We start from the raw sequence: 72,089 nt of genomic DNA on the forward strand, positions 1-72,089 counted from the left end.
TTTCTAGCCCGGTGCCTTTACCACTACACCAAACTGGCTCCCTGAATTTAGAATTATAATTAGTAATTCATATATATTTATAGATATACATAGAAACATATACTAATTTCACCTTTTAAGGCACCCTGTAAACAGAAGTCCATAAACTTTTGATGGTTTGATAAGTTTACTCTTGGTTCCAAGAGCTGCAGAGACCATAAGAACCACTGAAAATCTGTAATTAGCTGACAGAAAGATCAAAACAGGCTCAGGAGGCCACAAAAATGGTCAGGGGGTCCCTATGTGGTCAACAGGTTGTTTATTTGTGCCCAAAAATCTGCTCTTTATTCCAGTGTTCCCCGCCTATGAATGAATGAATGAATAAATGAATAGAAGTGGAAATGAGAGTTTATTTAAAGTTGGTCTGCCTGCAGTCTAATGCAAAATAGATTAAGTAAAACCAGGAAGCTAAAGCTTAAATATTTTAAACATGGAACATGAAAGCAAAAGTCAGTGGAAAAGATGCTGATGCTTAGAATAATTTCAACAGGGAATTGAGAAAAACAGAAGGTGACTAGGTACTATCACTGATGACACAAGCGTGAGTTTATAGGAGCTCAAAGAAGCAGTTACTTATAGACAAATCTGGTTAAATGATATCTATAGTGTCACAAAAAGTCCAAAGTGATGGAATGATTAAACATCAACATGAGCTAGTTCTTTATAATAAAGTACCAAAGTAGAGAGTGAGTTTAATTTTATAGTTTAAATATAAAATATATAACAATAACATTTTCCATAAAGTTATCTTCTGATTATCTACCTTTAGCAATACTTATTCTAGGCATGCAAAGACCGAAATCTAAGGCTAGGCCTATCTTATTGCTAGTTCTACAGGTGGTTCTTGCTTAATGACTGCTCGTTCAACAACCATTTGAACTTACGTAGGCACTAAACAAGTAGTGACTTATGACCAGTCCTCTTACCTACATCAGTGGCAGCATCCCACTGTCCCGTGATTGCTATTTGCAACCTTTGTTGCCAGCTTCCTACAAGCAAAGTCAATGGGGAAGCCGGCAGGAGGTCGCAAATGGCAATCACGTGACATCCTCACTTAATGATCCACAGCAATTTGCTTAACAATGGGAACTGGAAATGCTGGAATTTCCATCACAAAGTGGCACAGTCACATGACATCGTGCTTTATGACCACATTGCTTAGTAATGGAAACTCCGGTTCCAATTACCATCACAAAGTGAGGACTACCTGCATTGAGCTAAATTGTGTTTCTGTTGTAGAATGAATGGAATCAAGAGGCATGCTTCCATTTTTCATGGCCCAAACATTGCAGAATGCAAGATTAAATCTGTCTCTTCTTATAAAAAAAAATAATAATAATGTAAATTGTCAGCTCCTTGCATAGAAAAATAAAGTATCTGATGAGGCGGCCAGGTTAGGAACATCTTCTCAATTGTTCATTTTCTATGTACAGAATATTTTCTACATACAGAATGTGTTTTGCCTTCATGGACATTATCTTTTCCTTTGTTACTGGATTGTATCGTTCAGTAAAAACTTTTCTTCATAGTCTATCAGGATTTAAACAGTACAAGTATAAAAAGAACACAAATAACTCTAACAGGCATGTTCTCCTGTTAGCAGTTCTTGTGATTATAGTCATGGTGCTTCCATCCATATGACCATCTGATATTAAGCAACTTTTAATTTGTTTCCCATCCATGTAACACATTTCCATACTCACCCAGTCATCAGAATCACCTGGGAGATCAGACTATATCTGGAAATTCTGTCATGTGAATTGACAGTGAGAAGTCTTTTTATGTATTTACCCTTTAACTACATGACATATCATCTCTGGATTTCACCCAGAGGGTGTTAAAAAGGAAATGACTTAGCTAAGCCAGTTTGTAGATTCCCGCTGTTTTAAAACAGATTTAAAAGCGAGATCAGGCTCCAACTTGAACTTCAACTGTTCTGCTGAAAAAGAATGATAGCTGCTGTCTAAACATTATGCGCACACAAAAATACACTTCTGCAGGAAGGCCTACCATTATGAATGGATGTGCACCTGAGGGAAACATCAGAATAAGCATGTCCTCCTCTCTGAACTGCATTCTCTTTCAAGCTCATTTTTTTCTCTCATTTTTTTTCTTTAGGAAAAAAAAAAATCCTCCCAGTGTCATTATTATCCTCCTAGTGCATTTTTACTAGTAAAGGCTGTTATTCCATACTGTTCTTGAAGGCTGAAATAGTTGATGCTACAAGGACAGATTGTACAATAGTTGTACCCTCAGAACCTTTTCAACTTTTCAGCTTCAAAAGACTGCTGTTGATCAGACCTGAGTTGTCTTGCAAAGAAAATCAGTGTCCTGTAACCCTGGTCATAGGATTTTACTGCTTCCCCTTTGCCTTCCAAATAAATTGGAGTGAAAATGTAGTAGGTATTGAGTGATATATCTTCATAAATCTCATTTCCTGTTTCTTAGTAATGTTCTCCAGTTTTTGCAGCTAAGTGTGGAGGATGAAGACAGAGTGAGGCAAGGAGAAAATCTATTCCTTTTTCGGGAGCATCTGTTTCTGGTAGCCCAGTCTGCATTATGGAAGAATAAGCTCCATTAGCTTCATGTTTTAAAAAGACAATTTCTTTCCTTCCTGCTTATGGGCAGGCAGGCAAGATATTGACAGTAACAATCATATTATCCTGCTTCTCCCTTGTTCTTCCTGTCTGGGCAAATTTAGAGCTGGCAGCTTTGGTACAGCTCATTTTAGGAACAGAATTCTTTGCATTTGAAAGTAAATTTGGAAATTTCATACTTTAGAGCTACTTGGTAAGCCAAGTGGGGTTCCCCAATTTCCTTTCATGGGTTTGTTGCAGATGGCCCAAATAGGACTAGATGGGAACTTCTTTCAGGTCACAAGTGTACAAGATTCTGTTGGCAGGGGTATCTTGGCTCAATGGTTTATCTTTCTCAGTCCAGCATATTAACTAAAGACCTGTGAAAAGATGCGCTGCCCTTGGGTTTTTGCCATTGTTTCCCTGCCACTGGCTCAGCTATGTCCCCATCCCATTTGGGACAGTTAGGTAGAGATTTAGACAGCATAATCCCCTTCCCTTCCCAATCGATACCAACACATTACTGTATGTTTCTATAATATTTCAGCATTTGAAACTTTTCCGTTTCAAATTCAAAACCTAATGGTCCTGGGAGTGGGTGGATGGAAGGAAGGAAGATTTTGTTTATCAAAACTATGATGGAATGATGTAGAAGCAAAATCAATTATTTTTACAACTTGGCCCTACCTGAAATCCTGTTAAGGGTCTAAAACTGAGAATATTCAGCCCAACCCTCATGTACAATATTTATTTGAATAACAGCAAGCAAACCTGAATCTAGAAGGGTTTTAGATCCCTATTCCCTTCATTTCATTTTAGTTCCTTTACATAGTGCCCTGTGGGCTCTAAACACAGATTTAGTTCAGTTCTATCAGGAGGCACTTGCAAGAAATGTATAAATATATTTTATCCATTTTTTTTTTTTTAAAACCCAAATACTCTGGAAATTGCTGATCTACTCAATCCACTCGATCCATTATCAGCACAGCATAATCAGTTTGCTTATGGGGAATGATGGAAAGGAAACAGTGATTGGGTGCATCTGACAACTGACTGAGCCTTTTATTCAAATGCTCCTAGTCAAGAGAGAAACACTGAATCAGAAATGAAGGTTTCTGGCCTGTTCTTTTCCTGACACTTCGATTCATTACTTCTTATCAAACAGGTACTTCTGCCAACTACAAAAACAAAGGGGAAATGGGTCAGTCATGAAGCCTGCAGCAGTACTCCTTGGTAAGTCCAAAGCCAGTCTTTAAGGGGATCCCATGAACTTTAATATGAAAGACTGCATTGAATTGTTATTTACAGAATGTGTTGCTTGGAGTGTTGTTAAACCACTGGGATAAATGGACTAAGATTACGACTGTTTTTTTCAGCATCCATACTGAACCCTTGGACCGTGGTCCTATTTCATAAACGTCCTTTTTCCCTCAGTGAATATGCAAAGCTCTATCTGCAACTGTGCCCCAAATGGAAAGAGTCCTTTAGCAGAATGCTTTTCATGTAAAGCACAGAAAAAGTCGAGTTCTGACCTCACCACTGATTGCCTTGAGGTGCATACTGTACACCTCCTGTATTCTAGAGTTTCTCTACAGGTTGTCATTTCCTGACATTTGCAAATATTTCAGATAGTTGGAGTGCAAGTAATCATTTTCAAAAGCCACCTACAGCTATTATACCTGGGTGCAACAGCATTTAGTCACCATTATTTTCTCTATTATCATTCTCAGTGATTCAAATCCTATAATGTATGATTTACTATAATTTGAAATCACAGTCTATTTACTGGCATTCTAAACAGAATAGCAGAACTGGATCTGACAAACAAATATGCAATAGGAGACATGATGATGAATGGCAATTCTTTGCTGTTTGTCAGGCAAGCATATGGATTGCGTTCAGGGGTCCATTTGAAAATATTGGTTTCCCTGAATGAGTACACGATAATGGAAACTGTTCTCTTTTCTTTCCTTTTTTTTCGTAGGCAAAAAATAAAACTGGGCACTCCGACTTAGCAATCGGTAGCTAGATATTATTAAAAGGATTCCGTCCAGCTGATTTTCTCCCTGCTAAATCTTTTTTCTCTTTATTCATGCAAGCTTTTTGTGGAATCTCTCTGTTTTGCTGTGGTTTATGTAGTCATTTATTTAAAAAAAGGACGTTGTTTTTTGGATGAAGCAATTTCCAGACAAATCTGTCCTGTTTAAAATACAAAGCACCTCAAAGAAAAAAGATATCTGAAGAGAAAAATAAGCAACTTTAGAAATATGGCCTGAAAGTTTAAAAAGTTCTAATTATAAACCTCACAGATGAAAAGCACTCAGCAAAAGGTAATGCCGAGCAGACATGATGGAGCGACCGTGTTTCTTGGTTCCTGCACAAAATTCTGCATTCTGGAGAAAAAGGAATTGTGAAATGGTAGTAAATGTGGTTGGTAAATCTTTTTATGGAACATGCAATTACAATCATACACTTATTGAATAAGTATATGGCAAGTATAATTCTTACTTCAGGGTTCATAAGAATTCAGTTCAGGTAATATGTGTTTTTGTAATTTGTAATTTGTGTGTTGGGGAAAGTGTTAAGACTTTCTGGCTTATGGTGCCTAGTGTTATCCCAGCTCAGCCCCACTTCTCACAGTGATATCACAGTAATACTACAGAAGGTGGAGCTGAACTGATACGGCCTCTTTTTTGTCTGGTTTGGTTTGGTTTGGTTTAAGGTTTTTGGTTTTCTTTAAGACTCTCTAAATAAGTGTGTAACCCTACCAAAAGCTTCGGGGTTTTTTTTGTTTTTGTTTTAGTATTTCATGCTTTAACAAATGGTAAAAATCATATCATCTCAAATGGGCAACTTATTTATTTGTTAGATTTCAACCCTGACCTTCTCCCAGGAGCTTAAGGCAGCCGTGTAATTCTGAGAGATTTTAGCGGCCACAAAGTGGAGCTCCATTTTTGGTTTCCCAGCTCAGCGCCTAACATCTATCCACCAATATTTTTTTAAAGATACTGTAGCATAATCCAATTCCATGCATGTTGACACAGAAGTAAATTCTTATAAGGCGCCTACTTCCAAGTAAATGCATAGTGGCTTACAACTGCACAAAATAAATTCAGCTGAATTAAATTACACTTCATGGTAATGAGTTTAAGTTTATTGTTTTATCCTTTACAGTGAAAGCCACAACGCTAAATGTACAGATTTCATAGTGAGTACAAAGGCAATCCGTAGGGTTTCAGTCAGAGTAACCTTGAACATACAAACCTTGAGAGACACCATGTTTACAGTACATTCAAAATTAATGCACACATCTTCATCCCATAATGCATAGAAAATTGAGTATAACCTTTGTTTGAATCAGCATTACCTAGTTGTTTCATGAACATCTTGAGTAGTTAATTCAACTGGTGATACCCTTCAAGCAGAAAGGATCCATCAGTGACATGAAGGGGGAAGGGTATTTTTGACTATGCAGTCTTCTTATCAGCCCCCATATCCTCCTAAATTTGGTGTAAAATGATGGAATTTGGGGACAAGTTGAGGCATAGGATTTGCAAGTGCGATGAGGAGGAGGAGGAGGAGGAGGAGGAGGAGGAGGAGGAGGAGAAGTATCACCCCAAGTTACTTTCCCTCTTATTCTGCTAGATTCCTTTTGTAAGCAGACTTCATATGGATACTACTGTAACAGATTCTGAGTCAAATACCTTGTCTCCATTGAACTGCTTTGCAACTTCAGCCTAAACAAAAAGCATGTATTATATCTCCACAGGACTAGGATCAAAAGGAAAGATTCTCAGAATTAGGTGCTACCCTCTTTTAAAAAGATCAGTAACTTGGATCTCTCCTCTTTATGCAAGCCTTGGAGGGGAGGCAACAATTTGTAAAATAACAGGGAAAAAAAGAAATCAAAGAATTTTTCCCTCCTCCTTTTCAAAATATTTAGTGACTACAATTCATCTGTGAACCAAGTAAATCATGGCTTCGTCAAGTGCAAGGATCGAAACCAATTACCATTAGTGACCATCGGGTGCAGCCGATCCTTTCTGTCCTCTACCCTGAATCTCAATGATCTCCCAAGTGTGCCCATGCAATTTAACAGAAGATCAATACGCCACAGCAGTTAGCAGCCGCTCTCTTGAAGTGCCTTAGCAAAACAGACTACATTTTCTCTACCGAATAAATGTCAAAACATTCCAACAGCTACAATTCTTGGGAGAAATTGTTCTTGTGAAACATTATTGACATACTTTAACCCACATTTCCCTCTGCATTCCAGCTTCCCGCAGGCCGGTCAATTTCAGTTTGGCAAGTGCCACATCGACACCCGTCCTCCCGCTGACACATTCGGCAAGCATGAAAGCTCTCACGGATCTTGGGCCTGAAGTTCTGGATGTCAGGGTTCAGTAGTCTGGCTTTGACCCAAGGTCAAGGTGACAACCCTCTCCCTCTGGAGGCCTGCCTTCATCTCTAATATGGCCTTGGAGCCAATCAATACTATTGCAGAGCCTCTTGATCTGAGCAACCCAAGAAAACCTCTCATGCTTTTAAAAAATGTCTTCATTTTCTCATTGTGCTGCAAGAGAGGTGGGATTAAACCTGGCACTGCCTTTGTCTTGTTGGGTTAATAGAACCGGTTAAATTGATTCCTTTCTCTTTTTCTTTTTCCAAACCCCACCTTTGAAATGGCTTTCTTCATCTAGGGTGAGTTGCCTTGACCTTCCCCCATCTTCCAATGAAGCAAATGTGCGTGGGAGGCCCTTTGCATTATCTAGTTCTAATGTCACTGCATCTGTTCTTTGGGAGGGGTATCCCTTCTCTTGGAGTGTTAGTTCATTTGTTTGTGTGGATTTTTCTAAATGGATACATCTTGGATTACCCTCATTTTTAAATTCTTGATTTTTGTTCATCATCTGTTTAGGACTTTTAAAGGTCATTTTTCTAAAATTGTGTGTGGGGGTGAATGTATGTTTGTCTCTGTGTGTATGTTTTTCTCTGATTAGAAGCTTCTGGGTAGTTGTTCTAATATGGGTGTGTGTGTGTGTGTGTGTGTGTGTGTGTGTATTTGTGAATAATTCCCTTTTCTAGAACATATTTTCCACATTATACCTACTGCTATGTTTTAGCCTCATATGCACATATCTGAATATTTCCTTAAAGTACACATTTTTTCATGCTTTTTTGTTGTTTGGAAGATGGCATGGAAGATATTGGAAGAATGCAAACATCGAAGGACAACTATACTCTTGCTTTCATTTCAATTTGCAAAGGACAATGCTTGTATTTTTCCCCCTGAAACGTGAATCATGCCATTTGTGACCCATCTTTAGCTTCCCCCCTCTTCCTCTTCCTCTTCCTCTTCCTCTTCCTCTTCCTCTTCCTCTTCCTCTTCCTCTTCCTCTTCCTCTTCCTTATTTTCTTCCTGCAGTGCTTCTCTCTTTCTATTTCCATATAATCACTGCAGGAAAAGCATTTAGAGAACAAATGATTACTGCTGTCAAACTAATGATCCAGGTTTATTTTATTTTATTTTTAAAAACTCTATAAAGTAGGATATTATTCCCAATTTTCTCAAACCATAAAGGATTACAGCAATGTATGAAACAATTACACACATGAACAGCCTGATACCCATGGAGATATCCAAAGCTTTTATCATCTGTTGACAAACACCACCAAAATTCACAGTGTGACTTACTCCACAGCATTCTTATTATTGCTCACCAAAATCTTAGCTGTACTGCTATGCTATCCACTTTACATCAATTGATTAATTTGGTCTTTTTCCCCCCCTTCCAGCAGACATAACTGGTTGCAGGGCAGTGGAACAGAGGCTATCTGTAGGAAAATGAAGTACTTATCTCTGCTATAAAGAGTCATATCCCACAATACTTGGGATCTCTGTTGGATTGCTCATGTACTCACAGGAACATTTCACAAACTTGAGCAGTTACAGGCATGACCATAGTTCTCCAGTGTTGGAAGCTCAGTGTATTTTGAAACCACTAAAATAGCTGCAGTTGAACATGTTATATTGGAAAATTGGGAAATGTTATATGAACAAAGTTTGGATCCTATACTAAAGATTCTCATACTGACCTGAAAAGCCACCCTTTCCAATTCTGAGAAAGGGAACCTGATTTGAGTGATTCTTTATACACTGTACTGATTTATTGCTAGACTTATGTATCTTATGGAGATTGTACTTTTTACCACTTCTCTTATTCAAGTTAGAAGTCTTGCTTTGGCAGAGCAAATACAGGGTAGTGTAATGGTTAAGGGGTTAGATTGGCACCAGGGAGACTCAGGTGCTAGTCTGCCCTCAGCCATAGAAGCTCACTGAGTAACTTTGGATCAGACACTCAATCACGGCTCAACCTACTTCAAAGCTTGTTGGAGAAAAGGAGGAGGAGGAGGCAGTGTTACATATGTTGCCTTGAGCCTCTGAAGAACAACAAGGATGTAACAAACTAACAACAGGAGCAGAAAGACCTCCTTACTTTCTTAGGTAAGGGAGGATAAACTGGGCTAGCAACCAATTTCATTTTCTAAAAATGCCTATGGGCCTGTTATGTTCAAATGTTCCACAAAACTCTGCTAGCCATAGATCTCTAGACCATGAAGGGTCGAGACTGATCAGCTTCTTCTTGTCCACGCAGTTATGATGTGATCTTCTTTTTTTTCTGAATAGGACTTCTCACTAAGTCAACTCCAACCTCATGCGGTATCTCCTGAAACAGCCGAAAGGGCAGTTTAAGAAAAGCTTCAGAACGAATTGGTTCTTCCTTCCACACAGTTTGTCTCAAAGGGAATCCAAAGCAAGATTTCTCTAGGTGATTAGGCCATGGAGTCTCCCAAGGCTCTTTGCTTGGTGGGAGCTTTGATTCAAGAACTCCTCAGAAGGGAAGCCCTAAAGTGCCTCCCCCATTTTCCTTTATGGAGATCCAGTGATGTCACCACTTTGTTTTGATCTGTTAGTTGACTGTGGCTTCCGCATGTGCGCTTCTGCAGAAGCTGGTATGAGCGAAGCGGAAAAACAGGTCAGGGTGGTTTGGGCCTCCATCAAGGCAAGGTCACTGTCTCTGTGGGATGAAGTGTCTCTCTGAGCTGGATTGGAGGTCATCTGCATTCTCTAACTGGTGAGTAACATAATAGAGCCCTTTTTCCCCCTTGGGCAAGTAATACCAAACCTCAGCATACATAAACGTATTATTATTTTCCTCATATATATCTAACTTGCAAATTTTACAAGGGCTAAAATTATAATAAATGAAAAACCTGGCTATAAAGTATTACTGAAATGCTGTGGGGAGAGAGATAAAAACAAATGAAGTTAAACTATCCACACACAGTATTCATGCTGAGAAAGCCTGGATGAAAAGATGTTTACTTAACAGGCCCTTACAAGTAAAAATAATAGTGTATCCCACATATTGGGGGAAACATTTCAAAGGGTAGGTGCCCCTGCAAAGAAGGTCTATTGTCAGTCAGAGGAAGATCATAGCCTGTAATTTGGGGGACCCAACCAAAGACTTTCCTTGGTGATTAACTATTGCCTTTCCCAATATAGATCTGGACAATATGTCAACTGTCTTACCCCCAATTTCTCTCTCAGGGGCAATGATTACTAGAACAAAAACCTTCCAAAAAACTTGAAGCAGAGTCCCTTATGGAATGGTGTGTGTTCCTAGTTTACTTAGTACTTTTATGAGCTTCTATTTTATATCTCTGACCGCTCCCAGAAACCTGTAAAATCTGCATTTCTTTGACAACTTGCCTTTGAACTTGCCTTGAGCTCCTCAAGATGTAAGAAGCAGTGATAAGTAGTTGAATGCTCTCTACTGAAACCAGATAACTAGTTTAACCATGAGGTCACCGCCATGTTATTACTTCCCTGTACATTCTGTTTGACCCAAGCAGTTTTCAGTGTTACACCCAGCGGTATAGACTGAAGTGTCCATAATCTCTGGGCCTGATAGTGCATTAGAAATATCAACAAAATGACAGAGAACTCATCTTAAGATATTTGAGAAATGTTATGAGCAATTTTCGTTTTCATTTTCCAAATGCAGCAACTCCATTGTTTCCCATCACCTTTTTTCTGTCATCTGTGCTCAGTCGTACAGTTGTAAAACAAGCACAGAACAATTGGCACATTCGGGATGTCTGTGGTGTTTTTCTCACAGTTACAGTATGTTTATGCCACACGCATTGGATGGAGCAACACACTTCATCTTTCAGCTCTTATTCAGCTTAAAACCCCAAAAGCATCAGGTGAAACACCCACTTTGATCTGATCAGAAGTCATTAGATCTATTAACAGGGGAATAATGTCTATAAGCAGCAGTGAGTGCAAAATAAATTCCACTCCTCAACCAAGCATGGAAGAAAGAATTTTGTGTTACTGACTAGTTGTGCAAGTTGCCAGTTCGGTTTTGCATTCACTTAAAAGTGATAGCCATAAGTCCTGATGTTCTGATGTTCTGAATTGTCCCAGAGTCAGATGTGACCTGCCAAGCCTTGGGTGTGATCTATGAACCCTTTCTAAAAGCTGTCAACAGATCATTATTTTTGAGATGAAAAGGAAATTTAGAAATAATGGGAAAGAATAATCTTAAAGGCATTTAGGAGTTTTAATGCTAATAAAATTTGATTCATTTAAATTTACATTTTTGTCCCGGTGCAGTCCACTTCCTTATCCTGGCCATGGACCCTTTTTAAAATATGTTCACTGACTGCTCTGTCACTTCACAGTTATTGTCAGTTCTCCCAAGATAAACCAGACAGGAAACACAACCAGATGAGCTAATTCTCCTTTATTGTAAGGCTGCATTAACAGAATTTTGCAAGCCTGAAAATATAAATCTCCCGCTGTCACTTTTAACAGCCTGATACATTAGGGCGGATCCTTTTTAAGTTTCTTTCTTTGCCCATTAAGCATCTGTGGCCTCCTCCCCCTTTTATCTGATTGTTCCCTAGGCAGCATCTCTTCCGCTCGTCCCTCAAGGTCATTCTCACATACCATTACAGTCATGGAGTCATATGTGTGAGATGGGCAGCTATATAAATTCAATAAATAAGTAAATAGGTAAATTGCAGTGCCCTCAGCCTGAAAAGCTGTTTAACCCTACTTTAAACCATCCTTTCCAACTAGTGTTCTATAAATGTATGGGAACTACATGTCCCAGATTTCTTTGCTGTCTGAGGATTCTGCAAGTTGTGTTCCAACTATAGGCACCAGAACATAACTGATCCCTCTTAGAAAGACTGTGAACTATGTTCCATCTTTCCATGAGCCTGGTGTACAAATGATGCCAATAGCAAGGGCCTTTTCTGTGCTATCTTCCATCTTTTCTTGGTTTTTGAAGAAAGCTATGAGACTTCAGTTTATCAGGCATTTAGTATGTATTACAGTTGTGTTCCCACACTTATTAATTAGGTACAGAGTAAATAGTTGAAAAAGCAGTTCATATCTACTCTAGTACCATTAGGTGTATTGAAAACATGATTAAAATACACTTAGTTTTCTGAAAGGCATCTGCACCTAAGATCATATCAACAACAACAACATTTTAATAGAATCATGGTCATCCCCACCATAAAACAGACAGTTCACAGTCTGTATTCTTGTGGAATGATATCAAAATATACACGAAGGTATGTTATGCAGAAGAGGGAAAAAGAAATAACACAGAGAAACATTGAATTCATTTGAGAATTTTCCTCTGGCTTGAATATGGTTGATTAAAGAACTATGTATGAAGAAACAGAATTCTCTTTTATTTGCAAAATGCTATATATTAAAGTAAAGAATGCATACCTACATTCACTTTCCCAAGAGTTAGCCCTATTGAACTCAAACTGAACAGGCTTCAGATGTAGAAGAATGGAAAAACCGGCATCCAGATAATTTCTTCCAGGAAAGGACTTTGCAGAATTAATTTCACTGATCCTAATTGTCTTGAGAAACCAGAATACAGTGAAAGACATGAGTAAAGGCCTTTGATGCTAAGTACAAAGAGACAGAAGTGACAGAAATGTGATGGCAAAGAAATCTTAATCATCAATTGCTGTGTAATGACAATTCTATACAATGAGGAGGACTTTTTGGAGAGTTCAAGCTATCACTGAAAAGGCTGAAGACAAAAACAGTGAACTGAAAACTTTTTTTCCTTTAATTGTCATAGGTTAGTAATGAAAAAATGAACTTGGAAGGAAGATATTGCAAAGAAAAAAGAAAATGAGTTTTTAAATTTTCTTCATGAGGTCTTCTGTCTGCAACATGAGCATCTGAAAATATGAATATATCTTTTCTCCTCCTTCTCCTTCTCCTTCTCCTTCTCCTTCTCCTTCTCCTTCTCCTTCTCCTTCTCCTTCTCCTTCTCCTTGTCCTTCTCCTTCTCCTCCTCCTCCTCCTCCTTCTCCTTCTCCTTCTCCTTCTCCTTCTTATTCCTCATCCCCCTACCCTGACTCCCTTCTTCTTCTCTTCTAACAGGTGTATAATATGCCAAAAACGCTTCTCTTTCTTCCCCCCACCTGACATTCTCCATCGGAGACTGCCTGTTTCAACTCATGACTAATCTAAAGTGTGATCATGCCTCTCATTGAATAACATGAGAAAACTACAAGTGACTATGTGTTTTTTCTTTGTTTGTTTTTCAACAGAATGGAATGAAATTTACAGACATAGAAGACATTTGTAAAGCAGTGAATGCTGCTTAATTTCAGAGAAATAGGTGCAGGGAATTGTAGTTAGTTGTTTTTAAATACTGATAAAAAAGAAAGAAAGGACCATACAACTTTGTTATTTAGGGATGAGATTGGATCATATTTGCAGACATAATTATTCCTTCCTTACAAACAATTTCTGCAAAATTTAAGACAATAGGTCTAGCAGGTGTTAGGCAAAAAAAGTTTCTACTCTGCAGGGAAGGGGAATGAATGAAATAAAATTGCGCACATTAGAAACAACTGAATTGGAAAACAATATGTTAAAATCTGTTTTTCCATGGAATTAAATGACACTGTTTAAGAAAGCGTTTTGATTTGGAGATGTACCCTAATGTTTCCCAATAATGGCCATGCAAAACTCTCTGCTACATTTTTCATTCCATTATTAGGGACTTTAAAGAATTATTTTGATTAGACAGTCATGAAGGAACACTTCCTTGTGATTTAAAGATAGGACAGTCATTCAATTCCACCCTTCTCCCTTTTGTTTCTGATGCATTCGGTGGATTTGAAGTAGACATGGCGTCCACCTTTCTGCAGTACTCAGAAGAGTCAAATCATACACAAAGATTCCCTGTTTAATGTTGAGTTACTCTGTCACTCAGCGTTGTCTTGCAGAGTCAAAGACCTATCTCAAACCACTCCTCAACAACTCACAAGTTAGAATCTGGCCACGTTCAAATCACACTGTAATTTATTTTCTACCTATTTTTCTGAAAAGAAAGGGCTACTGACCTATGACTCTATTAAGCCTAAAGGCATAAAAGTTTCAGTTGGGTTGGTAGTAGTAGGAGAGCTGACAGCAAGACAACATATTGTTTTTAAAACGACATACATCTTTGCCAGCACTTCTGTTTGCTTAATGGAACTTTCTACAGGCACGTCACATGTACAGACACTCTTTCCCATTATATCAAAATGCATTATGCAGATGGAAAAGTCACAAGATACAGTATTTCTCCAAGGTATCAACCTCAAGCCCAACATCTTTAAAAACTAAACACAACTAAGCAACATGTTGAAGGAATCTATCAGTCATCAAAGAAGGCTTCCTCAGTAAGGTTTTATTTTGCAGTGAAATCCCAAAGTATCAGGTAGATGTCCTTCGGTGTTCCTCCACTGAAAAACAGACCCAGGTCTAAGCTTGTAAAGTCTGTCAAGATCACAGCTAAAGGTTATGTGGCTGCAGGCCATTTCAGCCTGTTTGCTCTTTGTCATCTGCTGTAAACACTGACACAATTTAATCCTCTATTTTCAACAAGAAAAGAAAAGTACCCACCCTGGATTTTTTTCTTAAAAAAGGGAACTACGTGATCTTTTAAAAAACAATTGAGAAGGGAAAAAATGCATCTGTGCCAGCAAGAGATTTAGACTGCCATGGAAATGGATGGGTCTCCCATAATAACTTTTGCCTTGAACAGAAGAATGGCCTTTCCAATGCGTATTGACAGATGTGGACTCACAGAATGGTCAAAAGAAAAACCTGGTGTTGAAATTACAATCTCTTGGGACAGGAAAGACCCAAAAAGATATTATTGCCTCACAAACCTATCCACTGACTTCTCCATCATATTATATTCCAGAACCCCATCAACCAGCTGCGCCATGTCTCTCAAGGTTCTGCTACGGTATTTTGAACCTTATGTTCCCCTGCCCCAATTCCAGTAGCCTTGGAATCCAAGTAGCTACTCTCTTTTTAGAGGTCTTTTTTGTAAGGCCGTAAAGACCTGGCTGTGCACCCAGGCCTGGGACCTTTTCTTGATTGTATTAGTGATAATGGAATCTGATACTTTCTTGGCTGCTATGTATTTTAATTTTTGAAGTGTTGCAATTGTTTTTTACTTTATTTTAATTTTGTTCACTGCCCAGATTACTTGTTGAGATGGGTGGCCATGCAAATTGAATAAATAAATAAATAATCTCTCATTTTAAATAACAAAATGTACTGTCTTCATCCACTAGGGAAAACGATTTATGCACACGTTACTTAGAGTAACACCCCCTCAGCTACCTCCAAAATCTACAAGTAGTCCTCAACTTACAATGACAATTGGGACCTGAATTTCCATCGCTAAGCAATGTGGTCACAAAGCACAACCATTTCAGTTCGCAACAACAATCCCTGCAGTCCTGGTTGCCATCGTTAACTGAATCCCACAGTCATTAGGTGAGGCAACTTCCTGCCAGCTTCCCACAACCAAAGCTAGTGAGGAAGCCAGCAGGAAGTTGAAAGTGCCAAGCTGGCACACAGGTAAATATGTGTGCACAGGAGAGCAGGGGAGGGTCAGTGAGAGTGTGTGAGGCTGCAAGGGGGTGTGCAAGGGGCACTGCATGGGTTGGGGAGTGTGCAGGAGTGTGTGGGAGTGTGCAAGAGGTGCCATGTGGGTCGGGGAAAGTGCACAGGGGTGTGCAAATGGCTGGCACAGCATAAATACAGAGGGCTGGGGAGGATGCACGGGTGGGGGAGACATCCCAACAACTTTCTGAGGAGGCCAGCAGGGAAGGTTGCAAATGGCGATCACGTGATTGCAGGATGCTTGGCAACCAGTCGTAAGTACGAACAGATTGCCAAGTGCCCAGTTCACAATCAGGTGACCATGGGGATGCTGGGACAGCCATAAGTCCAAAGATCAGTCATAGCCACCACCATTCATTTAGCACCATTATAACTTCAAGTTGAAGACTACCTGTATTTTGAACTCTGGCTTTCATCAGATTTCCCTTGCTCTAGACACCAGCAGAAATGTGGTGAATGTTCCTCAAGGAAGTTTACTTGATGTCCTCCCACTGATTGAAACAATATGTCAGGAAGTTGTGCAGGCCAGTCCTGTTGCCCACAGAGGGTGCATCCCACAGCTTTTTATCCAGAGAATCTCAGGGAAACCTCTTCTATGCTATCTCTGTAATTGTGAGGTAGGCAGAGCTCCTTTGTCTAATAAGAAAGCAAGATAAAGGAGCATTATTAGTGGATTTCAGGATGTGGTGAGAACCATTTCCATGGGGCCAAAACATTTGTATGGCAAGGATGCCTGTCAGCCCTTCAAGATAGTCCACACCAGGAAACCAAAACCAAAAATACTAATACTACCTTATTTCAGGTTACAGAATCTTGAAAGTCTGAAAATACTTTTCCTTTCCCCTACCTTTACATTCCAGAGAACTAGGGAGGGTCAATTCTGCTTTCTCCACCCTATCTGAACCCTTTGGGCTCAGATTTCTCTATCAGACCACTGTCTATGCTGCAGCTCTTCCTTCTGTCCCTCAAGGTTATTCTCACAGCCCATTACAAAGCCTTTCCACTGGCATTGGTTGCAGGACCTTTGAACATAATGATTGGAAAAAACAAAGTTGACTCCAAGAGTTAGGAGATGAAATTTTTCCCGCTGTCCTATTTCTTCCCCAAGCATACAGTCACAGAAAAAATACACTGGATACATCAAACCATTTGTTTATCATAATTATTACAATCTTCACTTTTGCCCTCCAAATTATTTTGGAGGGATTACTCACTTTCTTACATTTTGCAAGCTGTCTTGGGTTCTACAAGAGCTAAATATTTATTCTTTGTTGTTTGTTTGTAAATTAAGACTCTGGATTAGCTAAACATCTCTGAACATATGGGTTGGGGCTGTAATCTCTATGCTCCACTCTTTAACCTGTAATGGTAGACTGTAATAACAATGTGGCTGCACATTATTTCAACATTGTGACCACAATAGTGTTAGAGAGAGATTATCTGAATCTCTAGCTGATAGGAAGAAAGATGTAAATAAGACAGCTATTCCAGAGAAAAGCCAGGCATTTCTTAGCATCAGTCAATTGATGATTCTATGGGGATAATAATAAAATGAATCGTAAGATATCCCCAAGAAGTTTAAAATCTCACTTTTTCTAGGATAGAAACAGCAAAACCATGGGGTAGGAAAAGTAATGGATTTATTTCAACGGTGTACATTTAAGTTTCACTTGGAAAATCTGTTTTGAAAATATTCAAAACAAGTTTCAAAGGTATTTTCACTTATGCAAAAATAGTTATGTAGCTTTGAAATGGTATACTTCTGGTGTTTTCTGGGGATGGTGGCTGATGGTTTTATCTTTAGATAAGATGGTTGAAGTGTGGGGTTTCTTGGTGAAAACAAAATGTTACACCTTCCCAAAAATTCCGCATTGTTCCCACCCAATTCTATTTCTAGAATGACCATGTTATCCAGAACTAGAATCATGGCAATAAAGAAGCAAGAGCTCTTGTGTGGCATTTTTTTATTATTTAAAAAAGAAAAAGAAATATGATTCTTATCTACCTTGGATTGCTGATTATAACCTATTGAACAAAGCCCTACTTTAAGTCCTTGCATGGAAGGAAAGGCCCTGGGAGACTCTGTTTCTATATTTTCATTTTATGTATGAATCTTTGCTTGATAACTTTTGTTAACATTTCATTGTAGTTTTGCATCTGTATTATTTGTTCCATCTATATATCAATTGATTGATCAATCAATAAATCAATTTTTAAGGGGGAAAAAGGGAATGAAGAAGCACTGGAAAATAAAATGCTCCCCCACTCATAGTTTGGGAGAGAGGTTAAAGTAACTGTTTGCAAGTATAATAGTATACATAAAGCAGCATACATTAGCCTGCATTTGGTGCATCCTTTAAGGTCTCGAGTTTACCAAATGACAACATTCATTTTGCAGTATGTAGAAGACAACAAGAAAGTCAGCAACTTGGCATGCTGACATTGCAGTAAAGCATCATTTTAATTAGCTCATACAGAGGACACGCTGAGGAAACAGTGACATGTCACTGAGGGATATACTATTAAAAACAATCCTCCTTGACCTGCCATTTATCAGGGTAAAATCCCCCCCCCCAAATCATATGACTCATGTCTTTCTTATTGTCCTTTGAACTTTGAAATGCAAAGTTCATTTGCCAAAATTAACGGTTCTCCCAGAATTTAGTTACGGATGCTCTGTTCAGTGGATCTCTGTTCAATGGATCTCTCATCCTCTCTCTCTGCACCCACACATACACAAACCCCTCTCTAAAAAGGAAATCATTTTTTTTTTTTAAAAAATGCTCCAAATGTTATTTTGAGTCCTGGAGGAAGTTCAGATTCAGATTGAACAAACTGATGCTCAGAGCACCTCTACTACCGTGCTGCGGAGGCATTACACTCTCCAATCGTTACCTAAATTTCAGTGTACAACACAACTCAAAACTGGTAACTCTGTACGGCTTCTACAGCTTTCTTAATGCTGTACTGTTTTCACTATTATTGCCTGCAGTCTGCATCCTAACAATGTGGATAGCACAGAATAGAGGTGGCCAATTAAGGGTGGGCTGTGTCTCCTCTTCCCTTCCAAGAAGAGATTCTTTCTAACTTTCCAAAGTTGACAGCATGCTGATAATCAGACTCTGCATGATCCTGCGCAGAGTTTATTTCCAAATGGGTTCATTTTTTTTAAAGGACAAATGGACAAGGTAATGCCTTCCATGGAAGGCTGAAGTTTTTCTTCAGCCATTTCTGCAACATGCCCACTTCAAATGTCAGCCCAAACTGGTGGAGGATTTACCCCAATATTTATTTACCAATTGATTCATTTGATCTGATTTATATACTGCCTTTTGTACTGGAATTCATCGTGGCCTGCATCGTGCTTCCTCTTTCCATTTTTTCTCCCATGTAGGCAGGTTTGGGCTGACAGAAATACACTAGCCCTGAGTTATTCAGTTAGGTTCCATGGCTGAAGGTTGACTTCCACCTCTGCTAGAAAAAATAAAGGAAACTTTTTAAAAAAGAGGTGTTCCTCTACAATTGGCACCCATCTCCATTATTTACAATACAGTCCAAGTCTGCTATCTGGAATGACTCTAGAATTCTTGAAAATGTCATGCCATTTGGATACAAGGCTCAGTTTAAAGGATGATAAGCCAGCCAATTTATCTACTAAACATTTGGTCCTGGATTTCCAGTTTCATGGTCAGCATCCTTACAAGAATATAAGATTCCATCATTTACCTCTAAGTAAGCATATACTGCCCATTTTTCTGTCTTCTCTCTATTCCGACATTTCCTGCACAATGTGCACACGTTTGGCTTAAAAAGATATGCTGAAGAAAACACTTATCTCCCTGACATTTGTTAATTCTCTTTCTTTACCCAAAATAAACATGAAAAATAGAATACAAAAGCTTAAAAGAAGAAAAGACAGAACATTTGCCCAATCTCCATCAGTTGTCTTGCTCAACATAATGTAGCTCTGAAAACAGTCCATTGTTTATTTATTTATTTACAAGTGTTTTAATACTGCTTAGCTCATTAAGACTCCTTTGATATTTAAAAAAATAGTGCATGTGAAAAGCTTCAAACAGGGGCATTGAGCTTTTTTTCTGACTGGGTTTGAGCATAACCTTTTTAATTTGTGTCTCTGCATAACAGCTGGACTTCAGTGCATCATTAGAACTTAACAAAAGTAGGTCTCTCAATGTGAATAAAAACTGTAATTATCACAGGGGAACAAATTATACAGAAAACTCTGCTGCCATAAGATTGCCACATATTTAGAAGGCAGTTACATCAATACTATAGTATCATGAATGAATGAGGGAGTATTTCTATTAATTGTGTATATCAGAGATGAATGAAAGCTATATAGAATGGTGATAGAAAATTTCTAGATTCTTTCTTTTCAAAGAAGCCAAATAACCTGTTCTCATTATTTGTATTCTACATTAAGTCAGTAGATGAAGTATCTCATCTCTTGACTAAATAGACTTCTATGTGAGGTTATCTTGGGCAATTGTCCTGTCATCTTCATGGGATTTTTATAATAGGTTGAGGGTTCTAACCTTCCCATTCCACAATGGTGGCCTTAGACAGCATAGAATAAGCTCAAATCCTCACATCCCTCCAACCATGGAGCAAAGATGTCTCATGTTAAGACATGTCCTGGTTTTTGCTGTTTTCTCATCCCCAACCCACTACAGAGGCATCCTACACTCATTTTCAGATGTTTCCGTTTAAAAGAACCATTTCCTCTCTTCTCCCACTCAAACCTGGACATGATGTGGCCCACTTGTTCAGTTGAAGTGCTTCCTGATGCAGCTGGGGGACTAGGAGCTGTTCACCTCCTTCTAGCTGATGTGGACATATACCCTTCCTTCTGGCCTCTAGGCCCTCTGCTCCACCAGCATTTGCCATTTTGTTTCAGGCCTGAAAACTCACCAGCCAGCTCTGCAAGACAAGCAGGGGATAAAGCTGACAAAGAGGTAATAAATCCTAGGGGTAGGGGACAATGGTGAAGTAGGAGAAACTGCCACATGGCCCACCAACTGTAAATCCCTTTTGGGGGCTATTTTAACTGCCCATTGCCTGTCAAGCATTTTAAAGGCTGTTGGGGGTAGAGTGGGGAGAGCTATTTTTAAAAACAGAGCCAAACCCAATTTAACTCTAACCAATTTAAAATGCATATTTTAAAAGTTAATGCCTTGAAAGCTTTAAATGCTGTTTTCCATTTTAGCCTTCCTGAGTCCAGGAATCAGTACCGAAGACGTACTCAGTAATCACTAAAGAGAATGTCAAAAATCCTGCCGGGAGAGGGATATTTTGAAATTCTCTCCATCTCTGGGAATACCTTATCATTTGGTGACCTCAGGCCTACCTTTTCATGACTTAAAAAAAACCTGATAGAGCTTTTGTTCCCCCCCCCCCGCTTTTATTGGATAATAAGCTGAAATGTTTTTGCTGAAGCTTCATTGGATTGGATGTTTTGTAATATCATCACCGGCCCCTACTACTAGCTATTTTGGGTTTGATTATTTTATTACTTTTATCACTTATTAATTGCTACGTATTTGGTATATTGATTGTTGGAAGCTGTCTTGAGCAGATTGTGATCCTTAAAGCCTGCCTATTTTTACTTCTTAAACACATGCTTTAATTCTCATTCTAATGTTTTTTTAAAAAATCACTTTCTTAGGAAGATTTTTCATTTCATCTTTTGTTCCAAAATAAACTTGAGCAGTCTAAATCTTTAGATCAAGGGGAAGATTCCTGTTTTTGCAGGATACATATAGTCCTTGAATCCTATTTTCATGATCTCTGTAATCCCTAGAACTGCACTGCTGAAAATCAGCCGCAAAACAGATCTAATTTCCTGCTAATTTTTGATAACCCTTTGCCTGCCTTCTTCCACACTCCAGAAAAATGGCAAAAATAAAGAGCAGCCAGAAGATAGTTGTTCTTGATATACATCCTTTTTCCGAGCTGATTATTCCAAGTGAGGATAGAAATGGGGGAATTAAAGGAGAAGAGGATGTCCACTGAAAGAAGAGAAACCATGTTCTTGCAACCAGCAAACCCCTTTTGAAACAGGATGAGGTATGACATTTCTTCGTTTTGTTTTCCTGTGAAAGTAACTTAGGCTGCAATGTAGGGTAATGACAATTACCCAGTAACCTTCATGCCTAAGCAGGGATTGCAATCCAGGTGCTTGTATCTAAACTTCAGGCAGGTGGGAGATAGTTTGGTCATGATTCTGAAAGAAAGGATTAGGCATTGCATGCTGAACTTTGACCTTCCAGAGAAGGGAACTCAATGTTTTCTCTCTATTTTCCTGAATCTAAGCTTGGCCCTCAAATAGCACTGGAGGGGCTTATCAGCCAAATAGCTAATGCTCTTGGATTAATTTAAAGCTCTTGCACTGTATTCTACAGTTTGCAAGGAACCTCTAAAGAAAATATAAATTGTTTGTGTCCCTGATTATTTCCCAAGGGCCTGAATTGTTACTCATCAAAAGAAGAAGCTTAGATGCATGAACATGATTACACTATACTCTTTTTTGTGGGGTTGGAGTTTATAGGGCTTTAGGTTAAACCCTGAAGAGGGCTTCTAGATATCTAACTGATATTACCCACTCTTGAAAGAGTCATTTCCTCGTCCTGTATTTCTTCTTAGGAGTAATTTATTACATTCTTTCATGTGCCATGCCCTCATGGTGTACTTTTCTGACAATTGCTTGCTTAAAAAAATGTGATTCCTAAAGGTAAAAAGTACGACCATTGGATTTTCTCAATATATATTATCATCAGGTGAAAATTACACCAGGTTCATGTTTAAGGAAAAGGTCAGTTCAGGCTCCTGAATGTTGGTGCTGTCTTGACTGCAATGCATTTAGAGAAATACCAGTTTGAGGAAAGTGGTATTAGCTATTTCAAGAAAGAGCCTTAATAACCGTACTTGAATAACTTCTATATTAAATATCTTTCTTTCTCCAAAGGAAAGGGATCTGGATCCAACTCCTCTTTTCTCATCAAAATAAATCTAACCAACATCCTTATGCAGAACAGTTATTTCTCTTTGTATTATTTCCCAGCCCAAACTCACGAGAATGATATTTGTGTTCTTTTCTTTCTCAAGGACTCATCCCTATACCATTATTGACACTTTCCAATCAATATGTTTAAGAGCTTATTTTTTTTTCTCCTCCCAGATCAAATGCAGGAGTGATTTGTATGTTTACCTTGATAATATACACTTGTCTCTTTAAGGTGACAGCAGATGGTCCAATCAGAAGTGGCAGGACTAAGTGCAGAAAATACAGCAAGCCATCTCAAGCTCCCTTAACCATAAAATCGATGAATTTATGCTCAACTGAGCGATAAGAAATACTCATGAAATGTCCAAGGGTGAATCAGGGTGGCTGGGTTACCAAGTTCCTCTCCCCAGTAAGTGCAGAGCGCATGAGTAATGAAGCCTTTGCACATCAACGAAGTCAAGGAAAATATTTATCAGTTAACAATATCAAATGCTGTGTCCTTTTTTCCTCTGTTTCTGGGTCTGAACATCTCTGTCTGCTGTTGCTCCTTTTCACTGCCTTTCTCTTAAATATCACTTATCTTTGTCTCCTTTAATAATAAATATAACCAAAGACTAAGGATAAAACTTCCATTACCTTGAAAATATGATTGCTGAGTTTGAAAGGATATAGCACAGCTATCCTATCACTGCATGCTCTTAATCTCTCTTTCTGCTAGCCATTCTTTTCTTTTTTGGCTTTTCTGGAAACTGACACAGGAAGCCTGAAAGGTATGTGTCTTTTTTTTCATTCCGTGGCCGCAGAATGTTTATTTTACATGCTATATTATTACTACTACTGTTGCTAAATCATCAGGACCGCCAGCAGAAACCTACAAAGAACATGCATTCTAATTGTAGTGGCCTGGCATGTCACGTCATTCTTAAAATCTATTGTAGAATCATTAGCGCTCACATTGTTCCTTCTTCCACTGCACACAAAAATAATAATAATAATTAAAAAAATAAAGGCAAGTTGCTTCTTACTTGCAAAGACAGTAAGTTACAGGAACAGGCAACTGCATTGCATTCTTATGCACTTCTGCAGCGTAATCTTATATAATTATAAATCAGACCTAGAAGTGTTTACGCAGCAAGAAAGGCATGGTGAGACATAGAGATATAGCTCATGCCATCTTCCACTAAATAATTTTAATTGAACAAGCACTATGATTTTGTGTAACTGCAATTCCAGTGAAATTAAATTCCTTTATGATACACTATTTCAATAAGCTTGTGAACATGGGAAATATGGGTTGCTACCTCATGAAAATTAACCAAGTAAATATTCCAAGAAAGTTTCTCCGTTTTCTCATTTCCCAACTTTGCAGGCATCTGTAGGGTCAGTTCCCATGAAGGGGTAATGCTATCAGTGATAGCCTTGTTGCCATTGATGGATGCTGTAGTCACATGATAAGAAAGTGCTATAGGGGAGTTGATCTGTGATAGACACTGAGAGAAACCATTACTGTTATCATGTTTGCTGCCAATGATGTCAAATCTGGAGTTTTCATTCCTGTGCTAGAGTCATGTCACTAAGTGTTGACCTGACCTTAGTAGAGGTCATATTGGATGTCTAACCCACTGGATACTGAGAACCTTGGAATATCTGTACTCACTCTTTGTTCCCATGTAGAAATAATTAAAACATGGATCCTGCACCAGCTCACACTATTCACTCATCATTGTGGCTACAAAAAACTGCAGACAGAAAAAGAAATGAGAAAAGAGATCTGTGACATGAATGCTAACTCTCACCCATTCATGGAAGTAACATTGTGACTCAAGCTTATACAGTTTATGCAGACAGTTATTATAGCCACTTCAATGCACACAGTGGATCAGTGGTTTCTCCTGAAACTGAAGACTGTAAGGGCCCTACTTGTATTATCTTACTATACCCAAGCAGACACATCTGGAACAAGACATACAGTAATTCTCCTCTATTTATGTTCTTCAGGAACACTATTACTGAATATGTAGTCAGAGGAATATGCTTATTCTCTATAAATGTGTCAAATTCCTTTTTATAACTGTCCAAGGTTGGTGGTCATTATTGTTTCTTGTGGTAGAAAATGTCAGCATTTGCTATGTGAAGAATTATTTCTTTCCTGAATCTCCCACCATTCAACATTATTAAATTATACCTGATAGTAGTAACATTATAGAAAGCCAGTTTGGTGTAGTGGTTAAGGCACTGGGAGCCTTTCTCACCAAAGGCATGAAACCAACTTGAACCAGTCACTCTCTCAGCCCTAGGAAGCAGGCAACGGCAAATCACTTCCAAAAATCTTGCCAAGAAAACTGCAGGGACTAATCCAGGGAGTCACCAGGAGTCAACACTGACTCGTAGGCACCCACCCACTCACCACCCACCCAAAAGTAACTTTATAGTGGAAGAGAAACTTCTCCCCAGAGTTCTTACAAGATAACAATGTCTCCTGCTTCTTAAATTACATCATTGTGAAGGTCATCAAGACTTGGTGAGTATGGTATTCCAAAGGGATAGAATGGGCACAGGAAAAAAAAAAAGCTTCTAAACCACATTCGTCTAATTTCCCAAGGAGGGAGGATCTGAAGTGTTGCTTCTTGGCTGAATGCACAGGGCAGACTCTATCTGGAGAATTTCATAGGTAACATGGAGGAGCCATATAGGTTTTAGGGTCAAAACCAGCAATCTGAATTGTACCGAAAAATACACTTGCCACCAATGTAGCTCTTGTACATTAACACTCCTGAAGTGGTTCTCCACCATCAGAATACATGGTACAGTTTTCAAAGATAACTCCAAGTAAAACACATTACCATAATTAAATCTTGCTGTAATGAGAGTGTGATTGCCAAGACTTCCAGCTCCATAAAGCATGGATCATCTGAAGCTGGGCAAAGGCTACACTGGCTGCAGTCCTCACCTGTTGGTCAAGGAAAAGCTGTGAATCCAAGAGAACACCCCAGTCATGGAGTTGTTCCCTCAGGATAAATGAAGCTCCATCCTCAGTCAGTATAGGAGCCATTGTCAGACCAGTGGGCATTTCGACAAACAGCAACTCAGTCTTGCTAGGACTGAATTTTAATTTGTTTTATCCCCTCCACACCTTACTGCCTCCAGACATTGAGCAAGAACATCACTGCATCTCCTGTATGGCAGGAGTGGCCCGTGGCTCATAACCACAAACTGGAGCCATTCACTGTGGTAGGAGCAGAGCCACTGCAACACGCTGTCATCAACTCCCAACCCTCTCAGGCTGTCCAGAAGGATACCATGGTCCATGGTATTGAATATCACTGAGAATATCACAGTAAGGTCCTATCATCCAAGCCTCAGGGGAAGCAATAGGCATGCTATGACATAATTTAGTTTGGTCTGCAAAATTACCGATCCCCAAAACAATTGGCGCTGCTACAAGGGGCCTTGTTTGAAGCAAAGCAATTTTCTTAAACGTCCCAATGACTTTACAGTATGTACGTTCAAATCAACATACTTGGGATGATCTTCTATCCTTGTAGATAACAAAGGCAGCTTCGTGATTAATTGCATCTTGATTTCATTCAACAGACGGGAGTGTCTGCAAGAATAGTTAATGGCTGCCGCCTGGTTTATTGCAATCCTGTTTTTTCAAACCTGATTAGCAACTGAATACTGAAAACTGATTGATGGATCCACAGTTTCTTCACAGGGCTATAAACATATTCCAAAATGGAGTATACATATTTTTACTTTAAAAACAACAACATCACTGAAGTACTGGGGAAAGGAAAGAATTACTTACATTTAAAATTAAGGGACAAAGCCAGAACTGTAATAAACCTTATCACATAGTCTATTTTATGTTATTTTTACTAGTGTATGTTTTTATTATTTTTTATTCTAGAAAGATATGATGAAGCTTTTTCCTTTATATATGTTTATGCTGTTGGGAGGAGTTTTGCATATCGATCTAGGTTCAAAAAACATAATATAGTAGGAAACCTACCCACTTATATGTGGACAACTTTTCAAATGGACTTTAAAACAACATTCAGAGATTGATGAGACACAGAATAGAACATCTCTCTCTCTCTGTGTGTATATATGTATATTTGGAATGCCATTTCATCTTATCTTGTCTTGATTTAAAAAAAAAAACGTGAACAACTACATTGGGAGAAGATGGAAGAGAAACTGTGATCTGTTCCTTGCATTACTTCTGTAGAGACCTGAACCTCATTTCCAGGGACAAATGATTATGTGAAGTCAAGGCTGTAACGTTGGGAAAGATAGATAAAAAGATAAGAGGACAACCAGCAGCAAGGTGGATTGACTCCGTTATAGTGGCAATGAATGCCCAGTTGGAAGACCTGAAACATCAGGTTAGGGACAGATCATCACAAAAACAATCTATGTCAGTGTTGTCCAAACTTGGCCACTTTAAGATGAGTGGACTTCAACTCCCAGAATTCAACTCCCAGAATGGTTAATTTTAGCTAGCCAATAACTAGAATTAAAATGGTGTCTTATTATCTATCCTAACATATTTCTGTGGTCTTAGAGATTGAACTATCTTCAGGGCTATTCTTCATCTTTCAGGATCTTACATAGCAAGAGCTTTTTCACTTGTTCCTAGGAACATCCTTTAGCAGATTAATGTGATTTAACCACATGGTTCTTTAGATCTGGTTCTGTATTCTTAGTGACCATCAATATGTGGCTTCATACTTTCTAGGAAATCATCAGCTAGAAAGGTTTAGGGATAGGAACAAAACTGGTTCAGTTTGTATGTTAACGTAACTTACCAACTTGCATTTTTCCATAATAGACAAAAATTGGAACTTAATCATATATTTAAATGTGCTCTTCTTTATACTTTATGTTGTAGATTACAATTTAAAAAATGGACAAATGCAAGAAAAAGGGTGCACAAATGCACATAATATAAGATGAACATGCAGATTTTCAAATGTGCATTAGGAAATGTTAGTACAAAAATGCATGCTTTGGGGAAAATTAATACAAAAAGCTACTTGAGTTGAAAAGATCCATACCATGTCTGCAAGTCTTCAAGCTGATTTTTTTATTTTTAAATCACAAACTCATTCTGAAATGGGATATAACAATCTTCCATGTAGAAAGTAAAAACCTGAGCCATTCCAAGTTTGACAGATTTATTTATAGGAGATTATTTTTTTTCCCCATTATTCCCTCACATCAAGAAGATGGGAGAATTGGGTGTATTCCCATACTAAGCTACACTGTCTGTTGTGCAGTAGTGACAGGTCACCTAGAGAGGTATATGGATCTTCCCCCTTTAGTATTAGTCACCAAAACAGCAATGCAAGGAACAAAAATATTTCCTCTGTCACTGTCTTGATACAATTTCTACTATAGCTACTGTATACGGAAAGATATGAACAAAAGTAACCATCATGGTTCCTTCAAATGATGGTTCAGCAACCATTTGGGGCTTCTTGTTTGTTTTCAGAATGAAGCTGTTCCTCTGTTTTAAAATGTCTTTCTCCTTAAATTCGCAACTTATGAAAGGCATCCAAGATACTTGGCCACTTTAAGATGAGTGGACTTCAACTCCCAGAATTCCCTAGCCAGCCCAAAATTAACCATGTAAGTACAGCTAAACAGGACTCCCAAATACTCAAGTAAGGCAACAAAGATAATAAGAATGACAGCATATATCTAAAAATAGGACGAAGAAGTCACTATCTGTCATCCAAAAGAAAATTAAATAAACGTACATCTTACAAACAAGGAAATAGCACCGTTACCACTTGTCTTATAATACACTGTTAAGCAAAACAACAATTTATGCAATTAGTATGCAACTAAAGGACCAGAGTGTTTTTGTTTATATTTTGTTTATATCTTTATAAGTTTATATATAAACATGCATATATATTAAACCTGAATTAAACCTGGGGATGTGTGGTTAAATACCTAAAATATGTATGTGATTGCCTACCTTATTAGTATGCATTTACTACTACTGAATACTTAAGCTAAGTAATTAAATATGTAAATGGACATTTGGAAATGTGAATGGAAATTTGTACACAAAATTATAATACCTGTTCTGGTTATGCATTGCCAGTAATTGTGTGTTTCCATTAGGCCTGAATTAATACATTTCTCATTTCAGCATCTGACTTTTGGTGGGAGCATGTAGCTGGCAACCTCCGCGTGGACCACGAAGGTCACTCATTAGAAGCAGAGCTTCTGCCCATTTTACTGCCTTCCCGGTCTTCTTAGAAAGGGGGGGGGGGGGGAGAGAGATACTCCACTGGGTTGCAGGAAGCATTGAAAGCCACAGATGGTGCTGAAGGATAGAGATGAAAGCAAAGGATAGTGTTTTTACCTGTTAACCACCCTGAGATTTTGTTCAGATGTTGCATGTTTTCCCTAATATTTGAAAACAAATCTTGCACATTTCTCTCCAGGAGCAGTTTAAATGGTGAAATGCACACACATCAACCTCAGTTGTGAATGGCGCCTATGACAGGTGAGTAATATGTCAAAGTAGGCTGCTGCAGGCTAAACCTTTGCTTAAATGAAAAGGAGCAGAGACCTTATGAAGTAATGCAAAACTAAGGGAGAAGCTTGGTAAGCAATGTAGCTCACTTCATATTGTTGCAGAAAGGCAGACAGGGTGTTTGCAAAACAAAAGGGGCGGGGGGCATATTATTCCCATTTTTCCAGAGAGGATGCCAGGATGGAATGAGTTGGAGGAAGAGGAGCACCTCTATATAATGCAGTTATGCAACTACTTAGGTTCAACATTGTCTCTGTATTTCTATGACACCAATAGGGAAGTGAGATTGACCACCTGAATGGACAAGCAAGGCTTTTCACGACATAATATGGAAACATATGGAAAAACTAAGATGGTTGCTTGGAAGAGAGCGGAAAACCTAGTTATGCCTTCTAATGATTCAGTGAAATTGCAATCTAGAGAAAATTTATGTTTTTAACTACTTCAATTTGTTATCCTTTTAAACTATTCTCTCTTTATTAAAATGAAGCACCTGCTGCATGTTCTCAAAGATCTGGTAGAGTTTACTCAGAGAAATTAGCTATGCCTGAATATATTGTCTAATTTTGTGAAATGTTATAAGAATTTTTAAGATTATTTTTAAAGAAAATAATCCAAATTTGAAGGAGTATAGTAAACTTTGAACTTCGTCTGCTAACACTAGACAGTCATCATCCTTACACAATGACTCCAGTTCCTAAAAATTTCATTCTATACTGTTGGGGGGGAGGGAAAGACAGTTTCCCCTTGTTAGTAAATGAGAAGTATAAATCTTGTGTTCTCAAATTAGACAGTCTCTGATGTAAACCAAATCTCTTGTTTTCAAAATGTCAAGTTTGTCTGAACCAAATCTTAAAACCCATGGCACACCCCTAATATCCCCAGCTAGGAAGCTTGCAGATGTGTTAGACCCATCTTGATTGCTTGAAGGCCAATCCATAAAAACACAAGAGGACAGGACTTTTATCTTCCAGCTCTTTAAGGTGGGTCTCCCAACTGAGCCGTCTTTTCTCAGTCTACCTTTGGATGGAACTTCCTATTGACCTCCCACACATATCAACTCTGCCTAGAACTGAATGGATATCCATTCATGTATTATCACCTCTTTTCCCATCTCAATTTGTCCTGTTTCCCTATTTCAATTTGTCCTGGTTGGGTGAAAGGAGCTATGACATAATGCTATTTTTCTTATTGCTATCATGATTCTTTAGGCACAACTAGATTGGCTGAAGTTCTTTATTTAAAAGAAAGAAAGAAAAACTCCCTGGAAAGAAAATATATTTTAAACAGAACACAATGAGATTGGATCCAAAGTACTATTCCAAAGTATGCTTTTCTACCTGTAGCTAAGATATGATTACTGGAGATGTAGAAGAAGACATTTGCAAAGCATGTGGATTGTTTTAAATTATTATATGTCTTTCTACTTATTCTATGAGTAATTAAATTAGTACAGCTGTACACAAAGCAACTCATAAATCTGTATTAGGGCAACTGATTTCCTATTAGCAGGTATCCTTGGTGTGAGGCTCAAATTAATATTTATGGCTCCACATGAATATCTTGCACTTAGGTTATAAATGTACCTTGGAGAACACCAACAAGTGTGCTCCAGTTTGTACTCTCTTCAAAAAGTGCATATTGATCCAAAAACAGCTTTCAGATATGAATATATGTTAATATACTATCTCTCCATGATGGCTGTGAGAAAAATAACATTATAAGAGTTTTTTAAAAATGAAACTATCATATTCACTTCTATATGAAATGTTTTGGATCAGAATGTAAAAAAAAATGAGTATATGTATCTGCATTTTCTTTGCAGAGCAAAAGACCTCTTCATACTTTTATCTCCCACATAAGAGCAGATTTTGTCCTTGATAAATGGAATTGTTGTGCACAGTCTTATCCAGGACCCAAGCAAAACAATCCTTCAAAGTCATTGTATCTTCGAGTCATTGCATTCTCATTCCAGATTAATGTTAACTTTTTAAAAAAAAACCTTTGGCCATCTTTTCCATGGTTTTTCCCTCTCTGATGCTAAGAAATCATTTCAAAGGTTTGACTTTCTTTTTATACTTCCATTTTACAAAGAAATGTTCACCTTTTTGCATTATCCTTACCTTTATAGTGCCTCCACTTTAGTTGTAAATGCATAATAGTCTAACAGTTTTCAGTCCATTACACTTTTAAATATTGGAATATATGCTATTATTATTGTATTTCTATAACTGAACATCAATCCCTTCCTTCCTTCCTTCCTTCCTTCCTTCCTTCCTTCCTTCCTTCCTTCCTTCCTTCCTTCCTTCCTTCCTTCCTCCCTCCCTCCCTCCCTCCCTCCCTCCCTTGTCAAATTGAACTACAATTCTGATACCATGTTAATGAACATGACCTACTTCTACATCTACTGCTACATATTCTAAAACCAGTCATAATAATTTTTGATCTGTAGAGTTGCTTTGAAAATTTCTTTACTATGTTTGGTCTAAATGTCTGTCTGTCTGTCTGTCTGTCTGTCTGTCTGTCTGTCTGTCTGTCTGTCTCTCTCTCTCTCTCTCTCTCTCTCTATCTCTCTATCTCTGCTTCTTTTATCTTTTACAGTTCTGTGAGCTGAAACCAGCCCACTGGGCTCCAGTGCATTGAACTGAGAACTAATCTTTGGTGTCCTAAAGAAATGAAAATCTTTAAAGCATCTAATGTAACTTAACCTTGTCCAAGAATAAACAAGGATACAACCAACAAATAAATAATACTACATTCTTGTCTTTAAAGGAAAGGAACATAATTTAAATTAGGAAAAACACAAATAAAATGAAATCAGATTCTTTAGATTTATATGAAAATGAATGTTGAAAGAACAGTTAGCCAACAGATAAATTACAGAATGATTCAACATTCCCATTGTCAGAATGTATCACCAAATAAGTACAAAGAAATTCAGATTTGGTATAAATGAAATGGTTAAAAGAATTAAATGGGTGAGACAATATGTAATATCTCTGGTCTGTCCATCAGTATTGGAGAACTGCCTATGTTTCTAAATAATCTTGGTTAAAATTCTTCATATGTGCCATGAATACGCTATTTCTCATGTAAACCACTGCAGTTTGCCATATCTGTACTAAAATTTAGAAAAATGAAGATGCTTTGTTTGTCCCTCTGAAATGTCCTCCTCACGTTCAGGATAGTCAAAGTAATATGGATTGAGGTGGTCTCCATTTAATAGGAGTCACCTAGACTTCCTCTGATGCTGCAAGACCTGAATTTCTTTTGCTTATCTTGTTTTCTTTTTCTTCAGAAATAAGGTAGATATTACAGTGGGCGTCACCAGTATGCTAACAGTGGCCTTCAATTTCAACTATAGGTAAGCCTCAGTGAATATTGATATCAATGAGAACCACGAGCACAAATCGAACTCATGGGATGATTCCTAATTTATATCATTAAATTAAAATACTGCGGTGCAAAGAACTGGAAAATAGTATCTGGGAATCATTAATAAATATCTAGGGCAGAGGGAAGCAAAGCTATCTCCTTTCTGGCAGGGTAATAGAATTACTTTTCCTAATGAATAGCTGGACAATAAATATGAAACCCTCAGACTTCAAGGCTTTGTTGAAGAATGAATGAATGAATGAATAAATGAACACACACACACACACACACACACACACACAGAGAAATATACATGGATAGACATACACCACCCCCACACCACCCCTGGTAAAATGTCCTTGTTTTCTCAAGTTGCACAAGAATTAAGTACTTTTTTTAAACTTAAGAATTACATATCTGTAAGGGCATTATTATTCATCAGGCTCCATTTCCAGAAAAGAGAAGAAGTACAGTACAAAGAGACAGTATTTGCTGACCTTTTGGGAACAGAATGCAGGGGTTTTGCCCCTTGGTGTCACTTGTGGCTCTGAATGGAGAACTTAACATTTTTAAAGTTTCTAGGGATCATTGTTTAAAGAAAGAGATCACAGAGATCTGCATTCTAAATTATTCTGCTGTCTCTGCTGGGTCACTGTTAGTTCCATTGAAGCAGAAGCCCTCTCTTGCTCAAGTGATAAAGAAAGGGCCGTTTTCCTTTCTAAAAGTGGCAAAGGTTTATTTCTTAAAGGATTCAATTAAAAAAAAAATACATTGCTGAGGAACACAAAGAGATCTTGCGACATGTTCAAAACAGAGGTTTCACTCCTTGCTGCTGCTACCACCCAACTTCCACTTGTGTGGATGAAGTTTGTGAGGAAAAATCCTTGGAAATAAACCGCTGTTGTAGAAAGGCAACAGACAGTGAATTATTCCCTATTTCAAGCACACCCAGAATTTAGTATGAAAGTAAGGGCCGCACTAGTATCAGCCATATGCAATTAATTAGAGAGATTATTGTAGCCGCCCCACGAATTTTGGTGTCTTTCCCAAGAACTTGAGAAGAAGGCAGAAGCTAAGTGTTAAACTCCACATTGAACACAGCAGAATACCCATTTCTCAGAAGGAAGACTGAAAAGGGAAAACCGAAGATGTATAAGCTCAAGAAACTGAATACAAGGTAAAGGTTGGCATTTAGAACCAAATAGCAGTTAACTCTTATTTTATAATGGGAGTGTTTTATGTACTTATCAAAACAAACTGAAGAACGTTTTCATTGCCAGATTTTCAGTGGAGTTCAGGGGTGGTCAGTGATATCAAAATGATGGGCACAACTGGGTGATCAAAACTTTACCCCTTTTTAACTTGTGGGTGACTCTGGAAGGGATAGTTGTACAATCAGTTCATCCAGTGATTATTGAAAATAGGTTATCTATCTATCTATTGAAGTGAAAATTGTAGCCACCTGGTTGGGATTCGAAGAACACATTAAATGGGGCCAAACTTTGTGATTCAGGGTAGTTTTGGGGTCAAAGCCATTTTCTTAGCATGCTGTGAACCATAAAAAGACATAAAATGGACATGTCCATTTCACATCTTGGGGATCAGAATGTTATGGGACTTATTTCAACATCATCAAGTATTTGAAGGTTTCCTTCATTTTGCAAAGAAATGAAGGTGATTCAACAACAGAAGCCAATGTGATGTAGAGGTTATAGTGATAGACTGGCACTGGGAGACCCAGGATCAGCCATGGAAGGTCACTTGGTACTTTGTGCCAGACCATCTGAGCCCACCCTACCACACATCATTGTTTGTTGTGGCGAAAAAAGGGATGACCAACCACTTTCTACAGTGCCTTGAGTTCCTGGATGAAGGATGGGCTTTAAATATTACAAACAAACAAATGAATAAATAATATAGTTTTGTTATTTAGACATAACTTGTTAATGTGAATACAACTATGACTTCTTAACTTGGATTTAGAGTTAATGTGTTGTGTGAACCAAGCTATTGTTTGCCCAGACAGTCTTCCTCTATAAGAAAAGAAAAGAAAAGAAAAGAAAAGAAAAGAAAAGAAAAGAAAAGAAAAGAAAAGAAAAGAAAAGAAAAGAAAAGAAAAGAAAAGATGCTATGAGAAATAGCCAGAATTCTGGTGGTCCCAACTGCCTATGTCAGCCAGGTATTAATGGTCATTGCTTCCACGATCACCAATTATTCCTTAAGTAGCTATTTGCTTCTTCTTTCTTGACTGTGAAGCACTTGATTTCTGTCCTAAAATGCAGTTCTAGATGCACCATTAAACGGAGTTATTTCCTGCATGAAGAGATATTTACCTGCCCTCCTGTAATTACTAATGAAGTGAATGAGGTTGCAACTCTTAGCCTTCAGCCTCAGCAGAAAAATATAAACTAAGTTTGATTTTCTGATATGTCTCAAATTGTTTCACAGTGTCTCACCCCTTCAATGCTGTTTGTACCAGGTGAAGGGGAATCTGTGAAAACTGCTTCAGATTTCTGCTGGATGTTGATCCCATCCATAATAGAAAGAGTCCTTTCATATGAAAAAATTGTATCGAAGCCACTGTAAGGCAAAGAGTAATAGGAGTAGCAGTAGTAGTATAAACTAAAGTAAGCATCCAACAAAAACTTAAAATTTGTCCTGTCATTTCTTCTCTTTATTGTCCAGATGCAAGCACAGCTCCTTGATTTTTTTCACTAGATATATCAGTGAACATTAAATGAAAATAATGTGAGCATTATTACATTCAATTATGGTTGAGTTTCTCTAGAAGTAGTATTGTATCTACCTGAACACCAAAGAATTCATCTTGATTAAAGCTATTGCAAGAAATACAAAATAAAGAATGATTTCCCACTTCCAAGGGTCAGTTGTTTAGCGATAAGTGGTCAATCATGATCAATTCATTTGGTATTACTTATAACATTAATCACAGCTAATTCTTTGGCTATCATTAATGTGGCTGTAATCTGGAACTCTGTGAGAACTTAACAATTTTTTAAATATATTTGATTAAGATGGCTGGTGTGGGTCTTCCGGGCTGTGTGGCCGTGGTCTTGAAGTTTTGTTTCCTAACGTTTCGCCAGCACCTGTGACCGGCATCTTCAGAGTGCAGGAGCACAGACAGGAGCAGTTCTCTCTGTGCCCATATTTGATTAACTTTGGACAGCATCAGTCAAAATGTCAGGACATCTAGTGTGACCTGTATGCTTATTTCTTTTATTTTTAAAATCCACATGACAAATTTATTTTGTTTCCATGTGGATTGTTTTGCTTTAGTTGACAGCAATCTTTGTTTATTAAACAATGATGTTAGATTAGGACTGTAAGAAGGCAAGGATTTCCCTTGACCATTTTTGCACTGCATGCATCATGGGTTTTACCAGAAATGTTGCATTGTGCAACATTATGCAACATTATGCAACCCTGCAATGAATCTTTTTAATGGTAAGGGAGGGGTTCGGGGAAATAAAATACAGCAAATGGGGTAGGGTGCAGAGCATGATCGGTCACCATTAACTACCTAGTTGTTTAAAGTATTATTGAAGAGATGCTTCTAATGTTGTTCACATGCCAATCAAATACAGATGGTGATCTGCTTTTCTGACTTTTTGTTAAATATTAAATATGCCTGTTGAATATAACTTTTTACCTGTGGCACTCCCCAAGTTTTGGAACTAAGTATCGACAGGCTCCAAATGGCATAAAACACTGATCATATGCAAGACAGACGGGAGAGGGCAGGGCAAAGAGAATACAACAGTGTCAGGGCATGATCCTTCCACTTTTATGTAAGGTGGAATTAAATGAACTAGTGCTTAATAGAAGGGAAGCATCTAGCTTTCAAGGGGATTAAAGCAATCTGGGCAAATGTATATCAGATAGTCACTCATGCCCTAGCCAGCTCACAGCTGGACTATTGCAATGTGCTCTACATGAGGGTCCCCTTGAAGACCACTCAGAAGCTATAGGTGGTCTGGGGGTGTGGGCAGTGACGAGCATGCTGCAATACACCCATATGTACTTATGAGCTGCACTGGTTACCAGTGGGCTTCCAGGTACAATTCAAGGTACTGGTTATCTCCTATAAAGCCCTTCAGGACACAGGACCAAGTTATTTGAGGAACCACCTATCTATGATCATTTCTACCTATCCACAACATTGGGAAGAGTGGATGTGCTCCACATCCCCTCAATTAAACCATGTCATCTCTCAGGACCTGGGAAGTGGGCTTTTTGTATTGCAGCACTTGCCCTCTGGAACAGCATCCCTCATACCTCCATACAGCTCTGACCCTGATGATGTTTTGAAATCCTTCAAAATCTGGCTATTCTCCCATTCCATGTGGGGGTGAGGTAGTTATTGGTTATACACCATTCTTTTCTTGTTACATATGGCTTTCTCTTCTTGAGGTGCATGATATTTTCTCTATTTTTTAAGATGTTTCTTGCTTTTAAAATGTAATGTGCCCAGAGTCATTTGGAGTCAGATGGCCTCTAGATTATATAAGTAAATTGATATTTGGAGAGAGAAGCATGTGGAGTAAAATCAGCTCCTGATTTTAAAAAGATGCTTGTAAGAGATGATGAAAACAGGACATTCACAGACAGGCACAAATACACACACACACACGCAGAGTACTGTGCAAAAGTTTTAGGCAGGTGCTATAAAGTAAGAATGCTTTAAAAAATATATATTGTAATTGTTCATGTTTATCAATTTACAAAATGCAAAGTGAGCAAACAGAAGAGAAATCCAAATCAAATCAATATTTGGTGTGACCACCCTTTGCCTTCAAAACAGCATCAATTCTTCTAGGTACTCTTGTACACAGTTTTTGAAGGAACTCGGCAGGTAGGTTGTTCCAAACATCTTGGAGAAATAACCACAGATCTCCTGTGGATGTAGGCTGCCTCAAAACCTTCTGTCTCTTCATGTAATCCCAGACAGACTTGATGATGTTGAGATCAGGGCTCTGTGGGGGCCAAACCATCACTTCCAGGACTCTGTTCTTCTTGACGCTGAAGATAGTTCTTAATGACATTGGCTGTATGTTTGGGGTTGTTGTCCTGCTGCAGAATAAATTTGGGGCCAATTACACACCTCCCTGATGGTATGGCATGATGGATAAGTATCTGTCTGTATTTCTCAGCATTGAGGACACCATTGATCCTGACCAAATCTCCAACTCCATTTGCAGAAATGCAGCCCCAAACTTGCAAGGAACCTGCACCATGCTTCACTGTTGCCTGCAGACACTCATTCTTGTACTGCTCTCCAGCCCTTTGGCAAACAAACTGCCTCCTGCTACAGCCAAATATTTCAGATTTGGACTCATCAGTCCAGAGCACCTGCTGCCATTTTTCTGCACCCCAGTTCCTATGTTTTCATCCATAGTTGAGTTGCTTAGCCTTGCTTCCATGTCGAAGGTATGGCTTTTTGGCTGCAATTCTTCCATGAAGACTATTTCTGGCCAGACTTCTCTGGACAGTAGATGGGTGTACCTGGCTCCTACTGGTTTCCACCAGTTCTGTGCTGATGGCACTGCTGGACATCTTCCAATGTCAAAGGGAAATAAGCATGATGTGTCTTTCATCTGCTGCATTAAGTTTCCTTGGCCAACCACTGCATCTACGGTCCTCAATGTTGCCCATTTCTTTGTGCTTCTTCAAAAAGCACATCTTGAAACCCTAGTCTGCTCTGACATTTTTGCCTGGGAGAGCCCTTGCTGATGTGTTATAACTACCTTGTGTCTTGTTGCTGTGCTCAGTCTTGCCATGGTGGAAAACCTGTGACATGAAACTGTCTTCCGCAACCTCACCTTAGTAGCAGAGTTTGGCTGTTCCTCACCCAGTTTTAAGCCTCCTACATAGCTGTTTCTGTTTCAGTTAATGACTGTGTTTCAACCTACATATGAAATTGATGATCATTAGCACCTGCTTGGTATAATTCGTTAATTATACACCTGACTCGAATCCTACAAGATCCCTGACTTTGTGCAAGTGTACAAAGTATGGAAGTATAAGAATTGATACTGGTTTGAAGCCAAAGGGTAGCCACACCAAATATTGATTTGATTTGAATTTCTCTTCTGTTCGCTCACTTTGCATTTTGTAAATTGATAAACATAAACAATTACAATATATCTTTTCGAAAGCATTCTTACTTTACAGCATTTTTTCACACCTGCCTAAAATGTTTGCACAGTACTCTGTGTGTGTGTGTGTATGTCTATGTGTGTGTGTGTGTGCGCGTATACACACACACACACACACACACACACACATATTTAAAATCTCCCCTCTCACCCCTATGGAAGGTATATGTCTTCCTAAATCTCGGTTCCTCTACCAGAGGCCTGGGAGTTTGAGGGTTTTGTGCAATATCTTAGCTGTTCCTAGCACTGCACTTTTCTGGACGGAGAGCTCTGATATTGTTCCTGGGATGTTGCTGTCACTTGGCACCACTACATCTATCACCACCGCTATCTTCTGGTCCTTGTCTATTACCACGATGTCTGACTGATTGGCCAGCAATTGCCTGTCCATCTGGATCTGGAAGTCTCACAGGAACTTAGCCCTGTTATTCTTCGTGACCTTCTGTGGAATCTCCCACCTGGATTTGGGAGGGTCTAGCCCATACACTATGCAGATGTTCCTGTACACAATGCCAGTTACTTCGTTGTGCCATTCAGTGTATGCTGTTCCTGCCTGCATCTTATACCCTGCCACTACGTGTCCATATATATATATGAACACCCCCTCCCAATAGAATTTCACAAAATTCTTTCCCCTTTGGAAGATATTTTAAAAGCCAATTCTGCTTTGTCAATTTAAATGAGAACTGGTGGGAAAAACCACCATGCAAGAGAATTATTCTTTCTTGCTTTATTTTAAAGTATGACTCAAGAGCCCATTGCTCATTTTCTTCCCCAGGAGCCAGCTGTCTGCCCTTTTTGTCAGATCGGGCAGGTCCATGAAAGATCGCTTCCTGGAGGACCTGTTTACCATTTCAATTAGGCTCAGCTCCCCAGGAGAGCTTAGCAGTAATTTTTCAAGGGAAATCTAGCAGGAGTTTTAGCCAAAGGATCACCAAGGGATCTTGCATGTTGCCCATCTGTATTTTAGGATAGACACACATCTGGACTACAAAATGCTATGGCACCAAAGGCAGCAGCAGATGGATACATTCTGTTTGCTGCCATCTAGTGATCATCATGATTTTTGCAGCCAAGATATAATAAGCCTACCTTAGAGCAATGAGATAGATGCTAGGCAAATTCATGGATACAAAAAAAAAAATGAATAATTTACTGTATAGCAACATTAAAGGTCACAAACAGAAAAAAAAATGACAGGAAATCCTACTTCAACAATGCTGCCTTAGAATAAAACTTCTTCCAAAGATCTGATTAGAAATTAGTCAAGTTAAAGAGAATGGACACAATTCAATAACAGAGTCATCATAAAATTACCCTAATTCCCGAGTTGCTCCCAACAGACTAAACGGAATCAAAAGGCTAAAGTGGATGAAGAGAAGGCCTGAGTGGTCTTATTGTTCCATGGTGACTAATAACATAGACAAGAACAACTAAATATCCCTTCACAATGATTCTGCCATATATGAGCAAAGAAGAGGAGGAGGAGGAGGAGGAGGAGGAGGAGGAGAAGGAGAAGGAGAAGGAGAAGGAGAAGGAGAAGGAGAAGGAGAAGGAGAAGGAGAAGGAGGAGAAACAACCCAATGTAAAAATGATAAAATGAAATACTTTATATTGCAATGAATCATATAATTAACTTGTTGAACCAACTGTTTCAGGTTATTATTGAATTATAATGGAGAAATGCCTAGATATCTCAGAAAAGGATTAGGCAATTATTATATGAGTAAGAAGAGCATCAGCTGTGACATGAGCTAGAATAAAATTATAAAATGATATCAATCCGTCTCTCTTAAGCACATTCTGGTCATAATATGAGGCTACAGTTGTCACTGTGATTGTTTTCATTATCATTAGACAACAGTATTGCTTAGTGCAGTTTAAATGAATGAATAGCAGATGATGTGTTTAAGTACTGATTTACATATATTAAACAATATGGAATACTTTGAGTCTTTAAGGTAAACATATACAGAAAAGATCACATGAAGAAATTTTAGTTTGACATTTGACGTTCTGCCAGTTATTAAGTTGGGAGCCTGGGACAGCTGAATTATGGACGTAGATAGAGTATGCATAGTAAAACCACGTGTAAAGTAAGTATTCAGAGATGGCTGTGGAAAGTAGGATGTCCATTTGTATTTTCTTTATGGGCCAGTCAGGTCACCACAAAAACAATCCCATTACTTTTAGCCCCATTTGATTAAGAATATAGGAGAATAATTCAAGAGATAAAAGCAGTCCTCTCCAATTTTAGCACCCTCTAAATTACATGGACCTGCTCCCAATATTCTCAGCCATGTCCATGCTGGCTGAAGAATTTTGGGAGCTACCTCCTACACATCTGTAATGTGGAGGTAGCAGAACAAAAATGTTGTGGTTAGTTATTCCAGTTACTGTAATAGAGTTATCATGGCTGACATTTTTGTGGGCCAGAGCCAAGTTTTGTCAGATAGGTAGACAACATGCATTTTCCTTGGAAACCGTGAGACCTGGCCCCATTTGAGTCCTGGAACTGGATTGTACAAATTGGAGGGTGAGCCATTGGAAAGGAAACTCAGCATTCTCTTCTGTTCTTGCTCTCTCAGCTTTTTAAATGAGTCAATTGTGCAGCTGAGAAATGACAAGGAAACTAATGTTTACATTAGAACAAGCTATGTTCCTCTCCCCTTAAACAACTGGCCTATCACAGTTAGCCCAAAGAGCAAATATGGAATGATGATTGTGGGAAGATCCTGTTTTATTAAACCAGGGAATAAAATTTATGATCAGAACTCAATGTCCTGTATGATGTAAGGAGAATATTTACCATGTTCTTTTGTATTGATTCACTTTTGCTTCATACAGTTTTTTCAACAAGCACATCTAAAATGTCCAAATCTATCAGTCATGCCCTTTTTCCAGTTCCCAGGAAGGTGGGAGATGACTTAGAGGGCTTGGAACCCTGGATTATGAAATGCCTTCCATTGAAGGACTCAGGCTGAGCTTAGCTTGGCTGGTCCCATTAGGAATTTCTTTTCAAGCAAGCATTTGATAGCCAAGGATAAATGTTGGGTAAGCACATTAGGTTTTGTTTTGTACCTTTTCAGTGTTTTCAAGTGTTCATAAAGTTGTAGAGAGTGCATAAAGAGTGCTTGGCTGCAGTTAAAAGCCTTTGAAGAAATATATAAGTGACTACATACAAATAAATGACTTGGAGGGAGGGAGGGAAGGAAGGAAGGAAGGGGAGAGAGAGAGAGAGAGAGAGAGAGGAAGATGCTCAATTTAACACTGAATAACAGAAAAATGCTAGGGAGCCAGTCTGGTGTAGTGGTAAAGGCACCAGGCTAGAAAGTGGGAGACCGTGAGTTTTAGTCCAGCCTTGGTTAGGCACTGAAGCCAGCTGACCTTGGGCCAGTCCCGCTCTCTCAGCCTTAGGAAGAAGAAGTCAATGGCAGATCACTTCTGAAAAACCTTGCCAAGGAAATTGCAGGGTCTAATCCAGGCAGTTTCCAGGAGTAAAGAAAAAGAAAGAAAAAAGCAGAATGCTGCATACCAAGCCATGGTATTCAAAACTATGGGACATGAGTGCTTAGAATCTAAAGGTTTCATTTTGCTTGCTTCACATCAGGAATGACTTTAAGGTGAAACAGTGGTCTTCCTTCCTTCTACCATCACTTGATTGAATGCCAAAGCATCAGATAAAAGAATCATAGGAGAATCACAGAACTGGATGTGGCTGTTGAAGCCATCAAATCCAACCCCCATGCTAAACACAGATATCCAAATTCAAGCATTTATAACAGATGGTCATCTAACAGAGGCTTGAACATTTCTAGGCAAGGAGAGCTTGCCATGTTTCTGGATAATTAGTTCCGTTGTCAGACTGCTCTTATCATTGTTTTCCTTTGACATTCAGCTGGAATCTGCCTTTCTAGAACTTAAAACCTTTGTTCCATGACCTGCACACAGAAATAAAAGAGAACAGTTCTTGATATTATTCAATATAATATTGTTTCACATATATGAATAATGCTGTCAGATCAGTTTTCACCGCTCTAGGATATATATTCTTAAATTCCTAATTCCTTCAAACCCTCTTCATCCTTAGTCTATAGGTCCTTGATCATCCTCATTACTCTTCTCTGAATCCATTCCAGTTCTTTGAACCCTTATTTTTCAACCTGTGGATTATCTTTGCCCTCCAGACTTCATTCATTTTCTATGATTTCTCCAAGGTAATAAATCTTGGAGAAATTCCAAGGTTCTTCCAGACCATCAAGAAGATCTTTTAGTAGCCTAGAAGGTGATTCATGTGGTCCTAGAGAGTTAAAGTCTGTTTCAGTAGAGAGTTTATTTCAGTAGACATTAACTCATTAATGACATATAGGCTATAAAGAATACAAATAAGTAAATAAGTAAGTAAAAATGTGGAAGAATTAGGGAATGGAAATGATGTCATATATATGTATACTTTGCTTATTGTTATAGGCTGAGAAAAAACAACTCCACCCAAAATATCATGAATGTAGAGAAGGTGGGGTTTTTTTGTTTTTTGAAATGCAGGCTGATGCATTTCATATTTAAACATTCACACAATTTCCTGGATATTGCCCAGTTTGCCCAGTCCAGCCTTTAATATAGTATAAATTAATTTTATAAGGCAAATTATAACTTTTTAAAATGTAATAGTAGGTTTTAGATATAAGGTATCTTATTTCAGCTGGTGTCTTACACACTGCAAGAGTTATGGAATTAAATATATTTATTAAAATAAATTAAACCAGCAATTCAGTCTCTGGATTATAAAAATAATCTAATTGTACAGGGATTATAGTTTTGTATCAGTTGTGACTTGATGAGGTTTTCAGTTCAACACACAGTGTTAACTCTCATTTATGTTTAATTTATCATCTTAGTTCATTTGTCAGAAGTAGCTAATATGTGTAATTATACAGCTCGGACCAGATTATGTTTGCTCTTGAACATCCATATTTTCTGGAAAAACATATATAATGAAATAGTCAATAGAAAAAAGGCAGTATTTTATGCTTTTGCTTGAAATATGTGATAAACAATTATCAGATCAAAAGTGCATCATCCATGTCAAACGAAGCATTATCAGATTTTATGAACCCAGTATTAAGCATCAGAAATCATCTGATTTATGTTTTATTAACATTCATTTTGTATTTAATAATAATGTTGTGTACAGCTTTCGAATGGTATATATGTTGTTTTGCTAGGTACTGAAACTGGGTTAGTAAAAAAGGGGTGCTGTTGTAAACATTATAGAATGTATGTGTTTCTGTGTGTTCTAATAAAAAAAACAGAATATTACAAATGCTTCTGGCTTTATATAGTTCCAGTTTTCACGTTAAATTGAAGCCACTCCAGCTTCAATGGATATTCTCTGGAACTCTCAGTGAATTTTGGGAGCCGTTTAAGGCAGGGAAATGACATGGTCCCGTGTGCAAGCCTTTGCATAATCATTTACATTTTATTCTTTTCACAGACTGCACGCTTTGTGCAAAAAAACCCCGTCCTGTGCAAATTTCCATTTCTATCTTGTAGAACATGTCAATAGACTGGATCCTGGAAATTCTCTTGTGGTATAAAGAATAATCAGTAGTAGTCATAACAAATGAAAATTGATTATTTTACAAATTGTAAGCTTTTCAAAACTGTGTTATAACTTTTATTTAAAAAATACATATTTTATCTTAAGCAACAACTATACCACATTATGAGTAGCTGGGTATAAAACACGAAGTCTTAAGCAACTTTAAATTGAATCAATCTTTAGCAGAGTTGACTTAGACAACTCTGAATAATTAGTTATTAATTCATTAGTAATGAATAGTATTAACAATAATATATTAATATAATATCAATCATATTAATTGTAATAGGGTTAATGATTAATACTAATAATTACATTATTAATCAGCTATTACTCTCTCCAATTAGAACTTTTTCAAATTTAAATCAATATGCTTTTACTTTGTACTATTTCATTATTACTTGGTTTAGTCTGGCTAGTAACGATTAGTTCCAATGATGAAACATCAGGAAATCTGTGGCCTAGACCACAGTCATTAAATCCTGAAGCCCAATACCTCCCAACAGATACTGGCTATGAAAGCCTACACCAGTTTACAGGGGGATTTGTTTCTTAAGTATGTTTGAGAATAAATTTGATAGTGTTTTCCCCAAAGGCCTTGTATTATTCTGTTTGTCACACTGGTCCTCTTAAGTAGTCCCTCCATGCCCATCAAGGTTTGCCTTTTGCATGTAACCATTCATTTGAGAGAGAGGGAGAGAGAGAAAGAGAAAGAGAGAGAGAGAGAGAGAGAGAGAGAGATCCCAGAATTCCCTGCAGGGACTAGATTATCTTGGGAATCTTCCATTAGAAGATATGATTGCCAAGCGCAATCCCTTTTATCTTACTATTCCTTATTTTCCCTGCCATCTACCTACCATTTCACCATTTACCTTCATTTCCAGCAACCAGTATCTATTCTGAATTAAAAGGATAATCATTTGCATTTCAGCTCTATGTGAGTCATTCCCTTTAGCTTGTCCTTGCTATAAAACAGTGAACTTATTTTGGACAGTAAGAAAACACCAGAAAGATATGTTAAGCTGCCTGTGAAAGGGGATTCCAATAGACTTCTCATGAGGTCAGAAAAGGCAGAATTCTGATTGAAAGGTTTGAAAGATGACAATGACCAAATTTTGCTTATTGAAAAGTATGAATGGAGAAAGAAAGTCTATTGTACATCTGTTGATTTAGAGAAAGCTTATGTTACAGTCAGTAGCCTTGAATTATGGAATGTTTTGTGCAAACGTGGGTTGAGGGTTAGTTGCTGAATATGACAAGAGTCATATACTGTACAAAGGAAGTAAAAGCATTTATGGTATAGTTAAAAGTAATAAATGGTATAGTTCATTAGTGGTTCATCTTTGAGCAGGGAATAAGATGAAGATGTCTCATGCCCTTTTTTAATATGTTTAAAGATAAATGTATAAAGAGTGTTTGTGCTCTTTACTGGAGATGTGTTAGTTACAGATGTCAATCTGTGTGCATTTTTGTATGCAAATGATTCATATTGGAGGCAGAAAACCCAAATCATTTGCAATAAATGTTGGATCAATGGTATGATGCAACTAGGAGAATCTGAAAATTAATGTGTCAAAGACAAAGTTCTGTTTGATGAAAAAATGAACAATTATAAATTACCGTATTAATAGGCCTATAACACGCACAGGCGTATAACATGCACCTTAATTTTAAGAAGGAAGTTTGAATAAAAAAACTTAAATTTAAAATAAATGAGTTGGAAGCATAATAAAGGGAGCTCCGAACTTTCTGTTTATTAATATTTATACCACTTATGAGGTAAATATTTAATATGAGAGAAAAAGCATCTCTTTGAAGGAAGAAAACTGGCGCTCCCTATCACTCGTGCAAGTGCCTGAGCTCCGCAGAGCAGGAGGTGAGCGGTGGGCGAGCGAGCAAAAACAGGCGCTCCCCATCTCATGTGAGTGAAAACCTGCATTCCCCATATTGCACAAGCGAAAACCACCGCTCCCCATCTCGTGCAAGTGAAAACCACGCTCCCCAGCGCTTGCACTCCCCGCGCTCACGTGAGCACTGGGGAGCACTGGTTTTTGCTCACGCAAGCACTGGGGAGCATGGTTTTGGCTTGCGCGAGCGCTGGGGAGCACAGTTTTCGCTCAAGCGAGATGGGGAGTGCCGGTTTTCTCTCGCTTGCCCTCGTCTCACCTCTGGGGCTGCCCTGGTTACAGCCCTGGCTCAAATGAAGGTGCCACTCTCCCAGCCCTGCCGCTTGAGTATCGGCATATAACACGCAGCTAGGATTTCAGGCCCAAATTTTAAGAAAAAGGGTGCGTGTTATACCCCAATAAATGCGGTACTTTTTTTTTGCCATGTAGAAACTCCTGAGGAAAAGTGAATGAGTTATGGGGATGGGGAGAACAACAAATATGTTGGGTGGATAGAGTAGAGATCCATAAAAAGAGGTGTGAAATTTAAAGAAGAAAAGGCAATGCATAAATGACAATATGGATGTAATAGAAGCAAGGGTGGCTTTCGGGCTATATCAGGTACAGAAAGGTATAGCGACTGGTGTTTGTATAGGGTCGATTTAGTTAGATTTCCCGCCTTTTTCTCTTACTTCCTACATTTAATTGTTTTTGCTTACCTAACTCGTTTTGTATCTTTGTATAATGTTGCATATCCTGAAAAAGCAAAGGGTGAGGGGTATGCATGAATGCAATCAAACAAGCCAATTCATTAAACAAATGATGGGTTTGATAAAATATATAAAATAAAAAATGTCGGCAGATAAGTGTGCTGTTCCCTTTCATACTTTTTGCCTGACTCAGTATAAAATAGCATCTTATAGCTGTACTTTATATAACTTGATGTTATGAGTATCACATACAACTTTCCTTGTGATGGGAGTTTAATATTCTACCTCTTTAGTTGAAATTACAGGCTCATCAGGAACTGAACTTAATTACAAGAAAAGAGAATGAATATTTCTTTTAACTTAGGTTCATTTTTAACATGCTTCACTTTGCAATTAGCTTGGCCTCCCCATCTTCTCTCTCTCTTTTTCCTTAAGTGGGGGGGGGGGGAGGAAAAAAGAAAAAAGTTTACCCAATATTTCTTGAATCTGTTCCTCGGCTCCTTGGCTTTCTACATCTTGCCCCCTTTTTGCTCCTGTACAGATTATACAGCTCACAGACTTTTCGAGTAAGCCTTCATCTCTTGCCAGTGAGTCACCCACCTACCCACAGCCACTACTACGATTACCAATATCATCATTGTCAGGATCATCTGTGGGAATGGGAGTGAGGGTCAGAAAAGTCAAGACGATGGCTCCAATGTGTAATGGAAGACCCACCCCTTTTTATGTATGTCACATGCATGATGCATGGAAAACGGGACAGGCTTCAATTGCCCAGTCAGATCTTGACCTGCTCCTTGCTACCTCTGCTGTTCCTGCAAAATCTTGGCTAATCTGGGTCTTGGCTGAGCTTCAGTAAAGAACTCGGGCATCTCCATCCTGTTCTGATGAGCCATCCACCCTCCACCTTAACACAAAGGACAAATTTCAAGTATTTGAAACCCAGAAATTGCATGTTTTTTGAGCCTTGAAAAGGTGAGCTAGATTTCCAAGGTTCACATATACTGCTACAGTGTGCAGCTGGAGATTCTCTATCATGCTGGTCTGCAGTTCTCTAGTTTACAAAATTGTAAAGGAATGTTTAGGCTTCCTTCCCCTCCTGGTAAAGGAAATAAGAAGATTCTTACTTTTCTATGGTGGAAAACCAGGGATCTGCAGGTAGTTCATTGGGGTGGGATGAATCCATAATCTTAGTTTGCTCAGGATTAAAGGAGATTTCTGTCTGTGTCTATATATATAAAAATGTCAAGGTCTGCAGATGAGATTTCTAAAAAGCACATATAACAAGAATCCTATTATGTACATTGCAATCTATTACTTTTACAAGCATATTAAATAGATTTAAATTTAATATTTTGAACCGTCCCTATCCACACACTCAAGAATGTGGCCCTAACTTGGGGGGGAAAAAACATTTTATAGACATAAAAGCAAAAGTTCTGAAGAATATCATCTCATCTCCTTCATGTGGATTTCTGAATTCTGATAAATATTTTGAGAAAAAAGGCATGCTCAAATGCAATTTTCAGTACAAGCGACTGTTGTATTTCAAAGGAATACATGATATGGTCATCTAGATCAGTGCTTCTCAACCTTGGCAACTCTAAGATGTCTGCCTGGGGAATTCTGGGAGTTGAAGTCCACATATCTTAAGGTTGCCAAGGTTGAGAAACACTGCTCTAAAGCAGCAAAAAAATCATAGTGTGCCCTTGGAAGGAAGTCAAGTTCAGATTTGCTGATCAAGAAAAAAGGATTGCCCAAATTGCCTCATTGATCTAGGAGAACATCTCCTGCTGTACATTATTAATTGAGGAATTAAAATGAGTTTCCCTCTATATGTATTCCCTTCTGTGTTTTATGAGTGCAATATTATCCTTGTTATATTTTTGTTGAAAGAATACATCTGTTTCATTGCAATAATAGCTATTTAAATTTCTTTTCTTTATTATTTAGTACCTGCTGTTGAGATTTTGTGAATTCCTTTAAAGTCTAAATGTGGTTCATTAAGTTGCTCAGGACGAAATAAAGAGAGAGTCTTGAGCCTACTAAGTAAATATAAATTTCACAGTTAAATACATAAAATAATGATTACATCCAATGGTCATGAGGGACATATTTTTAGGAGTAGACTAATTAAACCATATCCTTCAGACAACATGTTTCTACACTTACTACCAATGAACCATAACTGATTTGTCATTAAGTAATTAGGCATGCTAATGCAAGTAAAACAACTTACAAACAGAGCTTCCAAAAAGAAATTAATCATATATTATTCCTTCTGATCCTATGATTTAAGGTCATTTGACAGAGATAGCCATGAAAGAAAAGAACCCTTGAAATAGCTGCTGTATTTCTTTCAGTATCAGACACCCTCATTTTTTAAATAATACATTGGTATTATAATTGGTCGTTCTGATAGCAGCGAGCTGGAATACAAATATCTGTGGCAGTTATGTGGTGATGCAAATAGATCAGCATTGATTACCATTAAATGGTCTGCTGAATAATTAGGAAGGTGGGACTTATCCTCCATAGTTAATCTTCATGATAGGTACAATATAGTTTAAGTTTTTAAAATCTTTGAGACAAATGAGTCCTTTTTTAAAATTTTGTAACAGAGACAGACAGACAGACAGACAGATAGATAGTCACAGAGTTCAAAATAAAACATGTTAAAAATAAAATAAGAATAAAAACACAAAACAGGATAAAAATACAGGTAGTCCCTGGGTTAAGAATGCCTGGGTTACAGACGACCCATTGTTAAGGACAGAGCCTATTGTAGCAAAGTTCAAGTTAAATACACAATGATTCAAGTTAATTACACAATACTACTTATACAGTATTATACAATAATACTGTTCTGGCTTACATACAAATTCAACTTAAGGACAGACCTTGGGAATGGAACTTGTTCTTAAACTGGGGACTACCTGCATTATATGGTGGATTCATCAGTGGGCAGTCAGAGTGTGTCTAATTTTACAGGCAATATAACAGAATCTGGCTATGTTCAAGGAAACTAAGTCATACTGATCTGATATCAATAACTGTTCATAAAAAAGATGAGAATTTCCCAGGTGTTTTACTAAGTAAGGAATTATAAGACAGGTCCTAGGATCTTAATAGAGATACAGTATAACAGGACATGAGCTGAAGTTTCAATAGCCCCTTGTCTGCAGCCTTAGCTCATAGGGGGATTTTTTTTGTCCTATCAGCCCTCCAAAACTGCTGTGGGGAAGGTGTTGAAGCATGCTAAAGTTGTGTTCTTTCGAATTTGGAGACAATTATATGAAGTAACTGGCTTGCTGGTTTGAAACAGAGGGCTGGCTGCTCAGAACATCTAAGAGAATATAATGACCTGGCTCTTAACTAAAGTTGGCTTCAGATTTGCACAGTAGCTAGGTAAAGTCCCTCTTGGATAAACACCTTTGTCCAATTTTGAGTCATAGAAGCATCGGGACTCTAGTCAATACCTTGAATTCCTGTGTATGACTACCAGATTAATTTCTATTATATCCATGATTCAGGATCATAGTGGGAAATGTTAATGGGGGCTACGTCCAAACACTTAGCACTGTTCAGAAAAACAATCCTTTCCTTTCCTTTCCTTTCCTTTCCTTTCCTTTCCTTTCCTTTCCTTTCCTTTCCTTTCCTTTCCTTTCCTTTCCTTTCCTTTCCTTTCCTTTCCTTTCCTTTCCTTTCCTTTCCACAGAGACTAAAGTCTGAGTTAAGAATGGATTCTGCATGGATCCAGGGTCATAGCAGCTGTCCAAAGTGGCTTTATGATTTGATGGAGATAAGCGCATTGTTAATAAACTTCATTGTAGGACTTACAACATGGGGACACAGAGTTTTTAGGAAATAGACAATTACTGCCTCCAATTAATGATGTGAATATTCACTTTTATTGGTGCCAGTTTTGCTATCTAATTTGTTGTCTTCATTCTCTATAGCTGCTTCATTTCCCCTTCCTTAAGTTATTTTTTTTCCTGAGAATATTCAGAGAAGCAATCCCAATTGCATTTTGGATACCATTCAGTTACAGTGATATGTGAAGTTAGAATGCTTATGTCACTGAGAATAAAGTGTCATTGTTGTAATGTTCAATAGATAAATATACATTACTCCTATTCTAGAAAAATATCAGAAAGAAAGGCTGCTTTTCATCATTGCTGAAAATATTAGCAAATATTAACAAATAGCATTCAGCTCAAGTCCTGTCCTACAGTCTTGATTTTGGTTATTCAATTAAAAAAAAAAATACAGGTCATAATTTGGTTAATGACCAAGTAAATATGCTTAACTTAGTAAATATTTGTTAAGCCACCTTCTAAACTATAATATAGTTTGACTCTATGAGATCACAGAAATAATACAACTAAAAGAGCCAAACTTCTTAAGAAAAAAACATGCTGAAAAGTTACTCTATATACATTTGTAGAAATCATTATATTGATGTTCTTTTCGGGGCACAAAAAAGTTATTTTTTTCCCCTCAGCATGAAATACATAGGTGGGTGTATCTCTGACTCAGTTTTTGACTCCTGGCGACTGCCTGGACTAGTCCCTGCATTTTTCTTGGCAGGATTTTTGAAAGTGGTTTGCCATTGCCTCCTTCCTAGGGCTGAGAGAGAGGGACTGGCCCAAGGCCACCCAGCTGGCTTCGTGCCTGAGGTAGGACTAGAACTCCTGGTCCCCCAGTTTCTAGCCTGGTGCCTTAACCACTACACCAAACTGGCTCTCTGAAATACACAGAGCACTACTTAATAGGGCTGGAGGAAGCATTGACAGAGTACAGTATGTGCTTTGAAGGTAAGTTTGATGAAGCTTCATATGAAGCAACTCTTCAAAGCTGCTTCACCAAACACAACAATCCCCTCTCTTCTAAGAGTGAAACAAGTCCTGCTGCTTAATTTAGTCTCCTCTGGTGCCTAAGGAGGCTAAGACTAAGGGCTGTCTTAGGCCGAGTTGCAGGGAATGTGACAAAGGTCAGTCTGATGTATGTCAGTACTGAAGTACATTCTCCCAGGTTGAGCTGTTCCTGCAGCAGCTGTGAGGAATCCCACGGGGTGCTCTGGAGGCTGCTAGCCCAAAGACCTCTCACATATGGTAAGAAATCTCCAAAATTGAGCAGCTCCAACATAGATCATGGGAAAGCCTATGGGGCTATCAGGATTTCTCTTGATGTGAATATCAAGTGATCCCTTAGGCTGGGCACTTGAATGCAGGCTCTGCAGTGCAGGGCAGTGAAACAGCCCAGTCTAGAAAATCTTTGACCAGTGCTTCAGCAGGTGCCAAGGAAGTTCAGCCTGGGCACATTATGTTTTGCCAGGCTAGAAGAACTTTGCCCAAAGCTGCAGGACAGGCACTTCCAATCTTCTTCTGTAGCTCCTACCACAGGCGGTCTTTTGGTCCTATCTAGTAGGTGGAGGCCATAGGTGCAAAAAGATGTCTCCTTTTGAATCATTGGTTCTCTCAAATTCTTGTCAGCTGGGGAATGGCAGTCTAGAAAACCTCTTACTGGATGCTGACAGGACCTAGCTGCTTTAGGCATAGAGGGTGAAATTCCATCCAGTCCATACTGGAGCTACCCAATCTATCTAATGATAGTATAATGATTTGGGGAACTCTACAAGCTGTTTTGAGTTCTTCTAGGAGTTGTGAATGATGCTAATGAAAATTTTAATATAAATACATAAATTGGATATTTAAGAGCATTGAATTTTTGCCAGCTACCTAATGTTTCCTAGAATTTGCTTGGATGTTAGTGTTAAAGTAAAAAATAAGAGCTAGAGGAGGTCTTCTTCAGCTTTTAAATTAGAAGGAATAGACACTGAATCAGTATTTAAAAACAAAGGAAAAGAATCATATAGAGGTGCCTGTTCAGAGTTAAATGAATGATATTTCTTATCAAGCTGTTTGCGCTAAAATAATTTGATTTATCCTCTCATTAAGTTGTGAATGTTTTTCTTCCTCGTGACATGGCTTTGTCCTCTTCTTTAAAGTGGCAACGAAGTCATAAGTTCTCTGAAGCGGCTGCCTGCAAATAATGCTGCTTCACTGAGAAAACAAGTGGCTGGACAGATGAGTTATGAAGAACAAAGTTCTTGTTGCATATGCTTCAATAATCCTTAATTCTGGGAAAGAAAATAGCCAATAACTTTTGAAAGGGGCTGTGAATAAATGCACTTAAGGCAGGATAATATACGTATAAATTGAGACTGGCTGTTTAGGATCTTCTTCAAGGCAAAGGCCATGAATAACTGAAGCCAATGTGAGGTCAATTATTGAGGAGATACTCTGAAAAATCACCCCACGTCTGCTGTACATATGATGGATATTTCTTAACCAAGTGTTATTTGAGACCACAGGTGTCAAAAAGGAAATGAAGGATGGCTCAGCTTCAGAGTGGAGAAAGAATAGGATCCAGGAAGGGGAAGAAAAACAGAACAGAAATAAGTGTTGGAGTCTTCCCCAACCCTTTTTAACCGTAGGCAGGTGCACACTGTTGATGAAGGAGAGGTCCCCACTACATATTTTTTTTTTTTTGGCAAAAATGCCCTTGTAGTGTATCCTTACCAGCCAGCAAGTACTTGATTCTGACATTGACCTTCACCACATTAGTGGAGTTACAATTCGATTAGCAGGAGGAGGTTTTCTAAAGGCAACGTGCAAGTACATTTTCCTTCTATCAGTGATAGGCAGGTAAATATTTTGCTTCTTTATTGCTCCTTGAAATACAAATTTCATTTTGACAGAGGTTTCTCTAAAGGATTTTTTAAAATGTAATTTATTTATGCCTGTCTTCTTCCTTCTTTTTGGCATACCCCACCCATCATGTGAGTTAAAAAAAAAAAGGAATGCCCCAAACCTTCCTTCCTCTCCACTTTTCTTTACTGTTCCTCTAACTAATTGATGCCACAGGAGAATCAAAGAAGAGTAGAATGCTACCTGTTTGGTCCTATAATTTCCATGGCCACCATCAGTGGCAGTGTTGGAAGGAGCAGCCAACAGCTTAACCATATATTCTCCCATAGAGTGCTCCAATCCCAGGATGTCTGGTTATGAAGAATCACATACAGATAAAGAGTATTTTATCATGAAGCAAATGCAAATGTCTAATAAACTAGTAGAATGTATGACAGCAGATTATTTTATGTAGTGCATTATTGGGACACAGCCGTACTGTAACAAGATCTTCTGCAAGTATAATTCATTGTGAATGGAACAGAAAAAAATGGAGACAACTGGGACCGATGGTCATTCTGTGAGCTTCCTTGATGGTTGTTGTGAGACAAAATGTCTGGCAATCAAATAATAGGAAAATGTTTTAAACCCTCTCCCTGATTTGGTGACTTACAACATTATTTGCAAAGCGATATTTCTTTCAAAGTCCATTAAAAAAAAAAAGAATGTCTTGATATGGATGAAAATAGACCTGAGGACTTTAAGTGGGCCATAGTAGACCATACATCTACATTTTGGAGATGACAAATGAAGCAGAGAAAAATCATTATATGTACTGCAGGGCTGCGGCAGCCTACGTGAAGCATTCTGACATGGCATCTGATGTTCCAAAGTGGTTTTTAACTCATTCTATGTAGCACTGCCTCAGGAGAAAAACATTCATTCAAGAAAATGTGTGAGGAAAGTAGCAATAGCCTCTTGAAGTGGCCCCAGGCAATGTACTCCCTGTCACCTGCTGTAGTGCCCTGACTTTGAGATACCATGACTTCCTTCTCCGTTACAGATCTTAGTATTTCCCCCTAACCTTGTCCACTAAGGAATGCTGAGTTGCCTTATCCCCTTTGTTTAAAAAAGACATTTTTGACAGCTTCCTTGTTCTTGGATTCTCTGTACCTACAATATAAAAGGTAGCATCAATAAATAAAAAAGGGAACATGCTGGAATGTTATTTGTGGACGATGTTTTTTTTTTTTTTTTTTAAATGCTGAAATTGAGACAAGTTGTGTTTCTTCTGAAATTTGAAGATAAAATGCACAAAATTATTTTTCCCCATGTTCCCATAAGAACATCATAAAACCCTGATTTCCCTGCTTGAACTAACTGACGGAAACATGAAGTTCTGATTCTTCTTTTTACTCACTATTATCTCTGAAGAAAGTTCTCAAGTTTAAAGTTAAAAGAGACAAGTAGATTCTAAGTATTGTTCAAGGAGTTAGCTGATCCTAAAGGTACAGTATATAGTCCTTAATTCATAATAACAATCTGTGCGTGTATGTGTAGGAAAAAAAGAGAGACGGATTGAAAAAGAGGGCCTGCTACAAACATTAAGAGGGCCTGCTACAGTATTGGCTCCAGAGCTGGGAACTTTGGGCAAGTCATTTTCAATGGGCCTATCTCAGGGAGCCCTCTTCCTCTTCCTCTTCCTTTTTCTTTCTCTTTCTCTCTTTCTCTTTTTCTTTTTCTTTTTTTCTCTTTCTCTTTCTCTTTCTCTCTCTTTTTTTTTAGAGTAGTTTTTATTAAAAGATTTTACATATATAATAAGAAATAGTTCTCAATGGTTTTTCTATTTACAGTTATCAGAAAGATTTAAAATGGATAAAATACTTATGGTATAAAGCAAAGTAAGACAGAATTTGAAGTGCAATTGCATACCAATCATGAACATGTAATTGCTCAAATGTTTAAACTTTTATTGAAATTTGAAATGGAAGAAGAACAGGTTAAAGGATATATGATAAAGTGGGCTAAGAATTTTGGTTATAATATACAGATGGATCAGTGGGGATTTATGTGGATGAAAAGGTTGAAATTTACATTATGTTATGATCTTAAAAATAGAAAGCCAGTTTGGTACAGTGGTTAAGGCACCAGGCTAGAGCCGGGAGACCAGGAGTTCTAGTCCAGCCTAGGCACAAAGCCAGCTGGGTGACCCTGGGCCAGTCACACCCTCTCAGCCCTAGGAAGGAGGCAAGAGCAAGCCACTTCTGAAAAACCTTGCCAAGAAAACTGCAGGAACTTGTCCAGGCACTCTCCAAGAATCAGATATGATTGAACGGATTTAAGAAAAATTGATCTTAAAGAGAATTTTTATAAAATAATGTATTGTTGGTACACGATGCCAGAGAAATTATCTACAATGTATAAAGGCATTCCAAATATATGTTGGAAATGTGAACAACATGAAGGGATGTTCTATCGTGCTCGGTAGATGTGTAAAAAAGCTAAAGAATGTTGGATTCAAATACATACATTGATGCAGAGGATGTTAAAGATTAATATTCAATTGAAGCAGAACTTTTCCTTTTAGGAATGATGGATACACAGTTAGAAAAGAGTCATGGAAGATTATTTCAGTATATGATTATTATATGTACAAAAATGGAAAAATTTGGCATTACACCCCATGGAGGAATGGTTGGTGAAATTGACAGAACTTGCTAATATGGCCAAAATGACTTATTTGATTAGAGAAAGGTCATTATTGGCATTCGTCAATGACTGGAAACCTCTTTTGGACTTTTTGCATAAAAAAAAATGATTTTGTGACGTATGGTTTTGATAATTAGAAAGAATAGGTTATAGAAAGAAGGGAATTACAATGTAATTTAGAGAGGTTTGGTTAGAATTGCATGTATAACTGCTGAGAAGAATATTGGAAGATGGATGGATGGATGGATAGATGTTTTCTGTTCTTTTATTTTCTTTTTCTTTCTTTTTTCTATCTCCTTTTTTCTTTGCCTCTTCTTCTCCTTTCCTTTCTTTTTTTCTTTTTCACATTGACTATATTTTTTTTCTTTGAAAAATGAAGCCCTCTTCCTCATCGCCATGGCTGGTGGACATTGTAGCTGTTCTTTCTTTTCATTGTTTCAGTCCTTTGAAATATCAGGCAGAGATAGTTGTTCCTTTTCTTCCTCCCTACCACTGCTGTTTGCCCAGCCTTCTGAGCCAGAGCAGGGTGTGAACAAAATGGTCAAAATCAGAGGTATGGACAAAAGCAAGTTGAAGTTTCTCTGGTCTCTTCTCTTTCATTAGGGCCTCCTAGTGAAAAGTAAATCTCAACAGCTGCCCTACTTCACCAACCCTTGGCGTCAGCCTATCAGTGTTCAAAAGGAGTTTGTGGATCTCTCTGGAAAAAAAAAAGAGAAGATAAAAACATTTTATAATGAAAAATAGTTTGACAATCTAGTTTTAGATCTGGACCATACTGACTAAGCACCACATAATCAAAAACCAAAAATGCTCCAATTTCCTGCATTCTGTGGAACAATGATGGCCAGGTGTGTGTTTCATACAGAAACAATTAGATGCTCGTCTATTTGCTCTAAGTGTGGTTTGTGCAATAGAACAGCCTTGATGCGTGTTTACCAAACAGCTTGGAACCAACAGAAAACTAGAGAAGCCAGCAAGCAGATAGTACGTCTTTGAGGAACATATGTAAACAGAGGCCATTTGACCATTTGGGGCTTCTTGATTTCTAGTTTTCTGACTCACCGCTCTCTATCCAACAGGCAAATTCAGAAAGATTTTGTCTGGTTTTTCTTCATTCATCAGTTTGAGTCAAGTAGCAAGAAAGATTTGAACAGGGTGGCTGCCCAAGAATCATCTGAGTCTCATCAGATGCTATGCTCAAAAACAGAAAGAGGCTATTCAGAGCAAAGACATGGCAATAAGAGGCAAATTGAAGTATTTCCTCTCCCATCATTTCTTTAGAAGTTGACTACTATTACTACTACTAATAATAATAATAGAAATTGGGTCTCAATTTGTGTATACTGCATAGTCAAATCCTCAGTGTGTCATTTCCTTCTGGAATATGGTTATAACCCACAGTCAGATACATTAGTTCTACAGTTCTACAGTAGTCATTTGGAGTGGTTCACAAGCTTAATAAAATTATTTGAAAAACATAGTTTGCTTCTATGGATTCCAGAGAACTAACCAGACTCAAACTCAAGTGCTCCAACCACACAGGTTTCTATATCAGGAATAGTCATATTTATAATTAAGAAATTTTTGCTCCTTAGAACAAAAAGTTCTAGATAATTATTAGTATTCATATTTATATTTTATATATCATCCCTTCGTTTGGGAATATTCATGGCTAATTTGATCTAGTTCAGTTTTTTTCAATAGTCCTATCCTCTTTCAAAGGGCATTACCTTTTAAATAAATGGATGGCAATACCATATCCAGAATCACTTCTACTCACGTTAATACTAATGCCATTAATGTATTAGTTTAAAATTATATTCCCCTTGGAAACCACTCTATGAGAAATGAAAAAATAAAAACCTTCACAGATTCTCAAAACATATGTTATTGGAAATGAATATGGGGGAGAAATTCCTACACAAGTAGGATTTCTAAATAAAATCATTTTTCTTCTTACAATTTGGCATTTTGCTTAAGTCTGAATGTCACTGCAATGCACGCAAGCTTTGTAATAAATAGCATAAATGTCAAAGCACCTAATAAGCAAATAAATAATGTTGATTTGTTATGCAGATGGCACAGATATGGAAACTGTAGCTGTGAAAACCCCAGAACTGCAATTTTCTCTGCAAAGGCTCTCTTGGCTGCACCCTTGGCGAATTTATGTGAACTGTATACAGTGCTGAGACTCTTTTATGTAGTATGTTTCTCTGGCTGAAAGCTAAAAGAGGTTAGGCTGAATCTCAGTGGATCAATTAACAGAGGGACCTGTCCTTCAACAGAAGAAGATCTATTTCAGGATTTGCATATCACTGGGAAAAAATTACAAAGCTGAGATAAATACAAGCCCGATAATAACTCACTGCAGACTTGGCTTCATTCCTAGATTTCGTTGGCTGTTTGTCCTAATAAAGTGTCTCCATGGCACTTAGGGCAGGAAGGTTATTAGTAGCTGTCAATCAAAAGCAAGAGTATGTGTCGGCAGGAGCAGGAAGAGAAGAGAGGTGACATTCATCTGCTCCTCTCCCTTATATATTGGGTGTAAAAGTCATTCAGAGCAAGTGGTTAAAAAGAGAGAGGTCCTTCTACATCCCCAATGGAAGGAGGAGGGGAAGGAGCTGCCTTGGTAACCAACAATTTAATAATACAGCCGCTTATGTCAATCATTTCTTCTTACTTTCATTGATACCACAATGTTTATTAAGTGCCAGGACTATGAAGGACATATATAAAAGAACACAGAGGCAACTGGAGAGTGAGGTAGGGGAGACTAAAATAGCTTGATTCATATATTGCAAGCTGCAGATGCAGCTTGAAGTAAGATTTGATTGTTGCGGAAGAGAAAAAAAAAGTTTATATTCCTCTGCAATGAATACCAAAAAGAGAGAAGGAAGGAAGGAAGGAAAAAAGTCTCATCCGAAATCCCAAATGTAACTTCATTTATCTCATGCATCTCTGACCCAGATATTACTTCCTAAAATTGATACACCACACAAATTTATATAGTGATTAATTAATGCTGTAAAGGTCTTTAATTTGCTGTACAGTTTTCTTAATTAAAGTATATCTATGGCAAGAGTACATCTTCTCTGTATATGCATATTTTCACAAGTAACAGAGTCCATAGAGTGCTAATTGATATCAGAGTCTCTAGATAATACTTTACTAAATGAAATGACAATTATAACCAATTAAAATTCACTTTACATACTACTTCACCTATTTGGAATGTATTATGCATGAAGGCAGAGAGCACGTCGCCTCATTGCTCTGGTTTGTGCGAGACTGTGAAACTGATGGACGGCTGCAAGGTATTTCTTGAAAGCAAAGGTTTAAGTTGCTGCTTTTTAAAATCACCGAGTCACTCTCATATGACTGGTATTTATTTATTTATTTGTTTGTAGGTTTGTCTGTCTGTCTGTCTATAACAAGAAGTTCTTTGAATTACACCAGCGCATAATTGCACAACTATATTATTATTCCTTGGATATTCTGGCTCGCAAACAACAGAACTTTACTGGGGTCATTTAAGCAATGTAATTAAGATATCTGATTAACAAATTCAGGGGGAAAGTTCCTAGAAGATGCGAGGGGTTTGATAGGATCAACTCACTAGAGCGCATTCTTTTGGGAACACTCGCGTACACTGATCAGAAATATCACACACACAAACAAAGCAGTTGTTGCTTTTTCTGGATTTCCATAGAATAAAATAATCTTTGATATCTGCCAAATAACAATGGGTATTGGAAAGCTAAAAGCAACATGGAGTAATCCTTTTAAATTCTCTGTTAAATTGGACCTTTTTCCATATAAGTTCAAGGGAATAAATTTCATTCCAGTTCGTTGGACATTTGATTTACTAAATGATGCCAGAAGAGCATATTTTATGAGCCAGTCTCCACCTGTGAGTAGCTGAATACTTATCCAAGTAATTATTTAAATTGCTTGATCCAAGAAAAGAAGAGACATTCACACTCACTCACATGCATGCACACACACAACCTTTTCTAAGCTGCACTAATTCTCGCTTCCTAGACGGCACCATCTGTGAGCCAGGTTTGGGCAAGAGTTTGTGGAGAGTCAGAGTCCATAGCAGGCCCACAGCTGTGGAACTCTCGGTCCTGGAGGCTTGCCAAAGACATATTTCTGAAACATTTACTTAGGCTGGCTTTGGGTAATTAGAGCTGAGCCTGTCGCATGCACCGTGTTCAATATGGCATCTTAAAACCCACACATACCCTTTTCTGTTTGTGTTTTGGTTTGAAAATGCTGATACAAACACTGACCTTTTTCAGGAAGGGCCATGATATGGGAAATCAAAGCATTGTTAAAGCAAACTGTAGAGATTTGAATAGCGGAGTGGTTTTCCACTGAATGATTCATTTTTCCCTCATTTGTTTATTTATCTGTTTATCATTGAATTTGCACGATTAGAGGCTGCCCAATCCATAAAGCTTACAGCGTTTCAAACAGGAAACAGGAACACAGTAAATGCCCAAACTACTGTATTCGTATCTGGTCAATCTCATAGGTAAAAGTCTACAAGGACTTGACACTCCCCCATCTTAAAGCCTGGCCACACAATCAAGGGTGTCAATGACCTTGAACACCAGGGTGAGTGCCCTACACATTTCTTGCTGTGAGATAGAGTAATAGATATAAAAATATAAATCAGTGTTTTTTAAACTTGCTGGCTGGGGAATTCTGGGAGTTGAAGTCCACACATCTTAAAGTTGCCAAGTTTGAAAAATGCTGATACAAATAAATTTCAAGAATTGGAGGAGGAAGGAGGGAAGGGAAGGATGAGGAAGAAGAAGGAAAGGAACAATTTTTAGAGCATTCTTTTCAGTGCTCTGTGTTCCAGTTAGGCTAGGGCTAACTTTTTTTTTTTTTTGCTTTACATAGTTAATAAAATGGAGCAAAGGGAAGAAGAATAAAGCAATAACCAAAAGAAAAAAGAAAAAAGCAAGCAATGCAATGCAATGCATAACAACAAAATTATACTGATGAGAGCTTGTCATAGATAAATATTAGGCCAAATAGCATGAGAAGAACTTCAGCTCTATGGTAAGCAGATGCTGGCCATCCTGAAGTTGTCGTTTCAACCCCAGTCTTCTCCAGCTAAACGTATCTGAGTAGCAAAGCAAGGAAAATACCTTCTGTCTGCTATCCCATTCAGGATGTGTGCAGGAAAGATCTGTAGAGAACGTTGGCCAAAATAGCAAGGATGGGGAATCTACCTTCAGCTACCTACAAACATTCTCAAAACCTACCTGGGAGGTCACCATGCAGCTTTTTCACTTTCGTTCTGGTGCAGCATAGTTGATCTGAGGGCTGCAACCAACCAGCTCTTCTCCAAAAGAGATATTGAAAACAGTACAGTGGAACCTCGGTTTACGAACTTAATTCATTCCGTGACTCTGGTCACGACCCGAATTGGTCGCAACCTGAAGGAAATTTCCCCATAAGGTTCGATGTAATTACCGTTAATCCATTCTGGTGTGGAGGAAAGGGAGGCGGCTATTGCTTGGAGGGAGAGTCCCCCTCCCTACGACCACGTGTCAGAGGCAGAAAATGGCTGCGGACCGTGTCACGGGAGGGAAAATGGCCGCGTATCCTGTTCGTACCCCGAGGCGGAGTTCGCAAACCAAGGTAAATTTTTGTGGCCGGAGCTGGTCGTAACCTGAAAAGTTCGTTAACAGAAGCATTCGTAACCCGAGGTACCACTGTAACTTCGTTTGCATTGCCATTGCCAGCCAAAAGGAATGCAGTTTGACTCTCCTAAAGAGAAAATGCTGCAATATTTAGCTGGGGGTGTGAAGGAGAAAGGAGATGCATGAATGTGCCTGGGGGAGCTTTTGGTGTGACAATATCTGTGTTCTGTGTGGGCATGCGAGCCTGACTTCTTGAGGCCTCTTTCCAAGCCTGAAAGGGTTGCCTATTCCTACTCGGACAAATATACCAGCGTTCCCCCCGATTTTCAGCCCTCCTCCTTACTGTCAGAAAGATAGGCCCAAGTACGCATGAAAGAATCTGATTCCCCCCAAATTTAAGGCTAGGCAAGGCACCCTAAGCTCCCAGCAGTGATAGATACAGTGACAGAAGAGATAATTGGTAAAAGAAATTGGCCTGTGCAGAGGTAAAGCGACGCTCCTCATCAAGGTGAAAGAGAAGTGATGTGATTTGCCTTAATGATGTGCTTTGTGTTGTCTTGTAGCCTTGACCAGCACTTACAAGAGCTGGAAGAAGTTTCCATACCTGCACCGGGCATGTGGAAAACCTTGTTTAGCCATTGTAACTGACAGAAAAGGCAGTTAAAGAGATAAAGCAAAGCAACATATCTTCGCTTCACTTCACTCTTAGAGGCGTAGGCACTGTCTTTCTTTGCAAAGGAGCTGGTGGGGGGTTCTCAAACCTTCCTAGATGTGAAGCGCCTCTTTGACAAGCTGTATGGCTCAAAAAAGCAGGCAGTTGCGGTTTTTAAAACCTCAGTGTAGGGTGGAGAGAAATAGAGCTCTTCTTGTTTTCCTTAATCTATTTCATGGCACCTGAAACCAGCTTCTCTTCTTCGTATATTCCAGTAACAAGGTACAATTGTGCTAACCTGCTAAGTTACCTAGGAAAATCTTTTTTGTAGAGATTTGAAGCTTCTACATATCCTGAGGACCTACCACATTTGGAAGTTTGAGATCTAGTGGCTGATCTGTTAGTAATAGTAGACTGGCAATAGATTTCAATCTAATAATACACAAATTGATGTTGCAGTTGCAGCCCATTTGTTACAAATGTGGTTTAGGAAAAGGAACACGTTTAGCTAAAACATGGAGAATACTATGGTCTCTTAATAAAAGTAAACAGACTGGCAAGTTAGTCTTTTCTCATTCCTAATGTTTCGGACAAGATGTTTTCATTTTCTCAAATGAAATATGATCATGCAAATCATTTCCTTTCAAGGGGAAGGAAAATACAGTTATTTGAATCTAACCAATGGATGGCCATCACAGCCATGATTCAGGAGAAGAAATCAACTTCCCTTCCTTATTACATTATACGTTATTTATATTTACACATTATGTAAATGGAGAATGAATTAACCAGAGCCCACTTCATATCTAAAACAAGATATGTCCATTTTAGAGAAAGCAACGTTGACATCAATCTTCCCTATTTTATAGTACTATTTTATACTATTCTAGGTTCAAATTTAAAATCCGTTTTGATTCCAGCTCATAAAACCCATGAAAGAAACAGTGAAAATTCAGTTTTATGAAATGCAGCTGAATCCCAGATTCATTATTCTAACATTGCCTCCTCTCTTTCCTCGACAGTATAATTACTTTTCATAGTAAAAGATAAAATGCTTAGCTGTGGTCAATGAAAGTGTTAATCCAAAGCTTGAATTTGTTTTTGCTCATATCAAAACTTCCACCCTTTTATTTGCAATTGTCAAGCGTGGATATGTTTTAATTTTGGTTTAAGCAAAAATCCCATCCACCAGATGGTTCTCAGGTATAAGGTAAGTAGCTATATAGTTTCATATGTGGCTATTGCCAAGATTGATGTTTCATTAAGTGATTTTTTTTTTCATTTAGCTAACTTGTTTTGTGCATTAAACAAAGTGCCAAGCCGACAAATGTAACCAACAATAAGCTAGCCAATAGAATTCAACAAACTGTTCGGGTCATTAATATAATTTGTTTTGGCACTGTTACATTTCCTAGTACTACTTGGAGTAGTTTGCTGGGCACATCAATTTGTTTTCAGCTATTGTGAAATTAGGTAGCTTGGCTTTCCTCCAAAGCCCCCTCTCAATTTGCATATCTTTGTTATCATTTCAGGTTCTCAGAACATACTGTGGACTATCACACCATCTGCACCAAGATCCTCACATCCAAACACAAATTAAAAATGAAACTGTAAAATTTGCAAGGAAACAATACAGACCTTTTATCTCATTCTCCCTCTGTTCGTTTTCAAAAGAGAAACTTGCTTGTAGCCAAGCAGAGCTAAAAAGGTTTTTATTAATTGGACTGGCATCAAGCATGCATACATAAAATTGTTTATTTTTCCTCTATAAAGGGGTTGCCTGACATAAAAGGGTCTTTGAAGATGACATTCAGATTTTGACATTTGCATGATATTGTATAAATATCAGGGGTAGGAGACTTCTCTGACGAACCAGATGGGTCAGAAAAAGCCGTCCCATTGATAGATATTAGTCTTTTACTTAAAGCATATTAGTCTCTCCTCAAAGCCATGAATTATGAGACAGTTAAAACAAACACAATTTCCCCACTAATCGTGGCTTGCTTACTTCATTTTTCTTCCTCCAAGCCAAGAAGTGGGATTGAGAGAAATATAAAATGATATCATTACTCTGGTACTCCCCCCCCCCCTGTAATTCAATTAAGATCAAAGGATAAAAATGAACCTCCTCTTTTGATTGCCATAGAGATTACATCTTATTGCCAAACTTACTGCTTCTCAACTGAGCTCATTCTGGTTTCAGCCATGGGCTCCGCCCGTTGGTGAAATATGAAAAGGTGGTATCAGCTTTACAGGCCATCAGCATTTCATGTGAGAGATGGACCATGATTCCCCATTTTAACATAATTCCTATTTCAATTGGGCAGCCAGAGGTATTTTAAGCAGGGCTGGAAGGAAGGTCTAAGAAACTCTCGGGAACTAAATGGAATAAACCTTGGGGTGATTTGCTTTTGTTTGCTTGTTACTGAGATTTCAAAGGAAATCAGAGAAATTTTTTCTTTTCTTTGGGGGGGGGGTGTCAGATGACACCAGGCTCATCAGATACCCTAGGACTCCCTGTGGCCCTCAAAAAGGTCTTCTGTATTCATTAGCCAGAGGAAGGGCAAATGTTATCTCTTCCTTGCTGCTGCATAAGGATGCAGAGAGAGAGAGAGAGAGAGAGAGAAAGGTGTCAGAAAAAGGAAGCCAAAATGAAAGAAAAAGAAAGGGAAGAAGGTAGAAGACCCAAGTTTGCCCAGGCTAATACCAACAGTTGTCCTACAGTCACCCACTAATGATGTAGAATCTTTAACCCAGTGTTTCTCAACCTTGGCAACTTTAAGATATGTGGACTTCAACTCCCAGAATTCCCCAGCCAGCATGGCTGGCTGGGGAATTCTGGGAGTTGAAGTCCACATATCTTAAAGTTGCCAAGGTTGAGAAGCCCTGCTTTACCCATTACTGACGATCAACAGAAAAACAGTTCAACTATGGTGCTATGGTCATTACTTTTCTGTAAAGAAATCCTTGAGGTCCATAAGAACCAAGTGCCACATCTCAGCCTGGAAGGTGGAAAAAAACAAAACTGACACAACATTTCAAGAAGAGATGATCCTAAACTTGTTGTAAAACGAGCATCAGCCACGGCAAGATCATCACACTTTTGTGCCACTCACCCTTCTCTGAAGAACCAGATGTGCAACCAAAGCTTTCAGGATAAATAATAAAGGAGGGGAAGGGGTAAAAATAAATACAAAGGACGTGGAAGGTGAAGACATTCGGTGTGAAAGCTGCAGTATATAATCAATTCAGATGGCATACACAAGGAAAGTATCGTGTTTCTACCTGAAATCCTTAGTTTCAATTAAGATTGAATCAATTGGCTAATGAAAACCAATCTAACTTTTCATTTTAAATATCCCCCCCCCCCCAAGTTTAAGGCTGTTCCTGATTGGGATGATTATATATTTGAGAGGGGAAAACTTTATGCAATTGCTAATAATATACAGTTATGAATGTATTTAAAAATACACATGCTAGATATACACATGACCTAACTGTCGGATTCTCTCACTGCTGCCACGGGCTTAGCGCTACACCTTGCAAACACTAGCAGCAGACCCATTTATTCAGCCAACCTTTGTTTCTTCACTGATTCATCAGCATTTGCTATTATTTGTTTGTGGGGTTGTTGGTATATGTCTTTTACTATGATTTTAGTGTGCTGTAGTTACAGGGTAAAAGTGAGTAAAAGGTACCCAGAATTTCAGAAGCCTGATATGATTTGCAGAGTCCCTCCTCTGAAGTGAAGTTGTAAATTATCTGGACCAGTTGCAAGCTGTTTGGAATGACTGCTGCTGAGTAGGCTTCAATTGGGGTAACGGCCAAAGATAGTAAAGAGGAACCAGCAATTCTCAAGTCAGACAGAACCTTTATGTAAGCTTGGAATAGGGATCTCCAACTGTCAAATAGAGGAAAATAATGGCCATCCTGTTGATTGAAAAGGGTAGAAGAACGTTCCATGATTTGAACCTCAGGCTGACTTTCCTGTCTTCTGCATATGTATGTGTGTGTATGTGTATACACTCACACACACAGAGTATATGAGATTACTTTCTTATTTACAATAAGCAAACTATCTAATTGTGTTGAATCTGTGAAGCTTTTGCTGTTACTGAATGCAGGGCTGAGCTTCTGAAGAGTTGATATTTATTGCCATGCCTGGTGAAGTTGACAATTATTCATTCTGATTCTTTATTCAACACATATAAATTGCCAGCCCTGGGATTGCAGTCTCATAACTCTTCTTCTTAACTTAGAAGAAGTAACCTTCTAGACTTGATGTGGAATGGATTCACAGAGTATGTGAGATAATTTGAGCCAAAATCTGGCAGCCAAGTCACAACAGATAAGAGGCAAACAATTCTTAACTTCCTGAAACTGTTTTTTTTTTTTAAAATCTGTGAAAAGTTTCTTACTTAGGTAGCTGTTGCTCAGTTTAATGTAACTGTTCCAAAAATGAATAAAGTGATCTGAGCTAAAATGATATTTCAGTATGAGTTTTGGGGAGGATGGGAAAAACAACGAACTGGATTAGAATATAGCACAGGTAGCATCCTAGCAGAAGAATATCTTAAATAATAAAATATAAGGACCCTAGTGGATGATTTAATTATTTATACGAATAGAGCAGTTTTCCATTCTAAAAGTAGAGCTAGAACGTGCATCCATGTAGCTTAATACAAATGCACACACACACAACACACACATATAACTGTGAATATTCTTTGCCAAAGCCACCCATTATCACTTCCTTCCCTCCCTCAAAAACTTACTTGACTGCAACCTGCTACTGTATATTTGCAAATTATTAATAAAAAGAATTATTTTTATTCTTTTGACTGTATATACTCCAGAAATGACCATGCAGGAGGTAACATTCCCTTGAAGAGCTAGCCAATATTTGTATTAAAAACAAAACCTACACAAACAAACAAGACTCTCAATTCCCCAAAGTATATTTTAAGGGCATCTGGCAAAGGAGAAGAGGAAGAATAAGTCCAATACCTAACCTGGTCCACATAGAGGACTGAGTCTATGGGATTCTACTCACAGAGAATCTCTAAAATAGAGTAATCAGTTGACTCACCTGATCTGCAAAGGATATATTAGTACTGTTCCAAATAGTGCTTCGGAAATAAAAAAAGTTGTGCATATAAAAGAATGAGCATATTTAACTGGGAATTATTGGCACAAAATTGGCTCCTGATGTTTTGGTAGGCCACATCATTTTTTCTTCTTCTTTTTGCCAGATTAACTGCAAGATCAAATGCTTCTCTGCATCAAGGAATCCATACTATCCTTTGCCTCTGTTTAACAACATTAGGTTACTCAAGCATTTAAATGGTTCTTCTTACTAGAATAAGTTCAGAATGTAATTTGAGATGTAATTAGTGCAGCCCCAAATTTACACTATTTGTGAGCTAATATATATTGATTATTTTTGCACATGTGTGCACATGCACAGCTAATTGAGCGCAGCTCATATAACAATTGTGTACTTTTCATTATATGTATTTGGTAATCTGAAACAATGTTCCACTTGATTTCTCTGAGCCTGTACAGTATTATATGTAAATCCAGACTCAGTCATGCTTAGAAGAAACTCATTGAAATCAATAGGATTTATGGTAGTCATGACTAAATAAAATCCTATTGATTTCAGTGGGTTCTCTTTAAGCATGATTAAGTTTGGAATCAATGCAATATTTCAAATGCTTCTGTATCTGAACATATGTATTTAAACAAACAAAGAAACTAAGATTGATCTATACATCCTTACACAGCTTAATTTCTCTTTCTTCAGCTAGATATGGATAATAAGAGAACCAAAAACCTACCGGACACTTAATCTTACATGACTTCTTAACATATGCAATATCCTAGAAGCCTTGATCCATATAAAAGACTTTTTTTCATTCATCTGCTAAAGCTTATATAATAATAAATAACTTGAGGTAGCACAAAACTTTTTTTCATATACAAATCACTGTGTGTTATCTCATGCTCAAATATAAAATTTATGTCAATTAGTTTTGCATGTATAATATTTACAATAGCATTTCTTCCAAAATCTCTAGAAATTATTCTACTATTAGTAGTAGTAGTAATAAAGGTAGAAGTTGTAACAATATAACCCTGTTTGTTGGTTAGAGTGCTGTTACAGTACAGACTCCTCTCCTTGGCTCTGTCCTATGTATTAAGAACAAGTAGGGCTTCTTCTAAATATGAAGAGAAATGCTCTACAATGTTATCCACACAAGCCTATTTTCTGTTTAAAATTCCTGATAGCACCAGGTTAACATTTACAATGAAAATATGAAATATGGCATTGATCTCATAGCCTGGAACATCTGGCGTGCAGTTTAACATAATAAATATAACTTTGATGAAACTTAACATAATTAAACAAAAATGAGGCTAGGGAAGATTTCCAAAGAGAGAAAAAGAGTAAGCTTGGAATTTCTGAGCTGTTAGAGAATCCCTAGTGAATAAAAATCTCTGGTGCCAGTTCAGATTTTGGGGCAATTTGCAAGAAAGGCATTTTTGTTTACCTGAGACTTGGAGCACAAGAAAATCAAGCACACAGAAAGAAGCCACCAAAGGCAATGCATAAAATGAAATTTACGTTACTGATTCATGCAGTAACTTGGTCTCTGAGGCTTTTTAAACTAGAATATGTAAAACAGGGCTACACCATTTTCTCTGGGCTGTACATCTGATTTTTGACTTGACATGACAGGCTTTGCATTCTAAAAAGCTGTAGGTGAGTCCAGAATGAAATCTACATTTTCTTTCCGATCCAGCCCAGTCCTGTTAATATGATTCCTAAGGCTGTGTTTGGTAGCATATGGGAATGTAAACATAGCACCGATCTGCAACTTCTTAAAGCAGCTGTCTCTTTTCTGAGGAACCAGAATAGCTGTGGAGACAGCAGGCAACATGGCCTGCAAAGTTTGCTCTTCTACTTCCAGGCAGTAAACATGCAATGGCAGTAATTCTGATAGCTCTCCTTCTTCTGGCACAGGCAGAGCAGAAAGGCCACTTGAAATTTACCCACAATGCACCAGAGATTCTGACAAAGCATTGAGTCTTGAATGAGAAGGACAACCATGGTTGGGAGGTCATGAATCACTTGTCTTAAGAAGGAAGAAGAAAAGGAGTGAACAATAAGGCAAGGGCAAACCACTTCTGAAAATCTTGCCAACAAGACTGTAGGGACTGGTCCAGGCAGTTGCCAGGAGGCAAGAAGTGACTTGAAGACACACACACACACATACAGACCTGACTACAGACAGGTAACACATCAAATAATCACTCCCAGTGCAGTAAGGGGAGAATAATTGCAGTAGTCTGGATATAACTGTGGAACCAAACAGATCCTTGTCGCAAATGCACTATTTTTAAAAAATACATATATTTCAAAATTGCAATACTGTGTCTCAAGAAATGTCTTTCAATTTATGGAGGCAAAAGTCCCTATCAAGAATGTAAATAACACCCTGCAGGATCATACTAATGACCCATCTATTTCAGAATCCCACTTTCAGTGGTGGCTCACCAAACGATCTCTACTGTTTGTCCCTTAGCAATTGCCAGTTGCAAGTATCATTCCTTTGAATAGGTAGGCTTAATTTACCTATACAATGGAACCTCGGGTTACGAACGCTTCTGTTAACTAACTTTTTGGGTTACGACCAGCTCCGGCCGCAAAATTTTGCTTCGGTTTGCAAACTCCACCTCGGGGTATGAACAGGATATGCGGCCATTTTCCCTCCCGTGACCCAGTCCGCGGCCATTTTTCCGCCCCTGACACATGGTCTGCGGCCATTTTCCGCCCCTGACACGTGGTCCGCGGCCATTTTCCGCCCCTGACACATGGTCCGCGGCCATTTTTCCGCCCCTGACACGTAGTCCACGGCCATTTTTCCGCCCCTGACATGTGGTCATAGGGAGGGGTACTCTCCCTCCAAGCAATAGCCGCCTCCCTGTCCTCCACACCAGAACGGGTTAATGGTAATTACATTGAACCTTATGGGGAAATTTGCTTCAGGTTGCGACCAATTCAGGTCGTGACCAGAGTCACGGAACGAATTAAGTTTGTAAACCGAGGTACCACTGTAATCACTAAAACCCACTAATCAATTCAACTTTTAGAAATTTCTCTCATTCTCTGCAGACCTCTAGAGACCATTAGATGGCAGTACACAGAGCCACAAAACTCTAACTACCATCCAGGACTCGCCAAGATTTCTGTAGCTCAGATATTGTATAACAGTGAGTTCCAGAAGTTCACCATGCACTGTGTGAATTAAACATTCTTCTGTTCATCTGAATATACGAGTTTCCCCAACAACATGCATGGATTTATAAATCTGACTTTGATCTACTACTTCTTTCTTTCTTTTCCTTTATATACATAGGCAAGTATGTGACGCTAACAGAACTATAGACTGTGTTGCACGTATCTGCTTGTTATACTTCCACTTTTACCATCAGACAACTGGGCCAGTCCTTACCTCCACATTAATATGGAGTCTGAGTTTGGGATGATTGATGGAGTCAGAAGAGTATGTTTGGCCTAAGCTGACTGTGGATGGAAGGCTGAGAAAACCAAATGTTTATGTTCCTTTAAGAACTGTGAAATTGCCTCTAGAATAGGCAATTCATCTGCAAGGGTGAGGACTGAGATGGGTATTTGACAGACAGCAAGTGAGAAACAGCAGCTGGCCATATGCAAGAAACTGAGGCAGAGGGATCAAGCTGAGACTTGGCTGAAGGTGAACCAGCTTGGCATGAAGAAGCCTTTCTAGGAATCTGATGCAGGACAGCAGAGTTGCCACCTTTTGGGAATGCCTGTTTGTTCCCACTTATGGCTGCTTGTATATTTATAATTAAAACAAATGTTCCACATTGGAACCATAGCTCTCCAGTGCTTTCTCCTCCAAAAGAACTTAACCCGGTTAAACCAGTAATGTTTCATTGCTTGGTAACTGGGAAAAGTATTAACCATGATTATGCAGAGACATAGAAACATACACTTCCTTCTGCTCACAAACCGCCTCTGCATCTTTGCAACATTTCAGTTTTTCTCTTTTCTAACTGTGTCCTCCTTCTGTCATCTAGAGAAGACACATTTGGTGCAAAGAATTCACTGTAACCTGATTCAAAACCACACCACAGGGATTCTGCAGCAAATTCTGACAAATCTTTTGCATGGACTAGAGGGAGAGAGATTTGGCAGGATAGTTTGTGCATGGAAAGATGCCAGCAAGAGGGGGGAAATGCTCTGGGAATGAGGACTGGTTACTGGATTTTGTCGAGGCTGGTGATGGATTCCTAGAAGCAAAAATGGCACTGGAGAGGAAGTGAGAGAGGTTGGCTTGGTTGTGGGTGAAGGCTGGACTG

The sequence above is a fragment of the Python bivittatus genome, unplaced genomic scaffold, assembly GCF_059951505.1.
Source record: "Python bivittatus isolate LINGU-HERP-01145 unplaced genomic scaffold, Pbiv_v1 ctg000060_np1212, whole genome shotgun sequence".
Lineage (NCBI taxonomy): Eukaryota > Metazoa > Chordata > Lepidosauria > Squamata > Pythonidae > Python > Python bivittatus.